Source organism: Zingiber officinale, chromosome 5B (assembly GCF_018446385.1).
Source record: "Zingiber officinale cultivar Zhangliang chromosome 5B, Zo_v1.1, whole genome shotgun sequence".
Taxonomy (NCBI): Eukaryota; Viridiplantae; Streptophyta; class Magnoliopsida; order Zingiberales; family Zingiberaceae; genus Zingiber; species Zingiber officinale.
This window is the reverse complement of record NC_055995.1, coordinates 118,688,443-118,760,531: the sequence shown is the minus strand read 5'-3', so window position 1 is coordinate 118,760,531 and position 72,089 is coordinate 118,688,443. Positions and strand designations below refer to the sequence as shown.

The window sequence follows — 72,089 nt, the reverse complement described above, 5'->3', positions numbered from 1 at the left end:
CACAAGCGTGTGCAGAATGCTCTTGTTCTTAAATCTCGACTGAAAGTGCATCCATAGATATACTTATGTTGAATGTAAGCATTTTCATTTCCCATTCCTTCACTTTCTTGCACTTTTCGATCCATCCATTGAGTAAACGTTAGTGTCTAGGTTTGTTCAATTTCCATTGTTTTTACCACCCTGCATGCTACTTCGTTGAAATTTACCAGTTTGCTCTTAAGAGAGAAAACTACTCTAAATAGATATTAAATTTCATTAACAATTGAATTTGCTGAAACAAGGATGAGCTCTCTTTTATACAGTTTCTTCTTCATTTTAGTCATCTTTTTCACAGTTTCTTTGTTATCCTTTTCTCTTATTCTGCCTTTCGATTCCTAAGAAATAGTTGTATCTTTATCTTCACTTTTGATTGAGGAATCGAGTTTCTTTTACTTATCTTTGGAGCATCGATTTTATTGGCTCCATTATTGGTCACTCATGATGGTTTGAGTAATTGAGCATTGATTTATGGACTTCTCTATTTTGTACTCCTTCATGAGCTGGGGACGCTCTCTGCAGCCTCACCACTCTGTTTTGGAAATGTAGTTTTCAGTAAAAGTTAGAATGCCGTATCGTAAGTGAGATTATGTTTTTCGCATAGCATGGCTTAACAAAGCGGGCGAGGAGCTCGTTAATCATTATTATGAGGCGAATCAGGCCTATTGAATGCAATAATTTACTTATAGGCATGCAAGATTGTTCCATTTTAACATAACGTCCAATCATTGGGAATTAATAGGTTGTGTGAGTTCTAATATGTTTCCCGTTTCACATTAGTTTCATTTTATTAATGAAGGACCAACCATTTCTTGAAATTGATGGAAGTGGAATTTTAATTCAGAAAAATCTATTCATGTTTTTAAGATGAGTTTGCCTTAAGTTATAGTAAAGCATCTAATTGGTGCTCTGTAATTTTCAATAATAACTGAAGAGCTTAGAAGACATTCATACATACAATGAATTACATGAGGTCTATTTATAATATCCATTACAATAATTTTTCTGTATGAGGTTGTTCAAAATCGTGCATTGGAAAGAGGTATACTACAATAATTTTTCTGTGAGTTAGTTGCACTCTTTTGTCCTGGTGCCCTAAGAGCTCCCACCTCCCTGCACCAGCCAGTGGGGACGCCACCTAAGACCGAGCAATCAAAGTCAACCCCTGGCCACCGTGCCACTGCTAGGGACCTTTGGGCGTCATCGCATTGTCAAAGAAGAAGAGTTAGGTAATGAATTTCCTTACTCTTATACTATTGACCTATTCTCTCAGATTTGGAGATGTAATCTATGTGTGATTGATTATGTTAATTAGAGTCAGATGGTAAGGATATGTTGATTAACTTTCAAGTATTGAATAGGTTGGGTGGAGCTAATTAGAGTTTTCTAATTAGATTAAGATTATGTTTTGTTAGGTCTCTAAATCATTTTATGCATTTTTTAACTTACTTTTGGACAGCGAGTTAGTTCTTTTGATGGAATTATACATCTATGATGCTTAATTTGGGATTGTAGCCTACTTTTTGACCAAAGAAGTCTAGATCAATGATAGATTGTTCACCTTACAGGTTAGGAAAACTTTACAATTGCGCGCTTCTTGTTATTTTTCTTTCTCCATCCTTTTTATGACTTGTTGTATTTACAATTATACTGAATATGCAATTTCCTGTATAATGTTTCAAGTAAATTTGGTTTGGATCATGTTTTCAACCTAACGATGTATAAATATGTTTGAAGAAACAAAAGATATATGACAATATGAATGAATCTGTCTGTTGGTTTATATATTTAGTATTATATATTAATTTAGATGCATGCCCCTTTTGTTTCTGAATGTTTTTATCATCTTCTCTTACTGTTTCTTTACTCTATTGAGTGATGAATCGATATATTCTAGCTTCATATGTTTACATATTTTCATGGTTTCTACATATTTCTTTTTCTTGTTCTTAAATTCCTGTCGGTGTTGTTTTTCATACTTTTATTTCTTAATTTGTATTTTTCTACTGATCAATATTTACTGTGGGCGATGACCCTATAACAAGAATCCTTTTAAATTTGTTACATCTCAGCTTAATATTTTTTGTTTGTGCGGAAATCCATGCTTTGTTAACAAATCGTGCAGCTTCCTTGTCTGTGGTATTGATTGACGTTTATTGTGTCAATTGAGATAGTTTGAGTTACTTCTTGATGCTGAAATTATGGCCTCTGTTGAGATTTTGAGATTGCACCTATATCTGTTGTATCTATTCTCAATCACCACGAATTCATAGTTTCATTTGTTGCTTGGTGTTCAATTATTATAATTTATTAACACATTATTATCTTTCGTTAACTATATAATAAGTTATCTTTTTCATTATTCAATTTTCTTTTCTCTATTGTTATACGATTCATTGTGACCAGGAACCTGTTCTGTCATTTGTGCATTCACAGGGTCATTTGGAGGATTGTCTAATTTCTAAAACCGGTCGAGATGGTGAAGTTCACAGTCGAAGAACTCCGTCGCATCATGGACATGAAGCATAACATCCGCAACACGTCTGTCATTGCACATGTCGATCATGGTTAGTTATTCCCTAGCTCATACTTTCTTGATACCATGTGAAGTAACAAATACATCAAGTGTTGTTTCTTATATTTGCAGGTAAATCAACCCTCACTGATTCTCTTGTTGCTGCTGCCGGAATCATCGCACAAGTCGCTGGAGATGTTAGGATGACTGATACTCGCCAAGACGAGGCTGAACATGGTATTACAATCAAATCCACTGGGATTTCCCTGTACTATGAAATGACAGAGGAATTCCTATAAAACTACAAGGGCGAAAGGAGCGGAAATGAATATCTAATCAACCTCATAGATTCACCTGGGCACGTTGACTTTTCTTATTTGGAAGAAAAGTCACTCAAATTGACAACTCTTATTTGAAAGCTTATACTCAAATTGACAACAAGTTAAAGTATGTACTTGTATGTTTTACACTACCAATCCCATTGCTTGTGTTTGCATATCACTTGCATATCACCTTTGTTTTAATAGTGTTATCATTTTGTTGGTTGCTTATGAAAATTCTTCAGAATGTTATAGATATTATTTTTGAATGTTAAAAAATTATATATTAAATTTTATTTTGAAATTTAGTATTTTGAATGATTTATAATATTAGAAAATTGTGTATTAATTTTTTTTAATTTTTTTTTAAAAAAGATAACGGTTTTTCACCGTTGTCGTAGATAGTTTAAAACTGTTGTTGAAGACCCTGTTATTAAAGGTATATGCTCAAAGACAACGGTGAAAAACTGTTGTCTTTGAAGGAAACGACAACAGTTAAGGACAACAGTTTTTCACCGTTGTAAAAAATGTTGTCTTTGCCTTCAAAGACAACAGTTAAAAACTGTTGTCTTGCCACCCCTTTTAACAACACGGCCTTTAACAACAGTTCAAAATGACCTACGACAATGGTGAAAAACCGTTGTTGTTTGACTTTTTTCTTGTAGTGTCAAGGTAATTCCGCTCGACCCTTATGGATCGAAGGGACATTTATATCATATGAATAAACCCGATTGATCAATATAAGCCAACCAAATACTTAAGATTTTACAAAAATACATGGCAGACTCGTTCAACCCAATCAGGTCGAGTGAACAAGTTCGTCTGATCTGTATAGGACAGTCGAGCGTAAAAAATATTATGAGAGGGAAGGTAATAATTTCACTCGGCTCTCATGGATTAAGTAAAGAATTAAGTTTGTTCTGAGGGTATAAATCGGGCGAATAACGACACATAATAAGTCTACTCAATCCTCATAGGTAAGATAAATGCCCCCCAAAAAAGCTAAAACATATATGTAAGCCGAGTCATCTAGTCATCATAGGTTGAACGAATGCTCGCATTATATAAAGACTAATGGAGTGACTGATCAGTCGTTACAAATCAAGCGGGTAACCTGAATTATGTGAAGATCCATAGTAATTCGTTCAACTCTTATAAAGTGGATACATATATATACAAGGAAAGCAAGAAAATACACACACACACACACACACACACACATATATATATAGATAAATTCACCTTCTTATTTTGAAGCAAATTACTATTGAAGATGAGTGGAAGTATAAAACAGAATTACCTATTCTCTATATACCGGTCGAGTAATCAGAGTTAACATAAAATAATGCAAGGAAAACATAATTAATGACAAGTCGAGTCATATAAAGTTGGGAATAAATTAACATAAATTCATCGCAAATGGTTAGAATAACAATACCAAGTCTTAAAAAAATACCAATTTACCCTTGATTAGGTTAGCTTAGGGAATAGATCAGGAGGCCGATTTCTCATTAGTTTCCTCCGGTCAGGAAAGCTAGCTGGAGGATCATAAACCAATGATCCTAGCTCTTTTAGTTGTTCCACCCCACCATCAACCCCATAATTAAGAGCCCTCAAGAGAGAATCCATAATAGGATTAAGGAAAATGGGAGATTTAAGGTATGCCTCTTTTTGCTGCTCAAAACGGGCATCCTCATTAGCTTTATAATCTGCTAGTTCTTCATGAGAAGCTTTTAGAGCAGCCTCTTTAAGGTTCAGGGCGGATAGTTGGTCTGCTAATTCAGTTGCATGAGTATCTTTCAGTGATTGTAATTGGAAAGACAATTGATTAATCTCAGAAGCTTGCTTCTCCAATTTAGAAGATAGCTCATCGCTGCAAGTATTTGCCGACTATAACTGAGACTGAAGGATTTCTATGTTGACCTTGTATTGGTTTGATTGCTCAGTCTCAGCTTATAGTGATCGACAAGCTTCTTGCAACTGGGCAGATAGACTGTCTATTTTTTCAGTAGCCTGGGCAGAGGATAGTTATGAGATTTGCCTCCTTAATGCCCCATTCTCTTGGAGTAAATTATACAATAAATAAGCTATGCTCATATTGGTTATCCAACGCTGTAGAACTGTAGAAACAATAATCATTAAGAAGGTACTTAAGAAAAGATGATCATAAATATAAATAGTTTTACCTTAGTCTCATCGCGAGAAAATCTATCAGCTAGTTTAGAAGGATTAAGTCCTTCAATTAATTAGCGGGGTTCTTCCCAAGCTGTGGTAAAAGACCCCCCCCCCCAAACAATATAGGAAGAGTAGAAGTGGAGAAAGAAGCAGAAGATAAAGTAGTTTGGATTGAAGGGGGGGGGGCAGAAAATCAAAAAGGGTGAATCATGGCCTCCTTCTCCTCGAGCAGGTAAGACCAATTGTTCAAGGAACATCATAACTAGAGCAGCGGGAGAGCTGCCACTATAAGTAGGAAATTTCATAGACGAAGAAGAAGCAGGAGTAGGATATGTTGGTTGCTACTCGGAAAACCTAATGGTTCCACTGTACAAAAAATTTTGTACAAAGGTCTGAACCTTTCCTAGCTACCATGTGTTCTTTTAAATTAAATTTGGATCTCCTGTAGAACTTAACACGTTTGATCCAAAGTTTAATTTACTTGTTCTTTTAGGTTTAGACTTGGATCTCCATGAATTTAACACGTTCGATCCAAATCACCTAGGTTATTAATTTCATTAAATATTAATTTCCAGAATTGACTTCCAGGACTGCATGGCGAGGCACATGATCTTCTTGGATATGGGAACAACCACCACCGCCTAGGCAAAGCCTTTTAAGGAAAGTTAATATTTAATTTCCTTAAATAACTTTAGGTCAACCGAAAAGAACAATCAAATCACAAGGAAAAGAAAAAAAAAGAACACAACATCGAAAACAAATTCGAAATACTAGAATCGTATGTCTCTTGTATTTGGTATTTTTACATGAAGATAAAACTAGTATGATGTGGAAATTAAATACTAGTATACCTTTACTTTTGCAAGCAAAAACCTCTAGGTCTTCTACCGTATTCCTCTTCTAACCTCGGACGTTGTGTGTGCAACGATCTTCCGAGATGAGAAACCACCAAAGCACCTTCTTCTCCTCCTTGCAAGGTTCGGCCACAACAAGAGCTTCTCTAAGGATGAAAAGAAAACACCACCAATGCTCCAAGGGATACAAGCTTTCTCTCCTTCTTCTCCAAGCTAGAATTCGGCCACCACTTGATCTCCAAGAAGATGTGAGGTTTGGCCACAAGGATGGAGAGAAGAGAAAAGAGAAGGGTCGGCCACAAGAAGGAAGAAAAAAAGAGAGAAAATAATAGAGGTTGTTCACCTTGAAGGCTCCCAAAACCCCCTCTTTTATAATCCTTAGCTTTGGCAAATAAGGAAATTTAATTATAATAAAATTTCCTTAACTTTCCTTGACATGAATTAATTAAGAAAAATTAAACAAAATTTCCTAAACCTTCATGTCATGGCCGGCCACATCATTAAGAGCAAACAAGGCAATTTTAATCAACAATTAAAATTCCTTATTTGTCTTCAGAAATTTTAAAAAATAAAATTTCCCTTTAAAATCCCTTCATGGTTGATAAAAAAAAATTTCTATAATTTTAATTTTTCAACATGTGAATAATTTACAAAGAAGAAAAATAAAATATCTTTCCAATCTACAAATAAGGAAAGAGATCTAATCTCTTTCTTTAATCTTTTGTAGATCCTTTTAAAAAAGATATTTTAATTTTTAATCTCTCCAATAAATTATATCTTTCACATAATAAAATTTTAAAATTAAAATTCTTTTTAATTTAATGGGGGTCGGCCACCTAAGCTTGGGTTCAAGCTAGGGCCGGCTACCCATGAACCAAGGCTTGGCCGACCCTAGCTTGATCCACAAGCTAGCTTGGCCGGCCCCTACATCATGGGTATGAAGGTGGGTATAGGTGGGTATAGTACTCTATAAAAAGATGCTACGAAAGGGACCGAGAGGAGGAATTGGTTTTGGTCTCCCGATAAAATTAAGCATCCCGTGTTCGCCCCGAACGCACAACTTAATTTTATTAATAATAATTCATTCCACTAGAGAACTATTATTGAACTACCGCACCAATCCCAAATTACATTTTTGGGCTCCTTCTTATTATGAGTGTGTTAGTCTCCCTGTGTTTAAGATGTCGAATGTCCACTAATTAAGTGAGTTACTGACAACTCATTTAATTAATATCTTAATCCAAGAATAGTACCACTCAACTTTATCGTCATGTTGGACTAAGTCCACCTGCAGGGTTTAACATGACAATCCTTATGAGCTCATCTTGGGAACATTATCAACCTAGATCACTAGGACACAGTTTCCTTCTATAATCAACAACACACACTATAAGTGATATTATTTCTCAACTTATTGGACTTATTGATTTATCGAACTAAATCTCACCCGTTGATAAATTAAAGAAATAGATATTAAATATATGTGCTTGTTATTATATTAGGATTAAGAGAACACACTTCCATAATAACTGAGGTCTTTGTTCCTTTATAAAGTCAGTATAAAAGAAATGACCTCTAATGGTCCCACTCAATACACTCTAAGTGTACTAGTGTAATTATATAGTTAAGATAAACTAATTCCTAATTACACTACGACCTTCCAATGGTTTGTTCCTTTCCATTTTGGTTGTGAGCTACTGTTTATAATTTATAAGGTACTGATAACATCATCTTCTGTATGTGACACCACATACTATGTTATCTACAATATAAATTAATTGAACAACTACAAACAAATGTAGATAATTTGACCAAATGTGATTCTTTATTCAAAATAATTGTTTACAAAAGCTTAGGCTTTCAGTATACACTCCAACAGGATAAAGAGTAGAGAGAGGAAGATCAGGAGAAGGAGGAGTAATATCTATAAGGTGGGTGTCTTCAGAAAAGGAGACAACTTTTTGCTTAGGGGAGGGGGCAAGAGTTAATTTGCGTCGTTTCTTAGTAGGGGCCTCCTTAGAGGATTTCTCCGAAACTACTGGAGAGGAAAGCTCGATGATTGGAGGAAGATCGGTGAAAGTTCCTTCTGGGGCCACCTCATGGGAACTGGAAGCAACCCCTGTGGAAATAGGAACTTCTACTAAAGAAGCTTCGCATAATTCAGTAAGAAGTTCCTGCTTCTTAGCACGGATTGTCTCCTCCTCCAAACATAGCTTCTCATCAACCACGACCTCAAATAGAGCATCCACTACATAAAACAAAAAATATTTTAGTTAGTAAAAAAGGGTTTTAATAGATAAACTATAACTTACCAGGGGAGCCGCGAAGCTCTATCTTAATGGGACTCAAACCAAAAAGATAGAGAAGGTCATTGCGTATCCATTTATGGATAAATAGGCGACAACCTGATAATCTCTTTGAATAAGTAGTGAAAGAAAAATGCCAATGTAGTTCTTTTACATCTGGAAGAGTAGGAAGGGAGGATTGCCAGGAAGAAGGCCAAGAGACAGGTGCAGGAAATTTCACAAAAAAGAAGCGCGATTTCCAGCCCTTGATCGATGAAGGCATTTCTTCAAAAATGTCATCTTAGGTTTGGATTGAAATAGAAAAATATCAGGGCCCGACTTCTTAGGGTATGAAAATATGAAGAAATTTTGGGAGTTGGGGGGATGTCAAAAAGGCGAAATATCATGAACAAACCTTATAGATAGTGAAATGCATTAGGAGCAAATTGTTGCAAGGGAATGTTGAAGTATCTACTTATCTCTATCGAAAAAGGGGGAATGGGGAAACATAGGTCAGCTATTAGTTGATCTTTGAAAAAAGTAATGTAATTGTCAAGGGGAAGATGAGGACGAGCATTAGAAGTAGGAATCACAATGAGATATTCTTTAGAAATCTCATACTGCGAACGAATAGAAGTCCTATCAATCTTGTGAAAGGTGGAAGGTGTTTGAGCATACCAAGCGGCAAAAGACTCTTCAGCCATAGAATAATAAAAGAACACAAGAGAGACAACTTACTTAAGCCTTAGAAAGGATGAACGAAAGGAGGAAGCTAGAAAACAAGAAGGGTCAGTAGAGGATGAAAAACGTTAGACAACAGCACCAACAAAGAGCGCGAGGAAGAAGACGAAAAAGGTAAGAAGATAAAGGGTTTAGAGTTTTTTCAAGAATATTATTGATAGTGATAGCCGTTGGATATAAGGAATCCACACAAGGGGAGTCATTGATTTGTTAAGAGAGGAGTGTGAAAGGACATTACTAAGAAAGCGTGCGAACCATTACGTCAGGAAGAAGAAATAGGTGACACGCGTCGTGAATCCATAAAGGGACATTTATGATATACATAACAGAGTAAATCATGCTCGGGTTAGCTCCGCAGCATCGTGCACCTCCAACATTCTCTTTCCATTGAAGAACCAATCAACAACGAGAAAATTTTGAAAAAGGTGTTCAATTTCCTAGGTGCAATAAAGAGAAGAATGAGAAGAAAATATAAAATGACAATAATAAATTATGGTTGGGTATAGCTCAAAGTATTCCAATTGACCATAATCCCGACCGGTTTTGTAGATATAACGAAGCCCAGAAACCCAATTGAGTTCATATTCGCTTGAGCCTATGCATAAAATCTTTTGTTTAATTACTTCTTGCATAATCCGTCGCCTGTTTTTAATTATCTTTCTCAAACATAAACGTAGAACTCTAACATCAATATCAGTAATTTTACAACCATAACTCTTGATCTTCCATAAACAAATACAACAAATAAATAAACCTAGAGATAATAGATCATTTTATGCCTCTCAAGTAAGAGAACAGGATAGAATAACAACCTAAACGAAGTTTGAAACAAAGAGAATGAACAAGCCGACTCATTATCACGTTCTGTGGGATGAAAACAAATTATACCTAGTATTATTACCGATCGAAAAATATGTCATCCAACGGAATTCAATTCTTATTTGGAACCACCCGATTGTTCTTCCCATCCTAAATGGGGGTGGGTAATAGAGTGACAACTCGGACAAAAGGGGGAGGCTCATCCTAACCTCTGGTGTTTGTATAGTTCCCCCTCCCAAACATGTGACTAAAAGGTCATCTTTGACTTGATCTGATCCAACTCGGCTTGTAGAAGATCTACCTTAGCCTGCTGTTGGTCCAAGACTTGTTGTTGTTGAGATATTAGTAAATCATCTACATGAACTTTTCTGGTTAGAACGGCTATCTCTGAGGTATGCTGGGCTCTTAGATCATCCAACTCAATTTTTTTGCTTCAACTTTGAATAAGCTTTGTTCCTCAAAGCCACTTCTGACTGGACCTGTAATTGAGCTGCTAATAGATATACCTCTAGTTCTTTTTTGTGTGAATGATGTAGATCCAGAGCTCGCATGGGCTCAACTAAAGATTTTTCCTTCTCATGAAGTAATTGATCCCAGGGGGGAAGATCTGAAGCCATGACTTCCAATAAAATTTTTAGAAAGGAAGTAGAACAAAAAGGAGCAAAGCTTGATGTTGTAGAAGGTAGGATCACATACCTATTTAAATTGCTGGAGGTATCATGGGATCATTGTAGCAAGGGTCATAGGATCATTGTAGCAAGGGTCACGGGATCATTGTAGCAGAGGTCACGAGATCATTGTCATAGATATGAAAGGTTTAGGAAAAATTAGTATTTAGCAAAAAGACAAAAGTAGACTTAGGTCTAGTCAGTCGGATACATCTCCTTCGACTAGACTTGAGGGGGAGGCTAGTGATACGGGTTATAAGGAGAAGATCCCGTACAATAATGTGAATGGGGATATAAGGAGAAGAGAGTAGAAGTAGGGAGGCCAGGGTGAGGTAAATGCGCTCGGTAAACAAATCCCGATCGAGAATATAGGATCGGCCGGGCTAAAACTGACTAAGGACACAACACAGGTAGATATGCTCGACACGCAAATCTCGGCCGAGCATGGAGTACCTAGTGAACTGAAATAGGAAAAATATTAGCACGGGCACGTACGCTCGACAAGAAAGCCTCGGTCGAGCATGAAATCCTGATCGAGAATATAAGCGCGATCAAGAACGCAAGCCCGACTGAACTAAGAGACGGACAAGGGATTAGTGCATTCAGACATGTTCAACAATCAAGGTCTGACTGAGCATAAAGTGCTGGTTAAAATAAAAGCAATAGAGTGCCAATAAACCTAGGAACGCTCAGCAGGCAAAGCCCGACCGAACTTAAAGACATGCATTCCTAAGTAATCTCTATAGCCAGCCAAGCAAAGACCGACTACATATCATAAGGCTCAACACAACTCAATAGACGACACTCGATCGAGCATAAACATAATATAAATATAACACGCTCGGTAGTAGAAGCCCGGTCGAGCATGAACATAACTCGTTCGGTAATATAATCTTAAGAGAGATAGCAGACATACAAACGAAGGTTGTCAGAATGGGATGGGCTGGGAGTATTCGGTCAAACATAGGCATAATATGTTAGGTAATAAAATTCTGGCCGGGCGTATAAATACGCACTTTTACAAGGCTATTAGTATAAAATCGACCTAGTAAAATCTGGTCGGGCATAAACAACCTTATTATATCCTTTAGATATACTTAACCAAAATTAACTTAATAGAAAATATTCTCGATACACAAAATACATCTGTTATATTAATGATATGTGAGCAATATGTGATTACATGACAACCTGTTTTACATGGTGGAAAAAATCTTCTAGAGACTTCTGCAGGTGAGTTAAATGATAAAGAGGGTGCATCTGCGGTATAAAAAATATTCCTTGAACTATTATTGTAGATGATGTCATCTCCTAACAAACTCTAACGAACTGGGGTCCACCTCATGACTGCGGAGGTTATATGAGCTGGTATAAAAAGGGGAATCCTCTCGTTGGCAAGGTAAGTTTGTCACCATCACTCGAACCCTAGCTCCACTTCAGTTTACTGTACTTCTTCTTCTCCTTCCTATTTTGAGAGAGAAAAAGTTGACTTGAGCATCGGAGGGCCTAGCCAGGGATTCCCACTCCGGTCTTAGGTCATTAACGCTTTGTCGGTTGGTTTCTTGGTGTGCAGGAGGTGATAGCATCCGTGAGGGCATTGATCCAGGGTCTTCTTCGTCACGGTACACTATTTGCCGGAGCTTCTTCTAGATCTACTTTGGGTTTCTGAGATATGTTTTTATTCCTCTTCACCGGAATCATTGCCCACCTCCCCTAGCGCTTCATCTCGTCAAGACTATCCACCGAAGTTTCTTCTAGATCTGCTTTGAGTTTCTCAGATCTGTTATTATTCTTCTTCACCGGAATCATCGCCCACCTCTCCCAGTGCTTTATCTCATCGATCTTTAACACGGTATCAGTATCCATGCCGAGTTCTTCAAGATAACTCTTTGAGTACAAGCCTCTCCTTTGGAAGTTACTAGCATGAGCAAAGAAGAGAGATCAAGAGGAAGAAGAAGAAATCAAACAAGGAAGATGTCTCTTCCTTGCTTGGTGGTCACGACAACAAGGAGAAGAATTATCCTTGTTGTTGTGTGCCCGGTGGCAAAGAGAGGGGAGAAGGGAGAGGGGTGAGGGAGAGGAGGATTAGGTTTCTAAAAACTCAATCAACCAAATAATGAAAATTGTATATGTTTCTCTCTTAACCATATCAATATATAACCCTCATTAATGAGTTGGATTAGAAAACCCAAATCGAACACATTATCCCTTAACAAAAAATTAGCCCATTAACCCCTTGGTTTGGTTCACAAATAAATCAAGTTGGTTCATGACTAATTCATGGTTAAACCAAATATGATCCAACTCTTCCATAAGAGGTGTGACTCATCCGTGCTTCCATCACAACAAATATTTCCATATTTATCTTATGTACGGTCTAACCAAACATTTATTTCTTGATCTAAGAATCCTATTGTTTAACTTATTTTATGTCTTTTAGAGACTCGTTAGTGCATGTGACCCAATAGGTTCTCGGTTTATCTTAGTCATCCATAATTAACTACTTAATTATAGAACGATCATGAGTGACACATAGTAGTACATCATGATCTTCAATTAGCTAGAAAATCATAGTTGATCTTAGAATTAATTCTAAACCCTTCAGCAACTACAGTGAGTCGTGCCTTGTTTCTTTCACTTATCTTACATCCACTTGGTTCAGGACATGGTCTATGTGTTTATCTCCACTAGACTAATTACGTTACACCTAACCAAAGTAATACTTCTTCATTCTGTGGATTCAAATTACTAGTACAAGTGTACAAGAGTCACATACTCTAAACATGTGATTCTTTGGCCAAAGACTTTGAGTAATAATCCTAACTAGTGGCTATAGGGTATACATCTTCTCGCAATGAGCAGTGAATCCTCTATGGACTATCTAAATACCTTTGGATACTTCAACTTATTGTTGGTGACTACTCGGAAAGCCTAGAGGTTCCACTGTACAAAAATTTTGTATAAAGGTCTGAACCTTTTCCTAGCTACCATGTGTTCTTTTAAATTAAATTTTGGATCGCCTGCGGAACTTAACACGTTTGATCCAAAACTTAATCTATTTGTTCTTTTAGGTTTTGAATTGGATCTCCTGCGGAACTTAACACGTTCGACCCAAATCACCTTAAGTTATTAATTCCATTAAATATTAATTTCCATAATTGGTTCCCAGTACTGACGTGGCGAGGCACATGGCCTTCTTGGATATGGGAGCAACCACCACCGACTAGACAAAACCTTTTATAGAAATCTAATATTTAATTTCCTAAAATAACTTTAGGTTAACCGAAAAGAACAATCAAATCACAAGGAAAAATAAAACAAAAGAACACAACTTCGAAAAACATATTCGAAATACTAGAATCGTAAGCCTCTTGTATTTGGTATTATTTCCAAAAATAACTAGTATGATGCGGAAAGAAAAAATACTAGTTATACCTTTTAGAAAAACCTCTTGATCTTCTACAGTATTCCTCTTCTAACCTCGGACGTTGTGTGGGCAACGATCTTCCGAGATGAGAATCCACCAAAGCACCTTCTTCTCCTTTCTTCAAGTTTCGGCCAAGCACAAAGCTTCCAAAAGATGAAGATCTTTTTCCACCAACCAAGCTCCAAGGGATACAAGCTTTGTCTCCTTCTTCTTCTTCTTCTCCAAGTAGTATCCGGCCACCACAAGAGCTCCAAGCAAATAGAGAAGGTTCGGCCACCACCAAGAGGAAGAGAAGAAGAGGTTGGCCACAACACCAAGGAAAAGAGGGAGAGAAATAATAGAGGTTGTTCACCATGAAGCCTTCTCTACCCCCTCTTTTATAATCCTTGGTCTTGGCAAATAAGGAAATTTAATTAAAAACTTCCTTAATTCTTTTGCCATGAAAAGGAAAATTTTATTTAATTAAAAACAATTTTCCTTTTCTCAATTTACATGGCGGTGGACACCAAAGCTGCAAACAAGGAGATGTTTAATTAATTAAAACTTCATAATTTGTCTCCCGAAATTTATAAAATTTCTCCAATAATTTAATCCCTTCATGATTGGTTTATAAAAAGGCAATTTAATAAATTAAAATCTTTCTTTTAAACATGTGGATAAAAAGAAAGTTATCTCTAAAATTAAAATCTCTTTTAATCTACAAATAAGGAAAGATATCAAATCTTTTCTCAATCTTTGTAGAAACTAATAAAAGAGAATTATTAATTTTAAACTTTCTTTTAAATCATGAACATGGTTAAAAGGAAAGTTTTCTTAAAATTTAAAATCCTCCTTTAATCAACAAATAAGGAAAGATTTCAAATTTTAAACTCTCTTTAAACATGTAGATGATTTACAAATAAGGAAAGTTTTACCAAAATTAAAACCATCCTTTTAAACTACAAATAAGGAAAGAGATTAATCTCTTCTCTTAATCTTTGTAGAAAACTATAAAAGGAAATTTTAATTTTAAACTCTCTTTTAAAATCATGATATCCACATAAGAAATAATTTTAATAAAATCCTTTTAATATTCTAGTGGTCGGCCACCTAAGCTTGGGACCCAAGCTTTGGCCGACCTACATGGCTCATCCACTTGGTCTTGGCCGGCCCTAGCTTGGGTTCCAAGCTAGCTTGGCCGCCCCATTGGATGGGTAAGAAGGTGGGTATGCGGTGGGTATAAATCTCTATATACTAGAGGCTACGATAGGGACCGAGAGGAGGAATTGGTTTTGGTCTCCCGATGAAATTAAGCATCCGTGTTCGCCCCGAACATACAACTAAATTTCATCAATAATAATTCATTCCACTAAAGAACTATTATTGAACTACGCACCAATCCCAAATTACATTTTGGGCTCCTTCTTATTATGAGTGTGTTAGTCTCCCTGTGTTTAAGATAACAAATGTCCACTAATTAAGTAAGTTACTGACAACTCACTTAATTAATATCTAGCTCCAAGAGTAGTACCACTCAACTTCATCGTCATGTCGGACTAAGTCCACCTGCAGGGTTTAACATGACAATCCTTATGAGCTCCTCTTGGGGACATTCTCAACCTAGATTACTAGGACACAGTTTCCTTCTATAGTCAACAACACACACTATAAGTGATATCATTTCCCAACTTATCGGGCTTATTGATTCATCGAACTAAATCTCACCCATTGATAAATTAAAGAAATAAATATCAAATATATGTGCTTGTTATTATATTAGGATTAAGAGCACACACTTCCATAATAACTGAGGTCTTTGTTTCTTTATAAAGTCAGTATAAAAGAAATGACCTTTAATGGTCCTACTCAATACACTCTAAGTGTACTAGTGTAATTATATAGTTAAGATAAACTAATACCTAATTACACTACGACCTTCCAATGGTTTGTTCCTTTCCATTATGGTCGTGAGCTACTGTTTATAATACTGATAACATGATCCTCTGTGTGTGACACCACACACCATGTTATCTACAATATAAATTAATTGAACAACTACATTTATCATAAATGTAGATATTTGACCAATGTGATTCTTATTTCTAGATAAATGTTTATACCAAAAGCTAGGCTTTTAGTATACACTCTAACAATCTCCCACTTATACTAAAAGACTAAGCTGCCATATCTGCTGTTATACATCTGATTCCCAACCCTTCAACATGTCCTTCAAAAGCTCTCGCTTTAATGGACCTTAGTGAAAAGATCTATAGGTCATCATCTGATGCATTCTAGGCGGCAACAACTTCTCCTCGTTTATACGATTTCTCGTATTGGGTAGTACTTGCGCTCTATTGTGTTTACTTGCCTTATAGACTCATGGTTTCTTCGAGTTTGTTACTGCACCATTATTATTACAATAAATTGTAATAATCTTTGGACAAACTAGAAATCATATCTAAGTCTATCTTGAGGTAATTAAGTCATTCAGCTTTTATGGTTTCCTAAGAGGCTTGCCATATACTAAGCTTCTATGGTGGAGTCCAGAAAAACACCTATGCTTATCACTCTTCCATAGTTATGACTTTACCTCCTAAAGTAAACACAAAACCCTGAGGTTGACTTATTATTGTCCCTATCCGATTGGAAGTCAAAATCCATGCAACCCACAGGGACCAAATTAACTACCTTGTAAGCTAGCATATAATCTCTAGTTCCTCTAAGGTACTTTAATATATGCTTTACTGCAATGTCCTTGTCTAGGGTTACATTGATATCTGCTAACTATGCCCTTGGCAAAACAGATTTCTGATCTCGTGCATAGCATACATTAGGTTGTCTAACTGCCGAAGCATAAAGAACTGCCTACATGTCCTCAATCTCCTTTGATGTCATCGGAGACATCTCTTTAGATAAAGACACTCCATGCTTAAAAGGTAAGAAACCTTTCTAGGAGTTTTGCATGCTGAAAATGAGCAAGGATTTTTCCGATGTATCAAGCTTGGGATAAGTAAAATATTTTTTTTTTCTTGCGATCCCTTATTACTTTGATCTCAAGAATATATACATTCTCCCAAGTCCTTTATATCGAATTGTTTGGACAACCATACCCTTACTTCTGACAACATTTTGATATTGTTTCCAACTACCAAAAATGTTATCTACGTATAGTACAAGAAATACCACCACGCTTCCATCACACCTTTTGTATACACAAGACTTATCCGGTTACTAAATCCATAGATCTGGATTACTTTGATAAACCGGATGTTCCAAGACCTTGAAGCTTTACCTCAGTCCATAGACTGATTGAGCTTGCACACAAGATGCTCTTAGCCCTTTGCAATGAACCCTTCTGGTTGCTTTATATGGATGCTTTCTTCAAGACTTCCATTAAGGAATGCTATCTTGACATCCACTTGCCAAATAGATAAAAGAATCCGGATAGCATTAAGCATGGCTACCAGTGAAAAAGTTTCCTTTTTCATCAAGTCTTGCTTTGAAAGTTACCACCTTCCTGTCTATCCCTCTTTTCCTATTATATACCTTTTTACACCCAACGGCTTTTACACCATTTGGTGATTCTATAAGCTTCCAGATTTTATTAGAATACATATATTCTAATTCTGTTATTCATTACTCTTTGCCAAGATGCTGCATCTTTATCTTGGAGTACTTCATCATATGACCGGAGATCAGGTTCATGTCCTCCAGGGATCGAATCCAAAAACTCTCCCAAAACATGAACCTATTTAGGTTGCCTAACAACCCTCCCACTACGACAAGGCATTTTCTGCAATTGTGTATCATATGTGATACGTGTTGCAGTTTTCTTGTGGTATCTCATCTTGTACAGTTGGTACTAGGTTAGACATGTCCTTTATTATTTCTTTAAGAATAAATTTACTTATGAGCACGTGGTTTATTATATAGTCCTTTTCTAAAAATCAGTCATTGATGCTAACAATGTCCTTCTGATTTTTAAGACTATAAACCTACTTTTTTTTTATCTAGGATAACTTACAAACAAGTGAACTCCTATCCAACTTATCATTATCTCTCTTTAACATATGTGCTAGATTACCCGAATCCGAATATGCTTCAAAATAGGCTTACGCCTATTCAGCAATTCTATATGAGTAGAGAGTTATGACTTGGAAGGTACTATGTTCACTTTCGTTTTCAGAGTTTATCCTTAAAACAAATTTGGAAATTTTCTGAATAACTCATCATCTATCTAATTATTCCATAAGAGTCCTTTACCTTCTTTCTACTACACCATTCTGTTGGGGTGTACTAGATGCAGTTAGTTGGGATTGAAATCCAACTTATGATAAGTGACTCCTAAAATCTCTCAAGAGGTACTTGCCACTATGATCTCACCATAGTGTCTTTTTACTTTGTCGTTTCTCCACATCAGCCTAGTACTCTTTGAACTAATCAAAGTACTTAGTCTTGCGGTACATTAAGTAAATTTATTTATATCTTGAATAGTTGTCTATAAAATAGACGAAATATTCAATACTACCTCTTGTCTGGATAGTCATAGGATCACACAAATCAGAATGAACCAATTTCAACATATCTTTGACTCCATACCCCTTAGACTTGAAAGCTTCTTGGTTATTTTTCCTTCCAAGTAAGACTCGCAGGTTGGAAAGATTTCCACTACTAATGAACCCAAAAGTTCATCAGCTACCAATGAATCATACTCAAGTTAATATAACCTAGCCTTAGATGCCAAAGATATAATTGGTTCATTTCCGAATGTTACTTTCTCTTAAAGTTAGAAGATGTGTTACTAATTTCCATTTGTTGCATCGTGAGAGTTATTGGATTTATAAATTGTCAACCAACATACCAAAACAGATAACTTCCCTCTTTTTCTTAATAACAACTTTGTTATTAAAAGAGGCAGAATATCAAGTTCTTTGAATAGTTTAGAAACTGAAAAACTAGTTCTTTCTAAACTTGGTGCGTAAAGACAATTACTCAAAAATCCATGTTTTATTCTTATCAAAAGATAAACATCTCCCACTGCAACAGCTACCATTTTTACAGTAGTGCCCATGTGGACGGTGTTTTAATTTTCATTTAGTTGTCGGGTTTCCTGGAACCCTGCAATGAATTGCAGACATGATTAATGGCATCTTGTATCTACACTCCAGGTTCTGGTAGATAACACCACTAGACATGTTTCAACTAATGAATTAAATACACCTAAATTGTTCTTAGTTCTTAGAAGACAGTCTACCATAATGTCCAAGTCCTATTTCCAATCATTACAATTTGGACTACTAAGTCTTTTCTATAGTATGACTACTAGGGAATTGACAAATATTTAAATCCTAAGAATCACAAAAAATATTTGGTCAAGATCAACTCCTTAAAAATCCCCATGAATTTTGTATGCCACGTTAGTGTGGACGTATACAAAATCAAAGAGGAGATTTTATCCATTAATTTTATTATCTTGTCAACTTTACTTTATGACGAATAAAATTAATAGTTGATCTGTCTTTGATCAAATATTTGGTCAAAAACTTTTGAATTTAAAAAATATTGATTCCTCAAACAATATTATTTAAATTCACCAACACCTCAAACACCGTGAATTTTGCATGCCACGTTAGTGTGGACGTATACAAATTCAACATTTGTAAAAGGAGGGTTTTAACCCATTAATTTTATTATCTTGTCAACCTAACTTTTTGACAAATAAAATTAATAGTTGGTATCATTTGGTCACACAAATAATAGCAGTGACTCCGATGGGGAAGATACTATTAAATGTGTCTAAGTGTATACCATTACTTGACACTAAGTCCATTAATAAGATTATGCCCCTTCCGTTGGGGAAGATCACACGCTCTTAATTAACTTTCTATAGTCATCCAAAAATGGAAGTCTGTTCTAGTGATCCACAAACAAGCTCATCCGTTATGGAGGAAGGCACTCAGAGCCAACGCGCAAGCTTGTTTGCATCACTTATAAACCAGTAATGGAGACCATGGGATTTACTTAAAAATCCCTCTCCCACTTAGTTATTTATAAATGAGGAATTTTAACTATGCTAGCCTATTAAATATGTAAACTAACATGCACACACAGCACAATATAAAAGCAATAAATAGAAAAACTAATTTTCAACTATTATGGCTTTTATCTCTAGTTGTCCTCCGTGTGTTGTCATCCCAAGCTGCTGCCATATTTGGCCACCGCCACCGGGTCTAGCTGTCGCATCCATCTTGCTCCTAGTTCCGCTGCACCTCTGGTCCTCAGAAGGTTCCACGCTTTGCAAGATTCGATCCGCGACATAAATAGAATTTTACATTTTGATCCTATATTCCATAAAAGGAATGTACATGTATCTAGATCAAAAATAAAATACTAATAAAACTAAATACAGCTCCTGCTGTATTTTATAATACAATCATGCACATACAATAAAATGCCCTTGACATGTCCAAGGGTCCAATCACACACATAATAACTATAAGCCATAATAGTTGGATCCTGCATCCACAAAGTTAGCACATCCTACTATTATCCTGCCTAAATTATGTATGACATGTGCATAATTAAACTAATACCAAATACACAGAGGCAAAACCCTAGCTCTGATACCAATTGTTGGTGGCTACTCGGAAAGCCTAGAGGTTCCACTGTACAAAATTTTTTTACAAAGGTCTGAACCTTTTCCTAGCTACCATGTGTTCTTTTAAATTAAATTTTGGATCGCCTGCGGAACTTAACACGTTTGATCCAAAACTTAATCTATTTGTTCTTTTAGGTTTTGACTTGGATCTCCTGCGGAACTTAACACGTTCGACCCAAATCACCTTAAATTATTAATTCCATTAAATATTAATTTCCATAATTGGTTCCCAGTACTGACGTGGCGAGGCACATGGCCTTCTTGGATATGGGAGCAACCACCACCGACTAGACAAAACCTTTTATAGAAATATAATATTTAATTTCCTAAAATAACTTTAGGTTAACCGAAAATAACAATCAAATCACAAGGAAAAATAAAACAAAAGAACACAACTTCGAAAGACATATTCGAAATACTAGAATCGTAAGCCTCTTGTATTTGGTATTATTTCCAAAAATAACTAGTATGATGCGGAAAGAAAAAATACTAGTTATACCTTTTAGAAAAACCTCTTGATCTTCTACAGTATTCCTCTTCTAACCTCGGACGTTGTGTGGGCAACGATCTTCCGAGATGAGAATCCACCAAAGCACCTTCTTCTCCTTTCTTCAAGTTTCGGCCAAGCACAAAGCTTCTAAAAGATGAAGATCTTTTTCCACCAACCAAGCTCCAAGGGATACAAGCTTTGTCTCCTTCTTCTTCTTCTTCTCCAAGTAGTATCCGGCCACCACAAGAGCTCCAAGCAAATAGAGAAGGTTCGGCCACCACCAAGAGGAAGAGAAGAAGAGAGGTTGGCCTGCCACAACACCAAGGAAAAGAGGGAGAGAAATAATAGAGGTTGTTCACCATGAAGCCTTCTCTACCCCCTCTTTTATAATCCTTAGTCTTGGCAAATAAGGAAATTTAATTAAAAACTTCCTTAATTCTTTTGCCATGAAAAGGAAAATTTTATTTAATTAAAAACAATTTTCCTTTTCTCAATTTACATGGCCGACCACACCAAAGCTACAAACAAGGAGAGTTTTAATTAATTAAAACTTCCTAATTTGTCTCCAGAAATTTATAAAATTTCTCCAATAATTTAATCCCTTCATGATTGGTTTATAAAAAGGAAATTTAATAAATTAAAATCTTTCTTTTAAACATGTGGATAAAAAGAAAGTTATCTCTAAAAATTAAAATCTCTTTTAATCTACAAATAAGGAAAGATATCAAATCTTTTCTCAATCTTTTGTAGAAACTAATAAAAGAGAATTATTAATTTTAAACTTTCTTTTAAATCATGAACATGGTTAAAAGGAAAGTTTTCTTAAAATTTAAAATCCTCCTTTAATCAACAAATAAGGAAAGATTTCAAATTTTAAACTCTCTTTAAACATGTAGATGATTTACAAATAAGGAAAGTTTTACCAAAATTAAAACCATCCTTTTAAACTACAAATAAGGAAAGAGATTAATCTCTTCTCTTAATCTTTTGTAGAAAACTATAAAAGGAAATTTTTAATTTTTAAACTCTCTTTTAAAATCATGATATCCACATAAGAAATAATTTTAATAAAAATCCTTTTTAATATTCTAGTGGTCGGCCACCTAAGCTTGGGACCCAAGCTTTGGCCGGCCACCTACATGGCTCATCCACTTGGTCTTGGCCGGCCCTAGCTTGGGTTCCAAGCTAGCTTGGCCGGCCCCATTGGATGGGTAAGAAGGTGGGTATGCGGTGGGTATAAATCTCTATATACTAGAGGCTACGATAGGGACCGAGAGGAGGAATTGGTTTTGGTCTCCCGATGAAATTAAGCATCCCGTGTTCGCCCCGAACATACAACTAAATTTCATCAATAATAATTCATTCCACTAAAGAACTATTATTGAACTACCGCACCAATCCCAAATTACATTTTGGGCTCCTTCTTATTATGAGTGTGTTAGTCTCCCTGTGTTTAAGATAACAAATGTCCACTAATTAAGTAAGTTACTGACAACTCACTTAATTAATATCTAGCTCCAAGAGTAGTACCACTCAACTTCATCGTCATGTCGGACTAAGTCCACCTGCAGGGTTTAACATGACAATCCTTATGAGCTCCTCTTGGGGACATTCTCAACCTAGATTACTAGGACACAGTTTCCTTCTATAGTCAACAACACACACTATAAGTGATATCATTTCCCAACTTATCGGGCTTATTGATTCATCGAACTAAATCTCACCCATTGATAAATTAAAGAAATAAATATCAAATATATGTGCTTGTTATTATATTAGGATTAAGAGCACACACTTCCATAATAACTGAGGTCTTTGTTTCTTTATAAAGTCAGTATAAAAGAAATGACCTTTAATGGTCCTACTCAATACACTCTAAGTGTACTAGTGTAATTATATAGTTAAGATAAACTAATACCTAATTACACTACGACCTTCCAATGGTTTGTTCCTTTCCATTATGGTCGTGAGCTACTGTTTATAATTTATAAGGTACTGATAACATGATCCTCTGTGTGTGACACCACACACCATGTTATCTACAATATAAATTAATTGAATAACTACATTTATCATAAATGTAGATATTTGACCAATGTGATTCTTATTTCTAGATAAATGTTTATACCAAAAGCTAGGCTTTTAGTATACACTCTAACACTTATACCCAATCATCTCGGGTCCACACCTCAATGAAATGTTTGCTTAAGATGTCAAAGTATAAGTTTCCATGACTAAGATAACTTGTATACCTCAAGTCAAAGGAAACTTGTATTTATGTTTCAATAAGAACTTTCATAGACATATCTATATATGCAGAGAACCATATGAAGTCTTACATCAAGTCACTCCAATGAACTAGTTACCATAACTAGCATCCATGTTTAACTCTTGACATCCCAATGTCTCTAGCCTGTGAGAAAACAACTACTTGGCCGAACCAAGGAGTATAACCCGTGCTAGTCTCACAGAATTGATGATATCCAAATGTATCAATTCAACAACTAGGGAAATTCCAATACGCTCATAATTACACTGTAGAAATACTCACAAGTTGTGATCCAATCACAAATACTCTCATGCTATGAATTGTATTACGGACATTCAGTAGATGAGTTTAAGGTAATCAGACATATAATATACACTCAAATAGTGAATATATATTTATCAAATAAATAGTAAAAATCATAAGGTGATTGCCTTATGACATCCCTCAAAATCTAACAGAGGCCACTCTAGGATTGCATCTATCTTTGTTTGATTTACATGTGCACCATCAGTAGACACAATAAAGACGAGGAAAGTTACCGATATAGTAAAGAAAAAACACTTCTTCTTGTTTACAAATAAACACTCTATTTTCAGCTTTTCAACGATACCACGGAGATGGTCGAAATGTGATGCCCATGTTAGACTATAAATGAGGATGTCATCAAAATATACCACCACAAAATTTCCTATAAAGGGCCACAAGATCTGATGTATAAACCTTATGAAGGTACTGGGTGCATTAGATAGTCAAATAGGCATGACTATCCACTCATTTAGTCCATGTTGCGTCTTGAATGCCATCTTCCATTCATCACTGGGCCTTATTTTGATATGATGGTATCCACTTTTAAGGTCAATTTTTGAGAAGACCTAAGAACCGGATAGATGATCCAACATGTCATCTAAATGGGGAATTGGAAACCTGTACAGCATTATAATCTTGTTGATGTTGGTTGCTACTCGGAAAACCTATAGGTTCCACTGTACAAAAATTTTGTACAAAGGTCTGAACCTTTTCCTAGCTACCATGTGTTCTTTTAAATTAAATTTTGGATCGCCTGCGGAACTTAACACGTTTGATCCAAAACTTAATCTATTTGTTCTTTTAGGTTTTGACTTAGATCTCCTGCGGAACTTAACACGTTCGACCCAAGTCTCCTTAAGTTATTAATTCCATTAAATATTAATTTCCATAATTGGTTCCCAGTACTGACGTGGCGAGGCACATGGCCTTCTTGGATATGGGAGCAACCACCACCGACTAGACAAAACCTTTTATAGAAAGCTAATATTTAATTTCCTAAAATAACTTTAGGTTAACCAAAGAGAACAATCAAATCACAAGGAAAAGAAAAAATAAAAGAACACAACATCGAAAAACATATTCGAAATTCTAGAACGTAAGCCTCTTGTATTTGGTATTATTTCCATAAATAACTAGTATGATGCGGAAAAGGAAAAACTACTAGTTATACCTTCTAGAAAGACCTCTTGATCTTCTACCGTATTCCTCTTCTAACCTCGGACGTTGTGTGGGCAACGATCTACCAAGATGAGAAACCACCAACCACCTTCTTCTCCTCCTAGCTAAGTTCAGCCACAACAAGGAAGCTTCACCAAGGAAGAAAATCAAAACACCAACCAAGCTCCAAGAGATGTTAGCTTCCTCTCCTTCTTCTTCTTCTTCTCCAAGTAGTATCCGGCCACCACAAGAGCTCCAAGCAAGATATAAGTTTCGGCCACCACAAAGAGGAAGAAAAGAAGAAGATGGCCGGCCAAAATAACTTTCTTCAAGCATGAAGAATTTCGGCCACCACCAGTGCTCCAAGGGATGCTAGAGACGAGACTTGCTTTCTCTCCTTCTTCTCCTTCCTTGATCCGGCCACCAACAAAAGCTCCACCAAGAAGATAGGTTTCGCCATCAAGAGGAGAGGAGAGAAAGAGAAGGCCGACCACCATACCAAGGAAAAGGAGAATAATAATAGAGGTTTCTGAAGGCACCCTCACCCCTTCTTTTATATTCCTCGGCCTAGGCAAATTAGGAAATTTAATTACAATAAAATTTCCTTAATTTCCTTGACATGATTTAATTGAGAAAAATTAAATAAAATTTCCCAATTTAATCTCTAATGGCCGGCCACTTCTAGAGGAAATAAATTAGACAAGTTTTAATCAACAAATTAAAACTTCCTAATTTGTTTCCGGAAATTTTAAAAATAAAATTTCTCTTTAAAAATCTCTTCGTGGTTGATAAAGGAAATTTCTATAATTTTAATTTTATCAACATGTGGATAATTTTTAAAGAGAAAATAAAATAACTCATCAATCTACAAATAAGGAAAGAGATCTAATCTCTTTCTTTAATCTTTTGTAGATCTTTTACAAGAGAGATTTTAATTTTAATTCTCTTTAAAAATTATTTCTTCCACATAATAAAACTAAAATTAAAATCCCTTTTAATTTAATTTGGCGGCCCCACTAGCTTGGGTTCAAGCTAGGGCCGCCACCCAATAATACTAGGCCCTAGCTTGGTTCCCAAGCTAGCTTGGCCCCCTTATTCGTGGGTATAGAAGGTGGGTATAGGTGGGTATAGAACTTCTACAAATAAGAGGCTACGATAGGGACCGAGAGGAGGAATTGGTTTTGGTCTCCGATAAAATTAAGCATCCCGTGTTCGCCAACACACAACTTAATTTTATCAATGATAATTCATTCCACTAGAGAATTATCATTGAACTACCGCACCAATCCCAAATTACATTTTTGGGCTCCTTCTTATTATGAGTGTGTTAGTCTCCCTGTGTTTAAGATATCGAATGTCCACTAATTAAGTGAGTTACTGACAACTCATTTAATTAATATCTAAGTCCAAAAGTAGTACCACTCAACCTTATTATCATGTCGGACTAAGTCCACCTGCAGGGTTTAACATGACAATCTTTATGAGCTCCTCTTGAGGACATTATCAACCTAGTATCTCTAGGACACAGTTTCCTTCTATAATCAACAACACACACTATAAGTGATACCATTTCCCAACTTATCGGGTTTATTGATTCAACGAACTAAATCTCACCCATTGATAAATTAAAGAAATAAATCTCAAATATATGTGCTTGTTATTACATTAGGATTAAGAGCACACACTTCCATAATAACCGAGGTCTTTGTTTCTTTATAAAGTCAGTATAAAAGAAACGATCTCAAATGGTCCTACTCAATACACTCTGAGTGTACTAGTGTAATTATATAGTCAAGATAAACTAATACCTAATTACACTACGACCTTCCAATGGTTTGTTCCTTTCCATCATGGTCGTGAGCTACTGTTTATAATTTATAAGGTACTGATAACATGATCTTCTGTGTGTGACACCACACACCATGTCATCTACAATATAAATTAATTGAACAACTACATTTATCATAAATGTAGACATTTGACCAATGTGATTCTTATTTCTAGATAAATGTTTATACCAAAAGCTAGGCTTTTAGTATACACTCCAACAGTTGATGGCTCTGCTATGGACACACATACGCCATGAGCCATCCTTCTTCAATACTAATAGGGCAGAAACTACACAGGGGCTCATGCTCTCTCGGATGTGTCATTCTCCAATAACTCTACAAACTGATATTGCAATTCTTCTGCTTCCTTAGGGCTAAGGCGATAAGCTGGCCGATTAGGCAAACTTGACCCCGAAACAAGGTCAATCTGATGTTGAATATCTCGTATCGGCATTAGCCCAGAAGGAAGATCCTACGATATCAGCTCATTAAAATCTGCTAGCAACTGCTGTACCTTAGTTGGTAACTTTGCGCCCTTGGTTAGAGCAATGCTTTGGCATGGTAGCAAAGTATATACAACTCCTTGCTCTACTTCATCTAAAAACCTAGATATAGAAAGCAAATTAGTATTTTTACCTATCATAGTTGAAGTAGTTCCTTCCCGTCGCAACGCCAACATAATTTTTTTTCCCTTGGAAGTTAAGGGTATAATTATTTTTTCGCCTATCATGAACAACACTGCAATCATACTGCCAAGGTTGCCCCAATAATACATGACATGCATCTATGACCACCACATCACACCAAGCACTATCAAAATATTTGCAAATTGATAAGGAAACTAGACATCGCTGGTCTACTATTACCTTGCTTTCTTTATTCAGCCAAGATAACTTATAGGGTTTAGGATGATGGTCTATCTTTAGTTGTAACTTCTGGACAACCTCTGCTGATATTACATTCTCACAACTGCCACTGTCGATAATCATCTTGCATTCTTTATCCGCGATGGTGCAGATAGTATAAAAAATATTGGTTCTCAACCAATCATACTCCGAATCACCCTTGGGAGTCACCAGACTCTTAGGAACAACCAAAGTCTCATGGCCATTGCCATAAATCACTTCGTCAGATGCTTCATACATCGTATCACCAATTGCTGTGGTATCTTATATCACTTCTTCCTCAATCAACAAGCTTTTACCCTTCAGGTTAGTATAAGAGGGATTCCTACATTGGTGAGTCATATGTCCTTGTTCACCACATTGATAACATCTGACAGGGGCTTTATAGTAAACCTGTGGTGACCGTTGTGGTGGTCACTACGATAGCTGCTGCGGTGGTTGCTGTTGTGAAGGACAAGTATTTTAAGGGCGAGCTAGCCGATTTTTCTGGTCCCCTCTCCCTGCTGGTTTCTTATTTTATTACTTTTTAGCCGCTAGTGCACGCTAAAAGGCCTCTGACACCGTTGAGAGTGAATGAAGATAGAGGGCATCTTGCAAGGCCAAGCGCAGACCCCCTAAGTAACGTGCCGCCTACTGCTTCTCTGTCTCGGATAGGTCATTTTGGGCCACTAGCTGGAAAAATTCTTCTGTATATTCATCAACAGATCTCGCACCCTGTCTTAATGAGTAAAGTTGTTGGAACAGAGTTTGAGTGTAGGCGAAGGGAAGGAAGTCCCCCTTTATATTTTCCTTCATATCTTCCTAGATTATTTGGGGTTTACATTGTTTGTCCCGAGAGCACCGCATTTGTTCTCACCATGCTGATGCTCGCCCTTTGAGACTGATGGCAATTAACTTCACTTTCATTTGATCTAGAACTCGCTTCTAGTCAAAGATCTACTCTACTTTGTTGATCCAGTCAAAGAAGTCCTCTGCTCACAATGAGCTAAAAAATTCAGGCAGATCTCGAAATCCGAAGTCTCTAATAGCCTCCTCTCATCCACGACGTTCCTGAGGTGAGTCCCTCCGGTGATATGAGTTCTCAAAGGAAGACTCAGATCCATGATCTAAAATCTCACGATCTTCGAGATTTTACACCGCTAAACACTGATTTATATCTGCAACTTGTCTCCGTCTTGATGTCCTGGACACTACGACCATGGTGCTCAACTTCCTCTATCAAAGCTTGCCTATTGTTGTGACCATGACTACAGCGACGATGACCCGCCATTGGTTATATTGATGACCTTCACGGGCTCTGATATCAATTGACGCCGGGCAGGATAGCGATTATCCTGCAGGTAGACACGAAGAGGAAGAAAATTGAGGAGAAGACAAGAAGAGGAACCTCTAAGAAGGAAACTTTTTATTAAAACCTGAGAATTAATTCCTCAACATCTAAACATGACTTTTATATAGAGCACAATAAGACTCAAATAAGGAAAGGAATTACAATAATTATAATTAATAGATCTTAATTTCAATCTTATAATGAAAGGAAATAAATTTTTACTCGAAAAGAAAAGTAATTAACTTAATGACCTTAACTCTAATAAAGAGAAAATTAAGACAAATCCTCTCTAAAAAATATCAAAAATATGAAAATTACTCTAAATATCTAAAAAATAAAAATGACCAAAAATAGCAAAAAGGCCTTGAAAAGGGTTTAAATTGTGGAATTTGGGCATGAAAATTGATGGTTGTGGTTACACTAGTAACAAATATAAGTTTTTGAATTATGCACATGTGATGATAGACAGAGTCTAATTCTGAGTCCTGAGTTAAAAGTTATGCTTGTTTGAAGTTTGAACACTCATATTAGGCTTCAACACGGGTTGAGCCTGCATCAAATTGGAACAACTTCATAACAATTACAATCCTTCTGCTTCAACTCAATATCTTAGAAGTTTGTGCTTGGTTTCTGATGAGTGATTCATAGAATCATACTGATCCATCAAGGAAATCCAAAAATTCTTACAACAAATACAATAGAGGATGAAAAGGAGAAGATATTGGAAGTGATAAGATGGTAACATTCTAAATCTTGCTTCACAATAATACTAATGGTAATCTAAATGCAGTCAGAAAAATAGTGAAAACAAGAAACTGGACAAAAATTTATGGAACATCAAAAACAAACAATTGATTGCTTATAAATACAAATGCAGACAATGAGAGCCATAGTAATAAAACTTGTGCTTCACTTTAATTAAACATATCATCACAAGGGAGTTAGGTGCAAAATCTAGAAACTAAATCAAATTAATGCTTATAGTAAAACAAACAATCAAATGAAATCCTACCGAAAAATCCAAAAATTAACCTATACTTTCACAGGTAAAGAAGCACGCTCAAAATAGAATATAAATCGAAAAGCACAAGGTGAGATCTATGGAAGATGATGAGGTCTCCATGATCACAGTTCCTTGCTCATGAAATGAATTCATTTCTAGACGAGAGCAAAGCCAAAGGAAATTGTGTGGACAGGAGACTCATCTTTCATCCTCCTCTGCCTTCTCCAGCTGCATCAGATGGCCTCACATGCTTCAACAAGAAATCTTCTACTTCTTCTTCCAAACATCTACAAGAACATCATTGAATTAGGAAAAAGATGATCATTTTTATTGAAATAATAGATTTTTTTAGATGAACATTTTCAGATGACATTATGATCACAGGGATTCCCCTCATCTTGGAGGATTCCTATCACAATATTAAGCTTTTTAGGGTTCGACATTTGAAATTGCAAGAAAAGGTTTATTCTCACCTTAATTCTCTTGAGCAACCCATATCCTGTCATTTTTGGCATCCAATTATCAGTAATGATCATGTTCACGTTTGGTTCCTACTAGAACAATGGAAGAGAGAAAATCCTCAAATTTTCCAATCAGAATCCCATCTATCGATCGATGAATCCAAGGGAAAAGGATATGGAAATATATTGACTCACCATTCCCAATAGCTCCAGCACTTTCGTCCCGTTGTTCACTGAAGGATTGAGAAAGTGCGATAAAGGGGGGGGGTGAATATCGCTCGTTAAAAACTATTCTTTTTAAGCATTAAAAACAAAGTAGTGTAGCAGAAAATAGAGACTCATTTCGGTTAGTTGGTTTGAAGCCTAGATCAACTCCTACTCCAAGGTTCGTGCTCCTTGATCGCATCATTGGGAAATCCACAAAAATTCTTCTTTTCGAAAATCTCGGAAAGAAGCAATGCGTATAATGAAATGTGTAAGATAGTAACAGCCTACTATCTTACTTGAAATAGAGTATAAAAACATGTTGAGTTTTGAGTTTAATTCAAAGTATTTTTCTTGGTTTTAGTTGTTATGGTAATGCATATATGTATGCATTTAGTCCCACATTGCTAAGCCAAGAAGGTTGGAAGAACTTATATATGGATCCCTTCCATCCTTGCTTAGCAAAGTTAAGGGGACCTACACGCATGCGCGGGTCGAGCCCAAATCAGGTGGTTTCGGAGGGTTCGAACTGGAAATCCATAAATCGGGTGCGACGCATGCGATCATTGCGCGCAGGGGGGGTGCAAATCCCCAGCTCGTGGGCCTCACGCTTGCAGGCGGCCTGGTTTATTTTTGCCAGTCCTTGGTTTGGTTTGGTTCTGTCCCGCATGAACCACCGACGCACCTGGTGAGGAAGCGACGCACTTCTTTAAATACACTACCTCTATTCGTGGTTCATTCACTCTCAAGCAGTTTACTTTCTCTCCTTCCCTCTCTCTGTCTTCTTCTTTATCGAGAGTTTGTCCTGAGGCTTGATTTTCGCGATCTGAGGTTGAGTCCGAGTGCGACGTTTGCAACGTTCATCTTGGAGTGCACCTACGGACGACGCGAGTGGTTGTCGGATCTTGAGAGAATTTTGTCGGAAAGCCTTTGCACCATGGGCGGCAATAAATTCTCTAAAGACAATTGGCACGCCGACGCTTCAACTGGAACAATTTCTGACTCTTACTCTTTTATTTACCTGTTTATTGCATGCTTGCTATTTTCATGCAATTTACTACTGTTTAGTACTCTCCTATCAACAACAATTTTAGAGAATTTATTGTAAGCATCAATAGACATGATGAATGATAGAGTAACGGGGTCTGATGAGGCTAGCGCCAGACCCGAGAAATTTTTCGGGCAAAACTTGAGATGTTGGCAACAACGGATGAAATTTTGGCTTACTATGCTAGGGCTATTCTCCGTTATAGAAACAGATCCTCCTTCACCTGATGAAGAGGAACCTACCTATAGTGCTGCCTTACAGAGATTTAAGCAAAGGAATTATCTCTGCCATCGGAGGATCCTGTCTGCCCTCTCAAACGCACTATTTGATGTATACTGCTCAACGGCTTCGGCTAAAGAGCTGTGAAAATATTTGGATAAAAAATACAACTCTGAAGATTCTGGTATAGAAAAGTATACTGTGACAAAATTCCTAAACTTCAAAATGGTTGAAGGCAAATCTGTGGTTGAGCAGACACATGAATTCCAAGTTCAAATTCATGGTCTTGCTGAAGGAGATATGTCATTACCCAAAAAATTTCAGGTCTTGTCTATCATCGAAAAATTACCTCCGAGTTGGGAAGATTTTGGCATGACTCTTAAACATAGGAGAGGTAAAATCTCTCTAGAAGATTTGATGATTGCCTTAAATATCAAAGAAGAACATCGGAAGCAACATAAAGATGATGATAAAAGAATGCCTATGGATTTTATTCCAAAGGCAAACGTAGTAGTCTCATCTGCTAAGAAAAATTCAAAAATCAGAAAATGAAGAACAAGATGAAACCCAAACCAAAGGTTCAAAAGAAAAATGGAACCAAGCCGTGCTGGGCATGTGGACAAGTTGGACATTATGCCAAATTCTGCCCTAAGAAAAAGGACAAGAAGAAAATCCAGAGCAATATGTCCAACACCAAGGCACAAGCAAATGTTGTGACTGCTAGTGACGGCACCAGCGATAGGTTTGTTACCTTCAAACCCGAACTAAACTTGATCTATCAACCCAATGAATGGTTAGTTGATACAGGTGCTAATGTGCACTGTTGTGCTGATCGCTCTGCCTTCCTTACTTATCAAGTAATTGAAGGCACTTCCGTGACCATGGGGAACCATTCTGCAGCCAGGGTATTTGGGATAGGACAAGTTGACCTGAGGTTCACCTTTGGAAAAATCCTGTCACTGCATGAGGTGCATCATGTACCAGTGGTCCGTCGGAATTTGATTCGCGGGTCAAAGTTAGTCAGCGCTAGTTATGAGCTGAACTTTAAATGTAATAAAGTTGTAATATTACATTTAGGAACATTTATTGGAAAAGGTTACCTTAATGAAGGTTTATTTAAACTCAATGTAGAAAATGCTACTTTAAATAAATCTACTGATATTAGTTGTTCATATAACATTGAGTCTTATGATATATGGCATGACAGATTAGGACATGTCAATTTTAATATCGTAAAAAGGATGATGAATCTAGACATGATTCCTAAGCATGCTATAAATGATAAGAAAAAATGTAAAGTTTGTGTGCAATATAAACAACCCCGTAAACCTTTCAAATCAGTTGATAGAAATTCTGATATTTTAGAATTGATTCATACTGACTGTTGTGAGTTTAACGGTGTAATAATAAGAGACCATAAACGGTATTTCATTACCTTCATTGATGATCACTCTCGTTATTGTTATGTTTATTTGCTGAAAACTAAGGATGAAGCTTTAGATAAATTTATGATTTTTAAATCTGAAGCTGAGAATCAAACAAATAAATCTATTAAGAGGTTAAGGTCTGATAGGGGTGGAGAGTTTACCTCGAACCTGTTTCAAAAATTCTGTCAAGATGTAGGTATAATTCACGAGGTAACTGCTCCATATAGTCCTCAATCCAACGGTATAGCAGAACAAAAAAATTGAACCCTTGAAGATATGATTAATTCCATGTTAGGCAGTTCTGGGTTACCCAACTTCATGTGGGGGGAGGCTCTATATACTGCATGTCATGTGTTAAATATGTCCCCATGAGATCTAGGGATAAAAGCCCATATGAGCTTTGGAAAAGCCAGAGGACAAGTTTGAAATACCTTAAAGTGTGGGGTGCCTTGCAAAGGTACTAGTACCTGAACACAGAAGGAAAAAACTTAGTCCAAAGACCGTAGATGGTATCTTCTTGGGTTATGCTCAAAATAGTATTGCATATAGGTTTCTGATTATTAAATTTGAAATTTCTGGAATAGATGCAAATACTATTGTAGAACTTTGCGATGCTACATTTTTTGAGGATATATTTCCTATGAAGACGAAAACACCTCAGTCTATATCTGGTATTCCTATTAGAGATAATCCTGCCGCCGTAGAGGTTCCATTATCCGTAGTAGGTACACCTTCCTCAAGTCACTCTAGACTAGATGAATCTAGTGAGTATACAGAACCGAGAAGGAGCAAGAGGCAATGTGTGTCTACGGATTTAGGTCAGGATTTTATCACCTATAATATAGATGGTGACCCTGTGACATATAGAGATGCTATGACTTCTCCTGAAGCTAAGCACTGGAAAGAGACCATTAAAAGTGAAATTGACTCTATTATCTCTAATGCCACTTGGGAGTTGGTAGATTTACCTCCTGAGTGTACCACTATAGGATGTAAATGGGTGTTTAAGAGAAAACTAAAACCTGATGGGTCAGTAGATAAATTCAAAGCCCGCCTAGTTGCTAAGGGATTCAAACAAAAAGAAGGGATTGACTATTTTGACACTTATTCTCCTGTTACCAGAATTACTACAATCCGAGTGTTAATAGCATTGACATCCATATATCATCTTGAGGTCCATCAAATGGATGCCAAAATGACATTCCTTAATGGAGATCTTGAAGAAGAGATATATATGGATCAGCCTGAGGGACATGTAGTCTCTGAAAATGAGAATAAAGTCTGTAGGTTAGTCAAATCTCTTTATGGTTTGAAGCAACCCCCAAAGCAGTGGCACGAAAAATTTGATAGAGCTATGCTATCGTTTGGCTTTGAAATGAATGACTCTGATAAATGTGTGTATGCTAAAATGAAAGGTGATAATTGTATTATCTTATGTTTATATATAGATAATATTCTACTTTTTGGTTCTAACCTTTCTATTATTAATGAGACTAAGGCCCTCTTAAGTGGTAAGTTTTATATGAAGGATATGGGCTGTGCTGACATGATTTTAGGGCTGAAGTTGACTCGTTCAACTGATGAAATAGCAATTTCTCAGTCACTCTATGTTGAGAGAGTATTAGAGAAATATGGTTATAGCCAAGTTAAATCTGTCGTCACACCCTATGATCCTTCAAAAACTCTCCACAATAATAAGAGTGGTGTGGCAGTATCTCAATTAAGATACTCACAAATCATAGGTAGTCTAATGTATTTAGCAAATTGTTCTAGACCTAATATTTCTTTTGCTATAATGAAATTGAGCAGGTTTACCAGCTGTCCGGACAGAACGCATTGGGATGCATTAGATAGAGTACTCAGATACCTAAAAGGCACTATATCCTTGGGCTTGTGGTATGGGAGATTTCCTGCAGTCCTAGAGGGATATAGTGATGCTAGTTGGATAGCTAACACTGCTGAGTCTAAAGGCGTTACTGGTTATGTCTTTACACTTGAAGGCGGTGTAGTTTCTTGGAGGTCTGTTAAACAGACGATTATAACCTGTTCTACATCTGAGGCAGAATTGTGTGCTTTGGATACCACAGTAACTGAAGCTGATTGGCTTAAGGGTCTTCTTTTGAAATTCCCTTGATGATGAAGTCAATACCTTCTATTTCAGTACACTGTGATAATCAAACAACAATAGCTAAGATTAGAAGCTCCAAGTATAACCATAAATAGAAGAGACATGTACGAATAAGATTAAAGTCTATTCGTGAGCTAGTGTCTCTTGGAGTGGTGTCATTGGACTTTGTAAGTTCAAAGGACAATATTGCTGATCCACTCACTAAAGGACTTGATTATGAGAAAATCAAGAGATCCAGTAAGGGAATGGGACTGAGGCCTATCCTGGTTTCACCTATAGCGACAACCCAACCTATCTGATTAGAGATCCCAAGAAGTAGGTTCAATGTGGTATAAACAAGTTATAAGGGTGAACCGTAAGCATCAAATTGATTGAGATGTAATCTCATAGTCTCTTCCCTGGATAGATGCTTGACTGCTAGTAAGGATGAGCTTAGGAGCTCTTAATGAGTTCAAGGTCTTAATGACAAGATGCTCGCAGTACATCCTTGGAGAACTCACCTATGTAAGTGTAACTGTGTGGCCGCAGTGTGGGGGTCTAGGCAAATCTCCTTAGCACTTATGAAACAAGATTCGGTGGCATGGCCGTAATGCACCAACCCAGAAGGATTCAACCGTCGCCCGTGATGAGTTGTTACCAATTGATTTTCACATATAAAAGGTTTAAGTTCAAAACTGAGTTCACTTCAAACCTATGTGAATAAGATTGGTGTACTTAGGTGAAAATTCAAATCGGAAGGTATTTTCACTAAAAGCTCATTGCAACCAAGCCTCAGGACAAGTCTCTATTTTTTGACCAAAATAATTTGAATTAGTGGGAGATTGTTGAGTTTTGAGTTTAATTCAAAGTATTTTTCTTGGTTTTAGTTGTTATGGTAATGCATATGTGTATGCATTTAGTCTCACATTGCTAAGCTAAGAAGGTTGGAAGAGCTTATATATGGATCCCTTCCATCCTTGCTTAGCAAAGTTAAGGGGACCTACACGCATGCGCGGGCCGAGCCCAAATCAGGTGGTTTCAGGGGGTTCGAGTCGGAAATCCATAAATCGGGCGCGACGCACGCGATCATCGACGCACCTAGCAAGGCGCGTGAGGAAGCGACGCACTTCTTCGTTGGCGAAGCGGTATCCCGCGCGTGAGGAAGCGACGCACTTCGAACCGGCGCACGCTTTGGTTCGCTTGCGAACCAGTGCTTCAGGGTGAATAAATACACTACCTCTATTCGTGGTTCATTCACTCTCAAGCAGTCTACTTTCTCTCCTTCCCTCTCTCTGTCTTCTTCTTTACCGAGAGTTTGTCCTGAGGCTTGGTTTCCGCGATCTGAGGTTGAGTCCGAATGCGACGTTCGTCTTGGAGTGCACCTACGGATGATGCGAGTGGTTGTCGGATCTTGGGAGAATTTTGTCGGAAAGCCTCTGCACCATAGGCAGCAATAAATTCTCTAAAGACAGTCGGCACGCCGACGCTTCAACCGGAAGATACCAATTTCTAACTCTTACTTTTTTTATTTACCTGTTTATTGCATGCTTGCTATTTTCGTGCAATTTACTACTGTTTAGTACTCTCCTATCAACAACAAAACAAGCTAAATAAAATATACTGATACTAGATATAGAATGAAGCTCAGTCGATACTTATTAAATGGATCAGCAACTTACTTAGAAATGAGTGGTAGACTTGTCGCATGAATAGGAGCTTTGCACAGAGATGAACGCAGAACCAATACCCAGCCTCGGACCTTGAGCTCCACTTTTATAAGAATCGTCAACGTTAGGTCGACTGATCCTTGGGTTCGGTCGACCAAACCTACTCCCTTCCTTCTTGGCTGAGATCATATGCTGATTTGATCTTCGGGCATTAATGATATTTAATGGTTCGGTCGAACGATCACCTTATTCGGTCAATCGAACAGTGAGTTTCCTTATTTGTCGAGATTCTTCATTAATGCACCTTTAATGTGATGATCATTCGGTAGACTGATCCTTGTGTTCAGTCAACCGATCAGGTTGGCTTTCCATGTTTTCTTTTTATCAAACTGATCTTTGCCACATCATCAGAGTTTGGTCGACTGATCCTTTGGTTCGGTTGACCAATCAGGCCTTGATTGGACTTTGCTCTGCTTTGGTTTGAACTAGTCTCTGATCTGAGTTGGCCTTGTTCGGTCGACTGGTCCTCATGTTTGATTGACCGATTAGGTCGAACCTACAAAATAGAGTTATACAAAATATTCCTGTAAAACAGAGATTAACACAGTAATAATATATATGATGCATGAGAAATATTAAACAGTAGAACTGTCTTGATCTCAACTTAGAAATCTTCTCGGTTACTTCAGTTGGATTAGCGACATTAGGTTGTTCCTTTCAGGAACACGACCCCACTGTCACTCCTCCAATTGTTTACCTCAACCTACCTACCAAACATTGGTCCTCTAGACTTGGTTTGACTTTTCACTTAGCCTTGATCGGCTCACCAAGACTTTCTCTCAATCTTTGGTCCTCTAGATCTCTTGATCTCACTGCTAAGTGTCGGGTCCTCTCGACCCACTTGGACTTTCCACCTGGGTTTCATGGTATGCTAAGACTTTCCTGCCTAGCCTCTGACTAGGACTTTCTCAGTTGAGTAAACAACCTGCACACTTGGTCAACTTATTAGATCACAACAAGACTTAACTTGAACATTTGATAATATCAAAACTTAGGTTCGATTCTGGTGCAACCTGTACGAACAATCTCCCCCTTTTTGATGTTTGGAAACTTAAGGTTCGTAGTTAAGTTTAAATAGTATATAGAGTTAAATAAACAAGCATTTTAACTCTTTTCTCCCCTTGAGTTATAAAACACCACCTTAATTCACTATCTCTCTCCCTTTGACACACATCAAAAATAGGGAAAACAACCAAAGTCACTAGTTTTGAAAATTTGAAAAAGTTAAAAATTTTGAACTATAAAAAATTCTCTAAAAAAATGACTAAGTGTTAAAACTTTTAAGAAATCAAGATATGTTTGAATTCACTAAAATTTATAAGTTATAAAAACATAAGAAACTATAGATAAATTTTGAAATTAGTTTTGAAAAATTGGTAAAGGTGAATTTTGAATATTTGTAAAGACAAATTTGTGAAATTATGATAAAGGGAAAATTTGAAAATAATTTTGAAAATTAGGTAAAGGCAAACTTGAAAATTTTATAAAGGTAAATTTGAAAATAATTTTGAAAATTTTGTAAAGGAAAATTTGAAATTTTTATAAAGGTAAAATTTTAAAATAATTTTGAAAATTTTGTAAAGGTAAATTTGAAAATGTTATAAAGAAAAATTTGAAAATAATTTTGAAGATTTTGGAAAGGCAAATTAGAAAATCTAGGAAATTAGTAAACACAAAATTTTGACAATTTTATGAATGAAAATTTAAAAATTTTGTAAAGTAAATAATTTTGAAAAATTGTGAAAATTTAAGCATTCCCTAAAATTGATAAGTACCTAAAGTCTAAGCATGCACAAGTACTTGAGATTAGATTTATAGTTGAGTATAATTAGTTAAAGATTTAGTATTTAAGTTTGTTTATTATATATTGTTCAACTTTATTTAAGATTAATTAAGTTAATTGATTTTGGATTAAGTTAAGTCATTTTAGGATTTAAGAATGTTTGAGTGAGTTGACTAAATGATTTGGTTTTTATTAATTATGAGTTACTTAAGAATTGTTAAGGTTGTTTGTTTTAGATAAAGATTAATTTAGTATCATTTTTTAATTAAGTTAATTTTGAATTTATCAAGTAATTAATTTTGAAGTTATTAATTAATTACTTTTTTGAATTATTATTTGAGTTATTTATTTTTATTTGTTTAATTAGTTAAGATTAATTGGCTAGATGATCATTATTTTAAATTGTTGGTTTTAGATTTTAATAATTTGATTTAGGATTTTAATTGTTGATTTTACATTATATTAGGATTAAAGTAATTTATTAAAGTTAATGTTTTAATTTGAAATTCTTTAAGGATTAATCATGTGTATTATTTAAAAACTTTAGGGTTAGTTTAAATTAATTTAATTAATTGTTAAACTTTATTTTAAGTTGTTGATTAAGTTGTTGAAAGTAATTAATTTTAGTTTAGTTTTGAATAACTTTAAGTTTAAAATAATTAAGTTTAAAATAATTAATAATTTTAAAATAATTAAGTTTAGAATAATTTTAATTAAGTTTAAAATAATTTAGTTTAGTTTTGAATAATTTTAAGTTTAAAATAATTTTCATTAAGTTTAAAATAATTTAGTTTTTAAAAGAATTTTAATTAAGTTTGATTAAAGTAAGTATTTTGAAAAAGTTTGTTGAACTCATGTTAGATTCAAACGTAGTTTTGGGTTAATCAAGCAAGCTTCCTATGAATAAGTTTTCAGTTCAGTGCCGAGGCATATGACTTTCTTGTGTATCAACGGTGGACCACTTGCTGAATACTTTCTAAAATAGTCCTGTCCAAAAAACTTAATACTAAGTTTTGGTCTAACTAGCCCATGTTTGATTGGGATAGCTTCAGTCAGATCCACTAAGTCTAGTGCACCAGGTATAATACATAAGATTGAACCTAGACATGCATTCGATAAAATTTTCTTAACGTACTATCATCCCAATTCATTCTGATGCTATGTTATTAGGGTTTGGTAAACCCTTTTAACTAACAATTTTAAACTAACAGAATAAAGAGAAGATGCATGACCTGATATATAACAGGTAAGTATGCATGATCATGGCAAGTCAATCAATTTAAGCAATTCATATTATTTATTATTTTGTTGTTGTTTTATTATTTTTATTGTTATAGATATTATTATTATTATTTATTATTATTATTTTGTTATTATTTACTATTATTATTATAGTTGTTTTAATAATATTATTATTATTATTATTATTAATTAGTCTTATAATTAAATGGTACGTGATTATAATTACGTTTGTGGAAATTTTGTTCTAGATTTGATTTTGATTTGTAACTTAAATCTAGATTTTGTGAGTTTATAAAATTATTAATAATATTTTTTAGTTTATCAATTTTATTTTTCAAAAGATTATTTTATTTTTCTAGTTTTCTAAAATTTAATTTTGTATTTAATTTATAGTTTAGTTTCTTATTTTTATTTTCTAAATTTTAGTTAAATTTTGTTTATTGTTAATTAATTTTAGATAATTATTATTTTAATTTAAATTTAAATTATCTTGAGTAAATAATTTTTGATTAACTAGATCTAGTTCTTGATTAAGATTTGGATTTGATCAATTTTAGTTATATTGGAATTAATTAAGTTTTTATTAATTAGATTATTTTTGTTAAGTAATGTTAATGTAGGATTTTCATGCTTTTTTTAATTTATACAATTTAAATAGGAAAGATCTAAAGCATGTAAATTTTCATGTAAAATACATTGATTTACCTTAATTTCTCCCCCTAAGTCCTTGGGTCTTCTCTTTGGGCACTGAAATTTGTAATGTCCTTTTCTTTTCCACTTGAAGCATTCAATATGGTCCTTCCTTTTCTGGGCTCTAGGCATTGGTTCCTACTTTACCTCTGGTTATGCAGATCAGTTCTTTGGACATTTACTTTTGCAGTGCCCTTTTGAATACTCATTAGGATTCTTTCCCTTGACATTTGTCATCTCGGTTTCAGGCTTGAGCGTTTGGTCGGACTCGAGTTCAGATCCATCTGCCTCCTCCTAAACGATTAGTGCCATGAAGTTGATTTGGTCCTGATCTTCTAAATCTATCTCTGAGGATAGCTATCCGGATTTGGACTCAGATTCGAACTCACTTTTACCTTGATCTTCTAGCCTCAACAGAGTCTCGTGAAGCTCGATCAATCTGGTCCACAATTCGAATGTGTTCTTGTAATTTTCTAATTGACACACAATTTCATTAGGCAAAATATTTATTAACATATTCATTACCTTTGTGTTCGCTTCTAAGTTTCGAGGAGGTTGTCTTAGTGTAATCCAGTTGTCGAAATTGTTACAAAACATTCCATCATTCGCCTCCAAGAATTGAAATAAACTTGATCGTACAGTGGAGGTTCATAGATACTTCTCCCTTCTTGATAGGATGTCGACATTCTTACAAGAAAAAATTGAAAATTAATTTCCAAGACTTTCGTCTTGGGATTAGTAGTACGAGATAAGGAAAAAAAATATTACTTACAAATTAAAGAAAATACTTTTTTAAGAAAAAGAAAACATTTTTAAAATTTCTTGAAAAATGGTTAAGTAATTTTAGAGCTACTAGGCTCTGATACCAATTGAAGGATCGAGAAAGTGCGACAGAGGGTGGCGTGAATATCGCTCATTAAAAACTATTCTTTTGAAGAGTTAAAAACAAAGTAGTGCAGTGGAAAATAGAGACTCATTTTGGTTATTTGGTTCGAAGTCTAGGTCGATTTCTACTCCAAGGCTCATAATCCTTGATCGCACCATTGGACAATCCACTAAAACTCTTCTTTCCAAAAACCTCATAAAGAAGTAGTGCGTACAATAAAATATGTAAGATAGTAATAACCTACTATCTTACTTGAAATAGAGTACGAAAACAAGCTAAATAAAATATACCAACACTACATGTAGAATGAAGCTCGGTCGGTACTTCTTGAATGGAGCAACAGATTGCTTGGAGATTAGTGGTAGACTTGTCACATGAATAGGAGCTTTGCGTAGAGATGAACACAGAACCAATACCCAGCCTTGGACCTTGAGCTCCACTTTTATAGGAATTGTCAACGTTCGATCGACCAATCCTTAGATTCGGTTGACCGAACCTGCTCCCTTCCTTCTTCGCTGAGATTGGATGCTAATTTGATCTTCGAGCATTAATGACATTTAATGGTTCGGTTGATCGATCACCATATTTGATCGACTGAACAGTGAGTTTCCTTATTCGTTGATATTCTTCATTAATGCGCCTTTAATGTGATGATCATTCGGTTGACCGGTCCCTGTGTTCGGTTGATCGATCAGGTTAGCTTTCCATGTCTACTTCTGATTGAACTGATCTTTGCCACATCATCAGAGTTCGGTCGACCAATCCTTTGGTTCGGTCGACCAATCCTTTGGTTCGGTCGACTGATCAGACGTTGATCAGACTTTGCTCTGCTTTGGTCTGAACTAGTCTCTGATCTGAGTTAACCTTGTTCAGTCGACTGATCCTTCTATTCGGTTGACCGATCATGCCAAACCTGTAAAACAGAGTTATACAGAATATTCCTGTAAAACAGAGATTAGCACAGTAATAATATATGCGATGCATGAGAAATATTAGACAGCAGAACTGCCTTGATCTTAACTTGGAAACCTTCCGGATTTCTTCAGTTGGATCAGTGACCTTAGGTTGTTCCTTTCAGGAACACAACCTCACTATCACTTCTCCAGTTATTTACCTCAACCTACCTACCAAACATTGGTCCTCTAGACCTGTTTGGATTTTTCTCTTTGCTTTGATCGGCTTGCTAGGACTTGCTCTCGATCTTCGATCCTCCAGATCTCTCGATCTCACTGTCAAGTGTCGGGTCCTCTCGACCCACTTAGACTTTCCACCTGAGTTCCACGATCTTCTAAGACTTTCCTACCTAGCCTCCAACTAAGACTTTCCCAGTTGAGTAAACAACCTGCACACTTGGTCAAATTGTTAAATCACAATAAGACTTAACTTGAACATTTGACAACATCAAAACTTAGGTTCGATTCTAGTGCAACTTGCACCAACATTCACAACCGTGACAGCGATCAAGCAATCAAAGAAAGGGGGGGGGAGGGGGGGACCCTAATTAACCGAGAAGAAAGAAGAGAAGGCAGTGAGTTCATGAAGGATCGATCGTCTCCTACCATGGTACTTGGAACTTCAGAGAAGTGCCGCGATGACCTCCCGGTCGATCGAGCTATCGCCCACCGCCAGCGCATGGATCATCGTCTGATCCCCTTCGGCTCCAAATCCTCTTGCTCCTCTCACTGGCAACGACATTGCAGCTCTACGATCAACAACAAGAAAATTGATCAAACAAGAGGTAGATCGATCATGCATTTTCTGCCCTTCAAATCATGAGGTAGTTAAGAAGGTGAAGGATATATAAAGAGCAAACGCAAACAGTCGGTGGGCGAGTAGCAGATGATGATCCAAAAGGAGGAAACGGAGGAAAAAGAGGAGTTATGTGTTGGCATTTCTCGTCTTCATCTTCGCCTTCAACTTCTCCTTCAACGACAACTGGAAGGGAAACCTAGAGGGGCCTCAAAACAGAATGAAGAAGTGCAGCGACTTGTTGTTGGATTCCGTGGTTATTTTGATGTGATCAACCAAGTTAGGTTAGGTCCTGTTTGGTTTTGATCCCTGTGTCTAAGTGTGCAGGAGCTTAGGAGCACAGGATGTCGAGCGAAAGACGCAGCTAGCGAGAAGGATGACATGGGAAGGGAGCTGACGAACTCGGTGCATCCGAGGGATGAAAGGGTTGCGAAAGAGTACACCGGTGGGGGCACCCTCCATGCTTATTGAGGGTGCCCTCAACCTAGTCTTTGTAGCCATTTGGCAATGGATAAAGCTTTATCCGTTGCCTTGCTGGAGGTGCTCTCAAGCAGTAGATAAGATTTTCCAGGGGCTATAAAATGACTCTTGGACCTAGGAAAGAAACAACAACTTTAGAACAACTACTGAAATCATTTTCTAGTGATTTCCTGAGCTTTTCAAAGAGTGTAAGAGGCTTCTCCGCCTACAGAGAAGGAGATTTTTCTAGTAAAGCTTTGTAACCGCCTTCGATTAACAACCACCTAGGTTGTAACCAAGTCAAATCCGTTTGTCTCTTTTTTTTTTAATTAGTTGTTCATTTCAGTTTATTTTTAATTTGATATTGCTACTAATATTTGTTGGAAAGAAGAAAGAAGAAAAGGCAGTGAGTTCATGAAGGATCGATCGTCTCCTACCATGGTACTTGGAACTTCGGAGAAGTGCCGCGATGACCTCCCGGTCGATCGAGCTATCGCCCACCGCCAGCACATGGATCATCGTCTGCTCCCCTTCGGCTCCAAATCCTCTTGCTCCTCTCACTGGCAACGACATTGCAGCTCTACGATCAACAACAAGAAAATTGATCAAACAAGAGGTAGATCGATTATGCATTTTCTGCCCTTCAAATCATGAGGTAGTTAAGAAGGTGAAGGATGTTAGGACCAAAAGTAGCTAGAGGGGGGGGGGGTGAATAGCTCGTCGCGTTCGCTCGGTGGTCGGCGTTGCTTGGCGTTGCTTGTTTCTTCAAAGATGTGCAGCGGAAATACAAAGAAACAATCCACACAACGCTAACAAGGTTGGTTTACTTGGTATCCACCTCACAAGAGGTGACTAATCCAAGGATCCACACCAACACACACACCCTCCACTAATAAAACTCTCCTTTATGGTAACTACCAAGGGCGGAGAAGCCCTACAAGAGTCAATACAAGAAGAGAGGGAAAGGATACAAGAAATACAAGCTTACAAGCTTACAATGAGTATAAACCCTAACTCTAGCTTCTCTTCTTGGCTATGATCTGCCTCTTGACTTGGAGAACTTCCAAGATCCTTCAAGAACTGGCGATCTGAGCTTTGTAAGTGCTGTGGAGGAGCTGGCGAGAGATCTGGAGTGAATCGGTGAAGAGATGCCGAAGGAATCGTGCGCCTGCGGCCTTTATCGACGCCAACGGTCGGATCCCGATCGATTCGAAAGTTCCCAATCGATCGGGGAGGCTTTGGATCGATCCACGGATCGATCCAGAGCGCCTCTGTGCTCTGGGAAAAATGCCTGGATCGATCCATGGATCGATCCAGCCCTTATCGCGCGAAGCAGCTGCGTCCCAATCGATCCACTGATCGATTGGGACATCTGGATCGATCCACGGATCGATCCAGCGGCTCTCTGTTCGCTAGGAAAGGCTTGGATCGATCCACTGATCGATCCAGCTCCTGGATCGATCCACTGATCGATCCAGTACTTGGTTTTTGCCCAAAACCAAGTCCCAAGCCTACCAAACCAACACCCGGTCAACCTTGACCTGTTGGTACACCATGCCTAGCATCTGGTCACTCCTTTGACCTGCTAGGACTTCCCACCAAGTGTATGGTCAATTCCTTTGACCCACTTGGACTTTTCTATTCATGCCAAGTATCTGGTCACTCCCTTTGACCTACTTGGACTTCCATCAGATGTCTGGTCAATTCCTTTGACCTATCCGTATTTCCTCGTGCCAAGTATCCAGTCAATCCTTTGACCTACTTGGACTTCCCAACACCAGATGTCCGATCATCCTTGATCCATCTGGATTTTCTCTTGCCTGACTTCACTCACCAGGACTTTCACCTAGTTTCACTCACTAGGGTTTTCCATCTGCCTAGCTTCACTCACTAGGGCTTTCACCTGGCTTCACTCACCAGGACTTTCACCTAGCTTCACTCACTAGGACTTTCCATCTGCCTAGCTTCACTCACTAGGACTTTCCTTCTTCCTAACATCCCAGTTAGGACTTCCCAGTCAAGTGTCTGGTCAACCTTGACCTACTTGACTCTTCTTCAATCAATTTCTTATTGTCAAACATCTAAACTCAAATCAAGACTCAGCTTGGTCAACCAGGTCAACCTTGACCTGAGGGATGTTGCACCAACAATCTCCCCCTTTTTGATGTTTGACAATACCACAATAACACTTACAATACCACATGTAAGTTAGGCTAATCCTATAGCCTTAATCTTCATGCCACTAGATAATGAACACATAAATTAAGCTCTTCATTTTCCCCCAAGAGGGCACACTCCCTCTAGGTAATGAAAGCCTAACTTGCACCCATTCACAGGTCCTTTCATTCTCCCCCTATTGGCACACATCAACCCATCTTTGGGCACACATCAACCCATACCCCAATTTTGGGTACACATCAACAAATCCATTTGTTGACGACTCTCCCCCTGAAGAGTTGCTCATCGTTGTTCACAACGTCACTCGTCGTGATCAACACGATAATGAAGGTCCCATACCCTTCATTTATCCTTAACTTCTCCCTCAATATAGACAAATACACAACCTTGAGCATTTTCTAACCACTTGAGTTCCCACTTGAAATAATGAGGACATCCACTCCCCATTTCAAGTTCAAAAACTCATACATGAGCATTTTCTTTAAAGAAGGTTAACCACCTTCCAAGGTTCATGAAAAATAATTTTTCATGTCTTTAAAGAGTCCCTCCCCCTAAAGACATGGTGGTAACTTCTGTCATTGCACCAACAATGACTTGGAATCCCTAAACCTTTAGGAAACCCAAATTTAGAAGTTTTGAGGTTCAAATACTCAAAATTTGAAACAAACCTCAACCTAAAACTTCAATGAAGTCTTCCTTAACCAATCCATCCTTGTTTTCACATGAAAACACCCTTTGTATGTATACAAATGTATTTTGGGGGGTTTGGAATGGTTACCTAGACTCAAAGAGGTTCAAAGGTGCTGAAATCAGGCCTTCCCAGCCAAAATCAGCAACTTGGATCGATTGGAGTTGGGTTCCAATCGATTGAACCTTTCTGAATCGATCCACTGATTGATTCAGACTACCTGGATCGATCGGCTGATCGATCCAGCGAGTTTCTGCTCGAATCGATCCATGGATCGATTCAGGCACTCCAATCGATCCATGGATCGATCGGAGCTCTGATAGTTGCTGAAATTCCATTTCAGTCAACTTCAGAAACCCCTAGAAAATTCTACAAAAATCTAAAAATCATGAAATTTCATGTAGACATTATTTAGGGCATACTTAATCATGGAAAAATAGTTTTCTATGAAAATACATCATATTTTCAAAGATTGACACAAGATTGAAAACTTGCTAAAACTTTAGCGTTTTCTTCAAGTTTGTGTCTAACTATTCAATGGTGATTACTATCAAAAGATAGCCTTCACCATGGTTTTCCAAAAGCATTTTTTTTAAAACATTTTCAAAACCAATATCCCATCATGTTCCTTGGGCATAATGCACATGACTTGTACATTAGCTTTCCCAATGATGGGAAAAACACATAACTATGTGTTTTGATGAACCTAAAAACTCAAAAGAATGCACTAAATCAACATCTTGAGCTTTGTTCATCATCCTAACATCTCACTTGTATCTAATGTGCACTAAACCACATACAAGTCACCTTATAGTCTTTGTGAGATGTAGATTTTGGTTTTGCCCTAATCTAGGGATCATGCATATCTATCTAGGCATTTTAAAGATATTAGACATCCACCTAGGATGTCACTTGTTAATAAGTGTTGCTAAAATGCCATTTGTCCTTAATTACAAGGAATTAAACTAATGCATGATAATGTTATGACATACATCAAAATACAATAACTTTCAAAAGAAAGATTCCTATAACTACATGATGTATGAATGTCATGACATGGTATTTTTGGATTTTGCATAATAAAACATGAATGCAAAAATAGACATGATGTCATGGCATATGATGGGCAAACAATCATGGTAAGATTTAGCATAAATAAAATATACCTAGATTAACTATCTAAGTATCCTTAAAATCTTAGCTAAACTTACAACTTAAACCTAGATTGCCCTAAAGTGCTTAAAAAAAATGCCAAAGCCTAAATTGGCATTTCTAATTTCCTTGATTAAATTATGCCAGTCGAAATTAAGCATATCCTCAACTGTTGGCATATTTCATTTTTCACAAGAGTAGCACTTTTAAATTTAGGCCCGGATTGCCTTAAATTTCCTAAGAACATACCAAAATCCCAACTTGGTAGTTCTTCTGAATTTCCCAATATGTGCCATTTACGATTAAAATCAATTCTTCCACCATTAGGCACATTTTACTCTTTCAAGGAGTAAATAAAACTTCCATTTCATTTTCAAAGTTTAACAAAACCTTGAAAATGCTCCTTGAGTGTCAATTTCCTCAAAGTTGGGTTAACTACCCTTCTAATCGAAGTTGACACTCTCTAACCCATTTATGAGGTAGAGAAAATGCTCCTAGGAACCCAACACCTATTGGTACTCCTTGGATGCTCTAGGTACTCACTAGGGATAACTTCCCTAGATACCTTCCTAGTGATCTTGTTGGGCTTCTTAGAAGCCTTGGTCACATTTTCTAGGTCAACTCTAGGGATAGCCTCCCTTGTGACCTTGTTAGTGACTTTCTTAGACTTCTTAGAAGTCTTAGTCACTTTGGTTGCAAAGATACTTCTAGGGATATCTCCCCTTGTATCTTTGACTTGACTTCTAGACTTAGGGTTTGTTCCATAGCTATATGGAACCCTATGATAACTAGGCACATCCCTTTTTGCTTTGGGTTTGTATCCCAAACCTCTATGGCCATTGGATGGCTTTTGTACCCCTAAACCTAGGTTATGCTCATTTTGCCCTTTTAGGATATTTTTCATCCTTTTTAGGGTCTTTTCCATTTTATCAAGTCTTGATCTCAAGACTTGATTTTCTACCATTAAATCCTTAGATTTTGATTTCTCATTACACCCATGAGCATTTTTGTTTTTGGGCTTGTATCTATTATCCTTAGTGTTCTTGCCCAAGTGTCCATCTACCTTCTTAACCTTAGGTTGGGTAGTTTTGGCATGTAGAGCCACATGCTTTTCCTTAAAACCCTCATGCTTCCTATTCTTATGGTAAATTACATTAAAATGATAAAAATTAGAACTATCATGCTTTTTACCATAATGTAAAGGGGTAGGCTCAATAAAAGATACCTTCTTCTTTACCTTGGAGGCTCCCCCTTGACTAGTGCCTCCTTGAGCCTTGACCACCTTCTTCCCCTTGGGGCATTGACTTCGGTAATGCCCCTTTTGATTGCAAGAGAAGCATATAATATGCTCCTTGCTCTTCTTTGTGTTGGGGATGATCTCCTTGGGCTTCACCTTGCCTTTTTGTACCACTTGGCCCTTCTTCTTGGCCAATTTAGGACACTTGCTCTTGTAGTGTCCATTTTCCCTACACTCAAAATATATTATATGATTTTTATTTTTAATTGAAACATTTATACCTTTGTGTGTAGGGGTGACATCTTTTCCTTTGGATCCGGAGGTAGAAGCTTCCTCTTGATCGGACCTTGATTCTCCTCCATTTGATTTTTCTTGACTTGTAGAGGTAGTTGCTTCTTCCTCCTCTTCTTCTCTCGACCCGGATGTAGAAGCTTCTCCTTCTTCTTGATCCGGCGTCACCAAGGATTGCTCCCCCTCAATCCTAGAGGTGGAGGCTTCATCATCTTGAATATGAAACAAGGAGTATGCTCCCTCCTTGTTCCCTTCGGTGCATTCCCTTGAGGATGAAGCTTCTTGGATTTCCTCTTCTTCGGAGGTTGAGCATCTCTCAACCTCGGAGTCCTCCTCTTGGTCTTGCTCCAAAGAGTCACCCTCTCTGGATACTTCTTACTCTTGTACAGTGGAGGGGATCTCTTCATGAAGCTTGGCCAATTTGCTCCATAGTTCCTTTGCATCTTCAAATTCTCCAATTTTGCAAAGGATGGTGCTTGGCAATAAATTGATCAAGAGCTTGGTCACTTTGTCATTGGCCTCGCACCTTTGGACTTGCTCTTGGCTCCACTTGCTCCTCTTGAGAACTTTGCCCTTTGAATTTCTTGGAGCCTTGAAGCCTTCCATTAGAGCAAACCATTGCTCTATCTCCATCATAAGGAAATTTTCGATTCTTGATTTCCAAGAATCGAAACTCGTGGAAGTGTATGGTGGAGCCACCCTTGTGTCAAATCCAAGCCCATCTTGGAATTGCATCTTGAAGTTGAGCTTGATAAAGTCTTGAACTTGAAGAATTTGCTCCAACTTCTTCACCCTCTAGCTTTTCTTGTTATACTTGACCCTTCCGGCGATGATTCCGGTGAAGAGCGGCCTCACTCTGATACCACTTGTTAGGACCAAAAGTAGCTAGAGGGGAGGTGAATAGCTCGTCGCGTTCGCTCGGTGGTCGGCGTTGCTTGTTTCTTCAAAGATGTGCAGCGGAAATACAAAGAAACAATCCACACAACGCTAACAAGGTTGGTTTACTTGGTATCCACCTCACAAGAGGTGACTAATCCAAGGATCCACACCAACACACACACCCTCCACTAATAAAACTCTCCTTTATGGTAACTACCAAGGGCGGAGAAGCCCTACAAGACTCAATACAAGAAGAGAGGGAAAGGATACAAGAAATACAAGCTTACAAGCTTACAATGAGTATAAACCCTAACCCTAGCTTCTCTTCTTGGCTTTGATCTGCCTCTTGACTTGGAGAACTTCCAAGATCCTTCAAGAACTGGCGATCTGAGCTTTGTAAGTGCTGTGGAGGAGCTGGCGAGAGATCTGGAGTGAATCGGTGAAGAGATGCCGAAGGAATCATGCGCCTGCGGCCTTTATCGACGCCAACGGTCGGATCCCGATCGATTCGAAAGTTCCCAATCGATCGGGGAGGCTTTGGATCGATCCACGGATCGATCCAGAGCGCCTCTGTGCTCTGGGAAAAATGCCTGGATCGATCCATGGATCGATCCAGCCCTTATCGCGCGAAGCAGCTGCGTCCCAATCGATCCACTGATCGATTGGGACATCTGGATCGATCCACGGATCGATCCAGCGGCTCTCTGTTCGCTAGGAAAGGCTTGGATCGATCCACTGATCGATCCAGTACTTGGTTTTTGCCCAAAACCAAGTCCCAAGCCTACCAACCAACACCCGGTCAACCTTGACCTGTTGGTACACCATGCCTAGCATCTGGTCACTCCTTTGACCTGCTAGGACTTCCCACCAAGTGTCTGGTCAATTCCTTTGACCCACTTGGACTTTTCTATTCATGCCAAGTATCTGGTCACTCCCTTTGACCTACTTGGACTTCCATCAGATGTCTGGTCAATTCCTTTGACCTATCCGTATTTCCTCGTGCCAAGTATCCAGTCAATCCTTTGACCTACTTGGACTTCCCAACACCAGATGTCCGATCATCCTTGATCCATCTGGATTTTCTCTTGCCTGGCTTCACTCACCAGGACTTTCACCTAGTTTCACTCACTAGGGTTTTCCATCTGCCTAGCTTCACTCACTAGGGCTTTCACCTGGCTTCACTCACCAGGACTTTCACCTAGCTTCACTCACTAGGACTTTCCATCTGCCTAGCTTCACTCACTAGGACTTTCCTTCTTCCTAACATCCCAGTTAGGACTTCCCAGTCAAGTGTCTGGTCAACCTTGACCTACTTGACTCTTCTTCAATCAATTTCTTATTGTCAAACATCTAAACTCAAACCAAGACTCAGCTTGGTCAACCAGGTCAACCTTGACCTGAGGGATGTTGCACCAACAAAGGATATATAAAGAGAAAACGCAAACAGTCGGTGGGCGAGTAGCAGATGATGATCCAAAACGAGGAAAAGGAGGAAAAAGAGGAGTTGTGTGTTGGCATTTCTCGTCTTCATCTTCGCCTTCAACGACAACTGGAAGGGAAACCTAGAGGGGCCTCAAAACAGAATGAAGAAGTGCAGCGACTTGTTGTTGGATTCCGTGGTTGTTTTGATGTGATCAACCAAGTTCGGTTAGGTCCTATTTGATTTTGATCCCTGTGTCTAAGTGTGCAGGAGCTTAGGAGCACAGGATGTCGAGCGGAAGACGCAGCTAGCGAGAAGGATGACATGGGAAGGGAGCTGATGAGCTCGGTGCATCCGAGGGATGAAAGGATTGCGAAAAAGTACACCGGTGGGGGCACCCTCCATGCTTATTGAGGGTGCCCTCGACCTAGTCTTTGTAGCCATTTGGCAACGGATAAAGCTTTATCCGTTGCCTTGCTGGAGGCGCTCTCAAGCAGTAGATAAGATTTTCCTGGGCTTATAAAATGACTCTTGGACTTAGGAAAGAAACAACAACTTTAGAACAACTACTGGAATTATTTTCTAGTGATTTCCTGAGCTTTTCAAAGAGTGTAAGAGACTTCTCCGCCTACAGAGAAGGAGATTTTTCTAGTAAAGCTTTGTAACCGCCTTGGATTAACAACCACCTAGGTTGTAACCAAGTCAAATCCGTTTGTCTCTTTTTTTTTAATTAGTTGTTCATTTCAGTTTATTTTTAATTTGATATTGCTACTAATTTTGGTTGGAAAGAAGGGAAAGGTTTTATTTTTTTTACAAACGCTACGCCCTCTCACTGGCCCCGCTGCTGTACCAATACTTGTGAGTGTTTGCTTTTAGATGTATTAAATGTAGGGTTAATCTTTTTCATTTATTTTTTTTTTTTTGTGATTACTAATAAAATTTGGACATGTGTCCCAATTTCTGGCATGAGTTTTGTGGCGGGAAAATGCAACGCTTATAATATCATTGACAACGATTTAAAACCGTTGTCTTATTATCACAACGACAACGGTTATTCACCATTGTTCCAAGCGTTGTGAAAATTTTATCATTGAAAACGATTCATTGCACCGTTGTCCCAACTATTATTAAGATTATCTTTTAGGATAACTGTTGCATCAAAGATAACAGTTTGTGCACCAAAGATAACGATTTTGTCAAAAATTATTGTCTTTTACCAAATTTATAATATTTTTTTTAAAATCATTATTTTTGTGGTATTATCTTTTAGCAATTGTGTTGTAGTGCCACTTCCATGTATATAGATCTCGCATTTGGTCTTCCACCACCTGGTCATAGCCTTGATTCCGTCTCTCCCAGGATTCCGCCCTATGAAACATCCAATAAGATAGAAGCCCAAGGACTCTTCCACCATATCTATATCTCTAGTTCGGATTCTCTGTCCTCATTCCCCTCTGTCCCGGTGTCCCATTGTCGATCGTACGGATCAGATTAAATCTTAAGGATGCTTTGCACATCACGAGGATACTGTACATATTTTAAAGATATCATGATACCGTAAGATTTAATCTGATCCATCCGATCGACAATGAAACACCAAGATAGAGAATCCGAACTGCTATATCTCCGTAGTCAATACACAACCACTTCTTATTGTCCAAGGATACCATTATTCTTTTCGTTGCGTGATATAGTTCCTTAGTAGCCTTTCCAAAAGGAATAAAGCTATCAAGGCATGAATAGTGTGATTTTCCAACACAGGTCTCCAACTATTAAATGGAAGAAATAAAAACAAATAATTTTAATTAAAGTATAGTTTACAATTTAAAATATTAATAATGATTTTTTTAAAACAAAAATTAACAACAATTTTTAAAAATATTAATAAGAACTTTTAATGGTTTCATGTGAATATGTTTGACTTAATTTATAGTTCCAATAATCGAAATAAACATAACGAATAAAATGCTAAGTAATATGATATGATATGAATGTTTAATTTTTAAATATTGTAAATCTAGGCTCTTTCTCTTTATTAAGATACAAAGAAAAGTTCATAGTTAGTAAGATATAAGAATAATTAAATAAAATAATAAATAAAAAGGAAATTATTTGTATATTTTAAGTGTGCAATTTATTTTTTTTGTTTACTTTTACATAAAAATAAATGGAAGGGAATTTATTATTTTATCAACATTAATTTTACTATTAAATTTTAAGAATATATTAATAGAGAGATAATTGCTTACCTTTTGTATAAATTTAGATTTATTATTTTAACCTTAATAGAGGCTTATATTTGGTATAAATTTTGAAATTTCTTATTTTAAAATTAATATAGATAAGCTTAAATTAATTTTAACATTAATTTTATATAAATTATATGATTACATTAATGATAAATTAAACATCTAAAAGAAGGCAACTAATTTCCCTTTTATTTATTTATTTATTTTATTTAACAATTATTATATCTTACTAATTATAAATTTTAAGATTACATTAATAATAAATTACAAATTTAAAGAATGCAAACAAGTTTCCTTTCATTCAATTTTTTTATTTAATGTTTTTTATATTTTACCGACTATAGACTTTTTTGTGTGTGTATTTATAAGTGAGAATGGGCTAAAATTTACTACATATTGTAGTACTAAACTTTCGTATCATTTTACATCATGTTACTTAGTATTTTATTTATAGTGTTTATTTCAATTGGTGGAACACAGGCAAGATCATGGAACATGGAAGCTAAGCATTCGCTTAAAACCATTCAGGTCGTCATTAATATTTTTTGAGAAATTATAAATAATATTTTTCTTTTGAAATTATTTTTTTTGTCAGACGATAACTGGAGATCTATTTGACTGTGTTGATATGTATAAGCAACCGGCGTTTGACCACCCTTTGTTGAAAAATCACACTCTTCAGGTATTTAGCATTAAGAACATAAGTCAAATTGATATGATACTTTTTATTGCATGGTATAGTTCATTCAACCCTTTAACTGACCTAATAATCTTTGTAGTTAAAACCAAGTAGTCTTCCAAAAGGAATGAAGCTTGCAAAATCTAAACCAGCGTCTTTTTATGGATTCAATGATACTTGTCCTTCTGGCACCGTGCTCATCCATCGTACTCAGAAACAGGATTTAATTGAGTCTAAATTCTTGAGAACCCAATTTAGAGAACAAGTCGTAGATGAGGACCAAATTGAGGAACGAAATCACGTGAGTTATTGTTATTATTATTATTATTATTATTATTATTACAATTTTGATTCAATATAGAGTTCAAAGATAAATAATATTTACATTGTACATAGTTTGCAGTAATTACAACTCCACCTGGTCAATTTTATGGAGTATACGCAAAAATGGCGACTTATAAGCTTCCAGATCTACAAGCTAGTCAAACATCATCCAGTAGTATATATCTTTATGACAATGGAGAATCTACAACCGATATGATTATAGTTGGTTGGCAAGTAAGTTAATATAAATCGTTTACTAATAATATTATTTTATATCGTTACTAATATCCAATTTCACAGGTTTCACCAGTCCTTTACGAAACCAATTATCCTCGATTTTTTACTTACTGGACCGTAAGTATAAATTTTTTATTTTTGATTTTTTAGCTTCATATATATATATATATATATACTCAAATAAAATATTTACTTACATGTTTTCAGAATAATGGAAATATTAAGGGATGTGTGAATTTGGAATGTGCTGGTTTTGTTAGCACTACTAATATTTATGGACCTGGAAGTTTTATTCCTCAATTTTCTACTTATGGCGGTGAACAAAAATATATATCGATATTAATCGCCAGGGTAATTTCTTTCTTTTGTTTCCCTAAATGTGCTTTTTAAATTTTTATTGAAGTTTAATCCTTATTGATAAATTTTGTGTATTTTCATTTATAGGATTCTATAACAGGGAATTGGTGGATTACATATAATGATGAGTTACCTCTTGGATATTTTCCTAAGGAATTGCTTTCAAAGATGAATGATTATGCCAACTTGGTTCAAATGGGCGGGCAAGTTAAGTCTCTCTCGAATGTGCCAAGCCCTCCAATGGGTAGTGGTCATCCAAGTAATGAAGGACCTAATAAAGCTGCTTATTTCATTGATATTCAGTTTGTTGATCAGTCGAATAACTGGTTTGTTTTGAATCCTAAGTCTATTTTTGCTAGTGTTGATATCGGTAATTATTATAATATATCGGATAATAAGTATGTAGATGATAAATATGTTTTTGCTTACGGAGGAGCTGGAGGTTTCAAATAAGAGATATCACTTCTGTGTAATAAATTATCTAAATTTATTAAATTTAGATCTATGTTTTCAATGGAATTATTTTAGCCCAAAATAAATCACTGATCCAAAATGGATTTTTTTTTATCATGCCTATGTATTCACATCTATGGATTATATTCAAAAATGATAGTGCATGTGCATCAATCTGAACTAGGCTAATGAATGTAAATCCTATTGACGCACATGCATCTCTATCTTCCGGTTAAAGATAAGGGGACATGCATTTTGCATCGGTTTTGGCAGCTTGGTGGCATCAAGGTAACTAATTTTTTCCTCCTCCATTATCATCCTCATATTTAGGGGTGAGAAAAATATCATTTAAATTAAAATAATCGAACAAATCAATTTATTTTAAAAATTCAGTTTGGTTAATTCAAAAATTTATTTTTTAAAATTAATCTCAATTTATTTAGTTCAATTTTGATTATAAAATTTAAAATTTGATTAAACTAATTAAACTGAATTGCTAATAGTCATTATAATCAATTGATTATTGGTCCACAAATCAAACATAGTAAATTGAGAAATCAACTTGTGCAATTGATTATCCATATAGCAGTCGATTGTTAATACAACAATTCTAATAATATGATAACAGACCAAATTAATTATTTTATTTTAGTTTGATTTATGATTTTAGTGACAAACTTTGATAAGTTCATTTTGTTAAAAAAAAATCAATTAGTTCAATTAGATCGATTTGATTGTAATCGATTGTTCAACTCTGCCCATGTTATCCTTTAAAAACTTTGCAGGATTTGGAGATAAACTTCAAAGAATTTTTTTTTGTAGGGAATTTTTTTTTATCATGCATGGAACACTATTTATCTTTATGGAGGTGTTATTAATAGCCTAAATAATGGGCTCAATAAATAATTAAACTAATTAAATCATAATTATTAAATGCTAAAATTTTTGTTTATTATGTATAGTAATAATTGGGATTGAATTTATTTTGTAGTTGCGCCTTATATATACATTGATAGAAATAGAGCTAACAATGTATCTATCTATAATTTTGTTACTAGCAACACAATAAAGCATACACCTCTAAATATTGAATGCCAAATTTTACATAGGCTTGAGTTTCAAGGAAGCATAAAGTAGATTTGATAATAACTTCCCATCTTGGTGGTGTCAGCTCAATTGAAATACTTTATATCGACCCTTTCAATATGAATCTTATTGCCATGGGGATCATCTACTATTTTTTGATTTATCTCTCTACAAATGATTGTGGAGTTGATCATATGGGACTCTTAGGTTCAGCATATGACCTTTTGCTGCATTGTTGTCATGGCAACACTTTGCATCTAAAATGCTCATCTTAGTCTGGAAGAGGGTAGACATCCAATTCTACCAGGTACACTACATAACCTAAAAATTTGTCAAGACCAATGTCCAAGTAAATTTAATGGATGCACCGCCAAACTCCACAGGTTAAAGTCTCATGGGCAAATTCCATCTCCTTAGAAATCAAATGGCAAGCATAGTATTATAGGAGTTGTCTCGTACTATACTGCTTGAGGAGGTCTTTTGCATCAAGTAATTATCACAAGTTCCTCTAAAAAAAGTCTTGCTTCTTTTCATTTTGTCTTGGTTGCCTTATAATGAAGTTTAGTTTGGTCATAGTTATCATTCCAGCTAAAGATTATTCATGTGGGTTCAATCTCAAAAGAATCTAGCATATGAATGGGTTCAGGCTACTGAAAGAAGGTAAGTTCTAGCCTTTAGAAAAATAATGTGATATACAATGATTTCATAATTCTAATTCCTGATATATAAAAAGATTTAAAAACTAATAGAATAGCAATGTGTGTACATATATTCATTCTACATCAATAAGATAACGGGGAAGATAGATAAATCAACCAAAAGAAGATATTAAAATCTTGATATACTACAAGGTCATATGCTTTTAACTATGTCGAGCTTCTTCTAAATGTTTGAAATTTTTGGTTTTTTTCCGTGTCAATAAAGAACTATAGGATCTTAATGATTTTACTAGTATTTAAGGATAACTAGTATGTATATTGTAGTATTGTTTGCCAAAGTATATCCAAAAATAGAGCAAACAGTGTAATTTATCTATCATTTTGTTACTAATAAAAAAAATACTAACTCTAAAGTACTAAATATCAAAACTTACACAGTGTAAAATACCGAAATAGATAATAATCAAATAATAAGGTTTAATGGACGAATAACCTTAACGAAATTTTTAGAAATTTTCTGAAATTTTTTGGGATTTAATCAGAGCCCGTATGACATATTTAAAAGGGATACACTTGTGAGTTCGAGAAAAGTCTGTTTGAAATACCTGAAGGTGGGAGTTGATTAAGAAACTGATCTAGGGTTTAATTTAAAGTTTCCTAAGTTATAAACTTGTAATTATCGTGCCCTAACTCCCATTCACCGCTCAATTTTTCGTCCCCGAGCCCGCTCCCTCTCGCAAACCTTTCTCCCCAAAATCCACCGACTACATTCATGCACTATCTTCTTCTACCCATTGAGTGGTTGTACTCACTACCCCTTTGCTTTTTCCTTAACTTTCAGTCCCGCTCGAGTTGAATTTATGTTTAGTTGTTTCATTTTATTGTTTCCGTTACTTATAATTATTGTTCCATTTATTCTAGATTTTTAAATGTTTCACATATATATATATATATATATATATATATATATATATACACACAGAAGTGTTATGCTGCGGACAAAACCATGTGAACCGCTGCGGACTTGCCTTCCTAATCGGTCACCAGTCCGATCAGGAAACCTCCTAATCGGTCTCTGGACCGATCAGGGAACCTCCTGATCGGTCTGTAGACCGATCAGAAAATGATCGGTTCCCTGATCGGTCCAGAGACCGATCAGGAGGTTCGCTGATCGGACTAGAGATCGATCAGGAGATTCCCTGATCGGACTGGTGACCGATCAGGAAGACATGTCCGTAGCGATCCGCTCGACTTTGTCCGCAGCATATATATATATATATATATATATATTTTGTCATTTATGATTTGAAATTGTTATATTATATTAGTATTTTATGTTAATTGATAATAAATACCCATGCTGATATGACATTTGTCCGAACATGATGTGATTGAGACCAACGACATAATTGGTTCTTGTATGTTTTTTTTTTTTTTTCCTTTCATAAAAATAAAAAGATAAAAAATAAATAAAAGGGCAGTTCCAAGATACTTCGACACATGACAGTTCCATGATACAACATGCATAATCAGAGAAACAACCAGGAGGGAGAAAATCGGCTCTGAAAATCCTCAAAGTAACCAGTATGTGTTCACCATAGCCCTGTTAAGTTTGCTAGATACTATCCATTTGTCCACCCAACCTGCAGCCTAAAGACTGAAGATCCACCAGGTCACAAGATTGAGCCATCTCCACCAAGTCATTTGTTTCATAGTGGGTCACCGACATGCCTCCTTCCTTCGTTTGAGGAGTCACCAGTGCATTGAAATCTTCCAATACCAGCCATGGAGCCCTATTTGTACCTCCAATATTTGTGAGGGAATGCCAAAGCAGTCGTCGTGCTCTGATATTATGAAGTGGCAAAAGATGAAATCGTTTGTCCCTAGCACTCTCGTCGTACTCGACCCCATACTATTACGAGGGTGATAAATCACGACAGCCAAGTAAGCAAGTAGTGAGTGAGGTGAGGTGCACAGAGGATTTACGCCTTGATAATCCCACGGTTGATCCCACGTTTTTAAGTGGCAAATGAACCACTACTTAGAGAATAAATTTGCAAATGATGCAGTAATGAATAAATTGCTCTTCGACTCTTAAGATGTTAAGGTCCACCAAATATGTTCTCCAAAGTAACAATATTCTACCATGATTAGAGAATTGAAAATTGTGTACAATTCTCATACATGGAAACCTCCGCGAAATGATGGTATGTGTATCCCCTTTTGATAATTTGGTCTCCAAAAGCCCAATGACTGCAAGGTGTCGTATGTGAAAGAGGTCATATACCGCTTCCTGTTTTAAGAGTTTGTGAAAGTCCATGATATTTCAGCTGGCAATCTCCATGGAGTGATACAGACACCATATGCCCGTTTCTTTTTTGTGGTAACTATCTTCCATTTCAGGCCTAGTTGCGATTCCTAGATGGCCTTTTCATTCTCTATTTAGGTGTTGCTGGACTTGGATGTTGCATCACCCAGTCCGCCACCTTGTAGGGCAACGTGATTTAGACCCAACCTATGACAAAGTCTAATATAATCATTCAAAGTTCAAAAAGATATTACTTTTGATTTGAAATTCGGAATCAAATTCTATCAGTGATCAGATATCTAAAATTCGAAAATCTACATTTATTTATTATTAGTGAAATCATAACTGCCAAGCTTTTTGTTGCATGCTATAGTTCTTAGTAGCCTTTCCAAAAGGATGAAGCTTTTTCTAATATAGGTCTCCAATTATTAAGTGATAGGAATAAAAATAAATAATTTTAATAAAAGTATAATTATCAATTTTAAAAATATTAATAATGATTTTTTAAAAAAATTAATAACAATTTTTAAAAATATTAATAAGAATTTTAATTAAAAAAAAATTCGCTACCATACCGATATTCTTTAATAATAACTTTAATGGTTTAATGTGGCCCCCAGGACGTAGCACTGATGGTAGGTGTATGACATCTCTGGCTAATGGTTAAAGATTGATTCTCAAGAACTGACGATATGAGATTTATCCCATTATACGTCTATGACCTATGTATCTGTATTTAGCTCCCTCTATATCCGCGGAGCCGACATTAAGGGAACACTAAGGTAGCGGATCTAATTTTTTTAATAGTTTTATGTGGCCCCCAGGACATAGTCCAGACGATGAACGTATGACATCTCTAGTGTAATGGGCATAGTCCTATTATATATCTAACATTTGTATATTTATATTTATCTTTCTCTATATTTGTGGGGGCAGTACTAGGTGTTGTTAAGGCAGAAAAATAAAATACTAAGTAATATGACATGAAAGTTTAATTTTTAAAATATTGTAAATCTAGGCTCTTTCTCTTATTTATAAAGACACAAATAAAAGTTTATAGTTAGCCAGATATAAGAATCATTAAATAAAATAATAAATAAAAAGGGAATTATTTGTATATTTTAAGTGTGTAATTTATATTTTTTTGTTTGCATTTAAATACAAATAAATGGAAGGGAATTTATTATTTTATCAACATTAATTTTACTATTAAATTTTAAGAATATATTAATAGAGAGATAATTGCTTACCTTTTGTATAAATTTAGATTTATTATTTTAACCTTAATAGAGGCTTATATTTGGTATAAATTTTGAAATTTCTTATTTTAACATTAATATAGATAAGCTAAAATTAATTTTATATAAATTATATGATTTCATTAATGATAAATTACATATTTAAAAGAAGGCAAATAATAATATCTTATTAATTATAATCTTTAAGATTATATTAACAAAAAAACTACAAATTTAAAGAATGCAAATAAGTTTCCTTTCATTCATGTTTTTTATTTAATGATTATATTTTACCAACTATAACTTTTTTGTGTGTATTTATACGTGAGAATGGGCCAAGTTTTACTATAAATTGTAATATTAAACTTTCATATCATTTTACATCATGTTTCTCCGTATTATATTTCTGGTGTTTATTTCAATTGGAGGGGTACAAGCAAGATCATGGAATAAGAAAGCTAAGCATTCGCTTAAAACCATTCAGGTCGTTATTAATATTTTTTTAAGAAATTATAAATAATATTTTTTTTTTTGAAATGATTTATTTTTTGTCAGACAATAACTGGAGATCTATTCGATTGTGTTGATATGTATAAGCAACCAGCATTTGATCACCCTTTGTTGGAAAATCACACCCTTCAGGTATTGAGCATTAAGAACACAAGTCAAATTGATATGATGTTTTTTATTGCATGTTATAGTTTATTTGGCCCTTTAATTAGCGTAATAATCTTCACAGGTAAAACCAAGTAGTCTTCCAAAAGGAGTGAAGCTTGCAAAATCTAAACCAGCATCATTTTATGGATTCAATGATACTTGTCCTTCTGGCACTGTGCTTGTACACCGTAATCAGAAACAAGATTTAATTAAGTCTAAATTCTTGAGAACCCAATTTAGAGCACAAGCCGACCAAATTATTGAAGGAAATCACGTGAGTTATTATTATTATTATTATTATTATTTATAGAGTTCACAGATAAATAATATTTACATTGTCCATAGTACGCAATAATTGGAACTCCACCTGCTCAATTTTATGGAGTATATGCAAAAATGGCGACTTATAAGCTTCCAGATCTACAAGCTGGTCAAACATCAACCAGTAGTATATATCTTTTTGGTGATGCAAAATCTCCCACCAATATGATCATGGCCGGTTGGCAAGTAAGTTAATATAAATTATTTACTAATAATATTGTTTTATATCGTCACTAATCCAATTTTACAGGTTTCACCGGTCATTTATGAAACTAGTTATCCTCGATTTTTTACTTATTGGACGGTAAGTATAAATTTTTTATTTATATATATAGGTGTGTGTATTCTCAAATAAAATATTTAATTACATGTTTTCAGAGTGATTATAGTGATAAAACGGGATGTTTCAATTTGCAATGCGCTGGTTTTGTTAGCACTACTAATATTTATGGACCTGGAAGTTTTATTCCTCAATTTTCTACTTATGACGGTGAACAGAAATATCTATCGATACTAATTACTAGGGTAATTTCTTTCATTTTTTCCCCTAAATGTGCTTTTTAAATTTTTAATGAAGTTTAATCCTTATTGATCAATTTGGTGTATTTTCATTTATAGGATTCTAAAACAGGAAATTGGTGGATTACATATAATGATGAGCTACCTCTTGGATATTTTCCCAAGGAATTGCTTCCAAAGATGAATGATTATGCCGACATAGTTCAAATGGGTGGGCAAGTTAAGACTCCCGTGAATGTGCCAAGTCCTCCAATGGGCAGTGGTCATCCAAGTAATGAAGGACCTAATAGAGCTGCTTATTTCATTGAAATTCAATTTCTTGACCAGTCGAATAACTGGTTTGTTTTGAATCCTAAGTCAATTGTGCTTGGGGCTGATATTAGTAATTATTATAATATATCGGATAATCATTATGTAGATGATAAATATGTTTTTGCTTACGGAGGAGCTGGGGGTTTCAAATAAGAGATATCAATCTTGTGTGTAATAAATTATCTAAATTTATTAAATTTAGATCTATGTTTTTAATGGAATTATTTTAGCCCTAAATAAATGACTAGCCAAATCCAAAATGGATTCTTATCATGCCCAAACATGACCTTCCATTGTGATATGGAAGCTATTCTGCATCGTCAGATCCTTTTCTAAATGTAGAGATTCTCTCTTTTATATAGAGGAATTATGTATTCACATCTATGGATTATTTTCAAATATGAACTAATGCATGTGCATCAATCTCAACTAGGCTAATGGAGGTAAATCCGTTGGCACACATACATCTCTATCTTAGAGCCCATTGAAGATTAGGGGACTTGCATTTTACATCATTTGTGGCAGCTTGGTGGCATCAAGGTAATTAATGTTTTCCACCTCGATTATCATCCTAATAATTAGGGGTGAGCAAAATATCATTTAAATTGAAATAATCGAATGAATCAATTTATTAAAAAAATTCAGTTTAATTCAGAAATTTATTTTTTTTAATTAATCTCAATTTATTTAGTTCAATTTTGATTATAAAATTTAGAATTAGGTTAAACCAATTAAATTGAATTGCCAATAGTTATTATAATCAATTGATTATTAGTCCACAAATCAAACATGGTAAATTCATAAATCAACTTATGTAGTCGATTATCCATATAACAATCGATCGTTAATACAAAATATCTGTCCCCAGGGCGTAGCACAGATGGGGAGTGCATGGTTCTGTGGCTGAAAGGTCCAGGGGTCGATCCCCGGGATGTCACTGCCTGGGGTTAACGTCTCCGCTATGCACTTTCCACCTGTGTACCTGCATTTACCTCCCTCCATATCTGTGGGACCGGCTTAGGGGGGCCGCTGATGTGGCGGTTCCACATTTTTTGTTAATACAAAATATCTAATAATATGGTAACAGACCAAATTAATTATTTTATTTCGGTTTGATTTATGATTTTAGTGACAAAATTTGATTAGTTCAATTTATTAAAAAATCAATTAGTTCAATTAGATCAGTTCGATTTTAATTAATTACTCAACCCTACCCATATTATCCTTAAAAAACTTACATTTTTGATAAATTTATATACAAAAATTGCAAATTTTGCAAGATTTGGAGGTAAACTTCAAAGCAATTTTTCTTTTGTAAGGGAAAAAAAATTATCATGAAACACCATTTATCTTTATGGAGGTGTTATTAATAGCCTAAACAATAGGCTCAATAAATAATTAAAGTAATTAAATCATAATTATTAATTGCTAGAATTTTTTTATTATTTATATTAATTAATTGGGATTGAATTTATTTTATAATTGCACCTTATATATGCATTGGCATAAATAGAGATAACAGTGTATTTATCTATAATTTTGTTACTGGCAACACAATAAAGCATACAACTCTAAATATTGAATGCCAAATTTTACATAGGCTTGAGTTTCAAAGAAGAAGAAAGTAGATTTGATATTAACTTCCCATGTTGGCGGTGTCAACGAAATCGACCCTTTCAATATTAATCTTATTATTATGGGGATCATCTATAGTTTTCTGATTTATCTCTCTACAAATGATAGTGGAGCTGATTGTATGGGGCGTTCGGGGTCCGCATATGACCTTTTACCATATTGTTGTCATGGCAACACTTTGCATCTAAAATGCTCATCTTAGTTTGGAAGAGGGTAGTCATCGAATTCTACCAGGTATATTACATAACCTAAAATTTTGTCAAGACAAATGTCTAAGTAAATTTCATGGATGCACCACCAAACTCCACGAGTCAAAGTTTCATGGGAAAACACCATCTCCTTAGCAATCAAATGGTAAGCATAGTATTATAGAAGTTGCCTCCTACCGCTTGAGAAGGTCTTTTATAGAAAGTAATTATCACAAGTTCCTCTAACAAAAGTCTTGCTTCTTTTCATCTTGTCTTGGTTGCCTTACAATGATGTTTAGTTTGGTCATAGTTATCATTCCTGCTAAAGATTATTCATGTGGGTTCAATCTGATCAAAAGAATCTAACATATGAATGGGTTCAGTCTATCGAAAGAAGGTAAGTTCTAGTCTTTAGAAAAAAAAAAAAATGATATACAATGCTTTCATAATTCTATTTTCTGATATATAAAAAGATTAACAAACTAATAGAATAGCAATGTGTGCACATATATTTATTCTACATCATTAATATATCAGGGAAAATAGATAAATCAACTGAAGGAAGATATTAGAATCTTAGTATACTACAAGGTCATATGCTTTTAACTAAGTAGAGCTTCTGCTAAATGTTTGAAATTTTTTGTCTTTTTCTGTGTCAATTAAGAACAATATGTTGGTGCATGGAGCACCAGACGATCGAATCTATATTTTGCTAATGGAAAAGGAGTTTAAAGTTAAGCTGTCTTGTAATCTAATAAATTGAACCAAGTGTGCAGGAAAGTTCTAAGTGATCTTAGATAAAGGAAAGTCCTAGCTGTGGTTAGGCAAGTGGAAAATCCTAGCTGTAGTTAGATAATGAAGTCCTAGCCTGAGAGACTAGGCAAAGTCTTGGTGGTCAAAGACTTTGGGCAAAATCCTAGAGTCGAGGACTCTAGATAAAAATCCCGGGAGTCGCGGACACTGGTGGAAAACTGGACGGATCATGGAGCGAACGTTCAACATGAAGTCTTGAAGCCTCGGACGCTGAGCAAAAGTCCAGACGGTTTGGAGAACCAGTCTGACAAAAGATAATTTCTCCTGAGAGGAGTAGGTGAGGACAGGTTCCCTGAAGAGGAAATAGTAGGCGTCGATCCGACCTAGAGTTTCAGCGAAACTCAAAGTTAGGACCAGACAGTCCGAAGGATGTCAAAACTTGTCATTCTTTACATATTATTTGTCTGGACTAACCTTATTTTGTAGAAAATTAACTTGGCAAAAATGGTGGTCTGGACACCTAGAGTGGCTTCACCCAGAGCAGGGTGCCTAGCCAAGCACCCTGGCGGTCTGAGCGCTCGAAGTTGCTCCAAGCGCCCGAACGGCCAAAAATCGATTTGCATGGTGAGCTAAAGTGTGCTAATTAGGGGACCTACGTTATAGTCCGGGCTCCCGGAGGTGGATAAATTTTGTAAGATTGAGTTTCGATGAGAGCACGTCATGTCAACCCTATGGGGACCCCCGAGGGAGGTTCCAAGTGCCTAGAGTGGGCTATAAAAGAAGGTTTCGACCAACAGCTAGAGTATAATAATTTGAATGACTTTCACTCTTGCGCGCTGCTCCAGAAATGACTCAATGATGCCCAAACGCTGCTCCAACAACTGAAGTCAAGAATCTTCAAATTTGTAGTCGTCGGTAACCTTTAATTTGCATAATATTTTTGTAATATTCAAACTGATAGTGAATTGCCCAATGAAAGTGGTCGACGATCGCGAGCCTTGGAGTGGGAGTCGTTAAAGGTTCCGAACCAAGTAACTCTTAGTGTGTTAGCATTGTCTTGTTTTCTTTCTATTTTTATTCCATTGCTACTTAACTCTCAAAAGTTTTAAACGAACGCAAAGGCCACGAATGCTATTCCCCCCCCCCCCCCCCCCCCCCTCTATCATACCGATCCTACACAATAGGATCGGAATGATTTTACTAGTATTTAAGGATAACTAGTATGTATACTTTAGTATTGTTTCCCAAAGTATATCCAAAAATAGAGCTAACAGTGTAATTTGTCTACCATTTTGTTATTGACAACAAAATAAAATACAAACTCTAAAGTGCTAAATATCAAAACTTATGCAAGCTTGAGTTTCAAGAAAACTGAAAGTATATTGTATTGATGTTGGGTGCACAACACTTAAACAAGAGTTTTGATATATTACTAAAGTTAAAGTTAAGTTAGTTATGATTTAACTAGTTGTGTCAACTTTGTAGGTGCAAGATACTTGACATATTAAAGTCTTGATTGTGAACCAGGCAATGACTAATTCCTAATGGATCTAGTCATCAAAAGACCTGATTGGGAGTTAGGAATAAACTAAGTCTTAGTTGAGACCAAGCAAATAAATTTCTAGCTAGAGGCTAGGTGAATCAAGTCCTAGTGATTAAGGCTCGACAAACAAATTCCTGATTGGATGATAGGTGATTCAAGTTTAAGTGATTAAGACTTGACATAAAAATTCTTAGTTGGAGGCTAGGTGACTCAAGTCCAACTGATTAAGGATTAACAAACAAATTCCTAGTTAGAGGCTAAGTGACTCAAGTCTAAGTGATTAAGGTTTGGTAAGCAAATTCCTAGCTGGGTGCTAGGTGAATCAAATCTAAGCATGTTGAATCAACTAGGAGTTGATTGCTTGGCAAAAATCCCAAGTGTGTGGAATCAACTAAGAGTTGATTGCTTGACACAAGTCCAAGTGTGAAATTAGTTAGGAGCTAATTTCTTAGCAAAACTAAAAATTATATGGGTCAAAACTAGTCAAGTAAGTGTGAGTAACTTGTTGGAGAAATCTCAATAGTCCGTGCGACCATGTGTTTTGGTATTTGGACAAAGGGTTTAAGTTAGAATTACTCTTGTTATTTGATATGTGTATGTGAGTGTGCAGGTTTGTAGGATGCACATATGACTACTTGATGGTTTCAGGTCCGATGAAGGATGGAGCATCCAAGGGACCGTGGATAAGGCAGCAAGGACAAGAGCTGAGGGAAGCGACTTCGAGGCATACGCGAAGGATGGCATTCGGATGAGCTGCGGGCTTGGATGCATCCAAGGGACGAGAGCCAAAGGAAGTAAACTTAAAGGCAAGAGGTCAAAGCTAAGAAGAAGAGTCAAGTGAGTTGTGAGGGTCCGAGTGGTAAGAGAAATATACTCGGGATGGAAAACTCAAGGTTTAGGATTGTACTAGTCGACTGGTACTAGGATCAGTCGACTAGGAGTGAGCACAGAGAGCTTCTGTGCCCGAAACAGCTAGGATCAGTCGATTGGTCCATGGACCAGTCTATTGGTAGAGAGCCATTGAGATAACTGTTGGGCTGACACCAGTCGACTAGTGCAAGGACCAGTCGATGTTGGTGCGGGAAGCATCCGACAATCGAACCTAAGTTTTGATAATGGCAAAGGGATTCAAAGTTAAGTTGTTTTGTTATCTAACATGTGTGAATGAGATTTTTCAGGAAAGTCCTAACTGCAATTAGGCAGGTGGAAAGTCCTAGGGGGTGGTAACTGTTAGTAATTAGCTCTAAGAGTCAATCATGAAATGATTAGGCATTTTGGGTTACTCATTGAGTTAGACTCAAATTAACCCACTCATTGGATTGAGTCCAATCCGAATTAAACATATTGGATTAATGGGTTAGACTCAATGGGTAAGACTTATTGGGTTATTGGATTAATGGTTAATCCAATATAATAATCCAACCCATTAAGAGGAATACAAAAAGACCAAAGACTCTTGGTATTCATGGGATGAATATAAATAGTCTTTTGTAATGAATTTTTCATAAGTGTTGAGAAGTGAAGAGAATGGTGTCTCTTCACCTCCCTCTTCTTCCTCCTCCTTCCATGGTCGAATCTTCCTCCATGGCTGAATCATGTTTCTTGCTAGCACAAGAAGATGGTTCTTCTCTGAAGGCTTCGTTCGTGCGACGAACGAAGGATATGTTCGTGTGGATATCGTAGAGGCATGGATGCTTGAACGCGCTGAGATCTAGATCTAAATGGTTGTTGTCAGGATTGCGAAGGGCACGCATCAAAGGTATAATCCTATCATGAAACTTAGTATAGATTGTTTCAGAAAATGTTTCTTCCCTTCGCATGGATCCGCTGGATAAGAGGATCTAGTAATTTTTTCACTGTGCTTTTGCGTGTTTAGCGCGCTAGATCCCAATAGTGGTATCAGAGCCACTTGCGAAGGGATATACTAAGTTGTTGGAATTTTTATATATGATATAGAAATTGCATGATAGGTTTACTGTGATTTGTAAAAATTATGAGTCTCGACCAGACTATGAGTCTCAGCCAGTTTGTGAATCTCGACCAGACTATGAGTCTTGGCCAGATTTTGTGTCTCGGCTAAATCCTGAGTCTTGACCGATATGGGTGTTTTGTTGGGAACAAAACAAAGTTGGTGTGTGACCAACAAGGTCTCGGCCAGAGATGCTTTGTTTAGAACAAAACGTAGTTGGTATAGTGGGTAGTAGGGTCTTGGGTAAAGAAGCAACTTATAAAATGAGTATGCAAAATAAATTTTGCTTCGGGGGCACGTTTAAATTTGTGTATATGTTGGTATATGCCATGATACGCCATGAATGTATGTGATACATGTGTAGCTATCATAATTAAGTCCTTACATATACCTACCAAAGTTTGGTACTCACTACTGTCTCGATCATTTGTAGTCAGGTTTGCCAAAGTAAAGTGACTCGTTTTATCTTGGTAGAGTGCGACTAGACAATTATGATGTCCGACTATTGGACTTTGAGTGTGACTTAACTAAGTTGAGAACTTAGAGGCATATCCCATAAGATGTAAATCATATTATACTAGTCTTGGGTGATTAGCCAAAGCTAACTCAAGATGAGTAATAGTATGGATTTCATAAGATGGGAAAACGAACAAATAGTTTTATTCACCTAAAGATACAAGAGTTACACAGGATGTAATTGGTAAACGTTGTCTACCTAAGTTGTACTAAGTCTTGGGCGATTAGCCAAAGCTAACTCAAGATAAGGTATAACGTGGATCTTATCCAATTGGTACACGTTGCCTACCTAATTTATATAAGTCTTGGGCGATTAGCCAAAGCTAACTCAAGATGAGGTATAATATGGATCTTGTCCCATTTGAATGTCTTTACTTTTGGGTTTAGAGCTAGTAGTGACTTGCTCCTATCAAGCTTTAGAATTCGGTGGGAGAATCATTTAATTAAAGACCTAATTAAATGATCGATATATGATACTAAGTTCTGCATTATGTTGTTGTAGATTACCATGTCGACAAATACATCGAATACTCTTTCTCTGCGATCTGTCTTTGATAAGGACAAGCTCAATGGAGCTAATTTCCTGGACAAGTATAGAAACTTGAGAATAGTTCTCAAGCAAGAACGGAAACTATATGTCCTAGAGCAGCCTATTCCTGAAGCACCCCTCGCTACTGCCACTAGAGCTGATAGGGATGCGCACAAGAAGCATCAAGATGATGCATTAGATGTGTCATGCCTTATGCTCACCACCATGAACTCTGATCTTCAGAAGCAACATGAGAACATGGATGCTTATGATATGGTTGAACACCTTAGACAACTATATCAAGAACAAGCAAGACATGAGAGATTTGAGATCTCTAAAGCACTGTTTCAATGCAGAATGCAAGAAGGAAGTCCCGTAGGGCCATATGTGCTCAAAATGATCAGGTATGTGGAGAATCCACAAAGGTTGGGATTTCCACTAGGCCAAGAATTGACCACTGATCTTATCTTGAGTCATTGCCCAATAGTTATAGTCAATTAGTCATGAACTATAATATGAATGAAATTGAGAAACCATTGCCTGAAATGTTGAGCATGTTGAGAACTATTGAACTCAACAAGGCAAAGCCTGGTTCCATTTTGACGGTATCTAAAGGCAAAGGCAAGTGGAAGCCTAAAGGTAAGGGTAAGACCCAAGCCAAAGGTAAGGGCAAGGCTCATGCACTGAAACCCAAAGGTGGGGTTGCTAAGGAAGGAACCTGCTTCTACTACAGTGAGACTGGACATTGGAAGAGGAACTGCAAGGGGTACCTAGAGGAACTGAAACGGAAGAGAATTAATACTTTTGTCTCAGGTATATATGTTATAGAAGTCAATCTATCTATTTCTTCTTCAAGGGTATTAAATATCGGATGTGCATCTCACATTTGTACTAATGTGCAAGCGCTGAAAAATAGTAGATTATTGACAAAGGGCAAAGTGGACCTACGAGTAGGCAATGGTGCAAGCACTACAACAAAAACCCTTATAGACATCGGTTTTCCACTGGTGTCTATTACATTTTCGACCGATGTCTATGAAGGCGATGTAAAAGGTCTGCCATTTTAGACATCGGGTTAAAACCGATGTAGTATCACTTAACAACACCGGTGTTCGAATCGGTTATTAACCGGTGTAGTATCACTTAACGACAATGTTTCATCAACGGTGTAAAACTGATGTAATATTATATGTTAATAACACCAGTTTTGGTAGCAGTGGAAAACCGATGTAATATCAATATTGTTTAACAACGCCGATTCGATTTCCGAAATAGTGAAAACCCGATATTATACAACATTTTAATAGTACAAAATTTAGTTAATATTATTATACATCAGTGTATCTAAACACACCAAGTAAATATCCATGTTACCAATACATAATATTATTCTTACAATATAAAAAGATAATAGATATTGTACACATCAAGTCTGTATCCACAAATTACACAAATATTCCTCTTACAACATCAAAAGATAATTAACTATGATGCTTAAATCGCATTGGCTGATGACAAATCACCGACAGGGGCTAAATCACCTTGAAAAATTATATCAAGCTTACAGTTGCAGGAAGCAGTGTTGCCATTTTCAGTTAACTTCTGTAAAAATCTTCTACCATTGTTGAATTTATGTTTGTAGCTGATGCCAAACGCATTTCATCAATTTCTATTGTAAGCAAGGTGTCGCATATAACCCGTCCAACATGGAGAATTTTTGGGCAACCTGATAGGATGTAGCTGTAATGAGCAAAAAGATCAACAATGAAAGTTCAACTGCAATAGATAGGGCACTTACCTGCAACTGGGCATCGAGGATGTGGTTTCTTTGTGCTTATGTAGTGGATTACTGGTTCCTTCTCATAAATATGCTTGCAGTCCATCCTGCTTGATGAAGAACAACAAATAGAAAGAACACGGTTTATGACTTTAATAATAATAAT

General features: G+C 36.3%; 2 protein-coding genes across 2 annotated transcripts; one reads left to right on the top strand and one right to left on the bottom strand.

Annotated features, from left to right (window-relative positions):
- Positions 1-30,000: 30,000 nt before the first annotated feature.
- LOC121986975 (two-component response regulator ORR6-like) lies at positions 30,001-44,342 on the bottom strand. Its single transcript, XM_042540896.1, has 6 exons — positions 44,207-44,342; positions 34,380-34,388; positions 30,424-30,461; positions 30,241-30,318; positions 30,126-30,176; positions 30,001-30,054 (listed from the first exon to the last, which is right to left on the bottom strand). The coding sequence occupies exons 1-6, from the start codon at positions 44,340-44,342 to the stop codon at positions 30,001-30,003; spliced, it is 366 nt and encodes a 121-aa protein (XP_042396830.1).
- Positions 44,343-54,989: 10,647 nt separating this feature from the next.
- LOC121986974 lies at positions 54,990-63,166 on the top strand. The gene is made up of 11 exons (XM_042540895.1): positions 54,990-55,100; positions 55,167-55,220; positions 55,311-55,454; positions 55,548-55,830; positions 59,989-60,041; positions 61,760-61,846; positions 61,944-62,042; positions 62,207-62,368; positions 62,433-62,486; positions 62,561-62,707; positions 62,801-63,166. Exons 1-11 carry the CDS (start codon positions 54,990-54,992, stop codon positions 63,164-63,166), a joined length of 1,560 nt encoding a protein of 519 aa, XP_042396829.1.
- Positions 63,167-72,089: the final 8,923 nt, after the last annotated feature.

Excerpts from the sequence above, each read along its gene's own strand:
- LOC121986975 (XM_042540896.1), bottom strand. The coding sequence starts at position 44,342 with ATGTCGTTGCCAGTGAGAGGAGCAAGAGGATTTGGAGCCGAAGGGGAG. Across the intron at positions 30,319-30,423 it reads TGCTGGAGCTATTGGGAATG|GAACCAAACGTGAACATGAT; the intron begins GTGAGTCAATAT and ends TTGTTCTAGTAG. Across the intron at positions 30,055-30,125 it reads TCATAATGTCATCTGAAAAT|ATGTTTGGAAGAAGAAGTAG; the intron begins GTTCATCTAAAA and ends ATGTTCTTGTAG.
- LOC121986974 (XM_042540895.1), top strand. The coding sequence starts at position 54,990 with ATGGCGACTTATAAGCTTCCAGATCTACAAGCTAGTCAAACATCATCC. Across the intron at positions 55,221-55,310 it reads GATTTTTTACTTACTGGACC|AATAATGGAAATATTAAGGG; the intron begins GTAAGTATAAAT and ends ACATGTTTTCAG. Across the intron at positions 62,487-62,560 it reads GATTTTTTACTTATTGGACG|AGTGATTATAGTGATAAAAC; the intron begins GTAAGTATAAAT and ends ACATGTTTTCAG.